Genomic DNA, 72,089 nt, shown 5'->3' with positions numbered 1-72,089 from the left:
ACTCATTGGTTCTCTCATTTACTTGACTATCACTATGCCTGACCTCTGTTTTGCAGTAAATAGTCTTGCTCGGTTTATGCATAACCCCAAATCATCTCATTGGACTGTAGCCAAAAGAGTGCTCAGATATTTGAAAGGCACTGAGCATTGGGGTATCTTATATGCAGGTGACATACTAAGTCTGCATGGATTTAGTGATTCTGACTATGGAGCCTATCTGGATGGATAGAAGAAGCCTTAGTGGCAATGCATTCTTTCTTGGTGCAGGAGCCATTTCATGGTGTTCTAAGAAGAAGAATACAGTCAGTATGTCATCCACAAAGGTTGAATAAAAAGCCTTAACTACCTCATCCTGTGAAGCTATATGGCTGAAAAGATGATTGCAAGAACTTGGTCTTTATGGAGTTGATGGTCCTACTCCTATTCTTTGTGATAACATATCACAACTGAAGCCTTAGCCAAGAATCCTCTCATGCATCAAAGGAACAAGCATATTGAAGTCAGAGAACATTTGATTATAGGCACGCAGGTGATATAGTGTTGCAACATTGCAATACCAAAGAGAATGTTGTAGACATCTTCACTATAGCCCTAGGCAAAGAGCTATTTTTCAAGCATAGAGCAGGCCTTGGCATGATGGAGATTCCCTTAAGGGAAGGTGTTTAAAGAGAAAGGGAAGGCTCTACAGTTGCTCCATGCTTGGAGCAAGGGAAGGCTCAATAGTCTTCCACAGAATAACATGTTTTAGATTTTTTAGATTTTTTATTTTGTAGGTCTGAGTCAGCTATTGTCAAAATTAGCTGATTGAATCAACTGCTTTTGATAACAGCTCAAGTCAGCTGACTTGAGCCATCTAATTCAGTCAGCTTCCAACTTCTGGAGTCTATTAGAGTCAGCTATCTAAATTGGCTAACGGAATCAATTGACTGAATTTGTTTGTCGGAGTCAACTTCCTAAATTAGCTAACTGAATTAGTTCACTGCATTAGTCTGAGTCAGCTTTCGTTTTTGGAGTTAACTATCTAAACAAAGGTTCAGAGATGTTGCTGATCTTGAGGAAAGGTGTTAAAATATGCAAATTCATGCCATCTCTAAGGCATGCAAAGACTTGGAAAAATGCGCACATGACATGTGCTTTTTTGATGAAAAGTATTCCTACATCAAAGGAGGAGTTGTAAGTAGTAGTCTTCTCAAGAGGCAGTTCTACATAGCTCATCCAACCATCATAATTTGGCTAACTGAAAATTACAGATTTTTGGTTGCACTTACTTGTTTACATTTGGCTAACTGAAAATTGCAGATTTTTTGGTTGCACTTACTTGTTTACATTGGCACGGCAAGATTGCGGAGATGAAGCTTATCTAGCTACCATCGGCAACAAACTATTCACTTACCTGGATCATTATTTAACCTTATCTTGTATGTAGCTGCTTGCTGTGACAGTGAACAAGAAACCACTTGTACACCACTAGCTGAGTGTGTAGCCTAAGCCTAACACTCAACGGCACTGTATGGATTGTCATATCTAAAGATGATTGATATCCTTAGCATTATGATAGGGTTTTGGGGATTAGCCCATCCACATTAGACTCAAAATTTATCATTCTTGTACTTCATCTGATTCAGTAATATAAAACAATGCTATTTCATTTTTGAACTTGTTCATTTAGTCTGATTTGTTGGTTGTTCTGTTGCATTTCCTCTTCCTTGCAATTTTAACATGTTCATTGGTTCCTCCCTTGAGCATAAGGGGTACAAATGTTATAACCCTATCACACATGAGATGAGGGGGGTGAGCAGGGATGTTGCCTTTGATGAGATACATAGTTGGTATGCTGATGTAAAAGACTCAATTGGGATTAATGCATAGGAGCACGTGGTTGCCAAGAATATAGATCAGTAATCATAGTCATTGAGAGAGAGTCCTAGTGGGTCTATTTTGATAGACCATGGAGTGGCAAGCTACATCAAAAAATCAATCTTGCAAGTTCAACGTGCATCACATAAAGGTAAAGCGAAGGTTGATGAGTCTCTTGGTATGCCCGACATTTTAGTAGGGTATTTATATGTTGATGGAGAGTATAGTGGCTTGAGCAAAGCCTTGATGAGGAGTTTGGGATTCCAGCTACTAGGACACTTGGAAGGCTAAAATGTAAGGACACCAAGGATAGATCCAGGATCATGCATGTTAGGTAAGGCCAAAAACCTTGTTTAGAGATTGATGTATAATGGGGGTTATATAGCTCACCATTGTACATGGAAAAGGTTGTGCGAAGTTGAACCCACACATGTTTTGAGGATACTATTGTGGGCATGTACATTGGGAGAAATCTATAGATGAAAAAATGGCTACATTATTGGATGCATATAAGACATGGAATTGGTGCCTTTACTTGAGGTTAAAAAGGCTATTGGATATAAGTGGGTCTACAAAGTGAATCGTAACTCAGATGCAGGTACAAGGCGAGATTGGTTTGCCAAAGGTTATGCTCAAACCTATGGCATTAATTATGAGGAGAAATTCAGCCCCATTGCCAAGATAGCAACTGTGAGAGTTGTTATTTTGCAGTGCTATATCAAAAGGTTGGGTTTTGCATTAGATGGATGTAAAGAATACATTCTTGCATAGTGAGTTGCAAGAAGAAGTATATTTGGAATAGCTCGTTATTATGAGGATGGTCGTAACTCACTTAACCTGCATATGAGGGAGAACTTTACTAATGTTAATAAACCATTCTTCTTGTAATCTAGTTATGAGGATTTGAGTCACCTAGATTATGTGGGTAGGCTATGTAAGACCTTGTATAGGCTTGACGAAGGCACCGAGATAAGGGGACTGTGGTCATCATCACCATCTACGTGGATGACTTGATTGTTTAGGGTGACAATGAAGAGGAAGTTGAGAATGTAAAGGGTCTCCTCAAAAAGAAGTTTGACATGAAGGATTTAGGTGAGTTGAGATACTTTCTTGGCATTAAGGTCATCAAGATGCTTGAGGGCATATGGCTATCACATAGACAATATGCATTTGACATGTCTAAATATGGTATAGTTGCCTCACCTTGATTTTTTCAGTTTCTATAATCGTTGCACAAGATTCTAGGTTAGGGAGAACTTTACTAATGTTAATCAACCATGAACCTCTCCATTCTGCATCTCTATTCTTTTTCCGAATTATCTCTATGACTGCATAGAAAATACAAGTCCCAAGTATAAGTGGACATCTCTTCACTTCTTCATAAAGTTGATGAAACCTCCAATTTAGGAGCTGTGAGAGCCCTAAGGTAATGCCTTTGAGAATTTTGTGTAAATTCATTCTTTCATAATCAATTATACAAAGACAAGATTTTAGATAATCATTTATGTACTTTTAGCGTTTTTTTCTTAGGCATCGCGGGGTCCAAAAAAAGGACTTGCTGTAGAACATCTTTTTATGGAAGTTACAGCTCATCAAAGTGAAGGCCAAATTGCTATTTTAGGATGTATTGTTATAAAGAAAATTCCATTTTTTTTTGAAATGAAAATTGTGAACTTTCATAGATAGTAATTGGGTGCTTGATGTAAATGGGAAACATATGCTGAGCAATGCTGAGATACCCATTAATTAAAATACTGGATGCAATCCTCAACTTTTCTACTGAGTTGCTTTGGGGTAGCAATATTGTTGTCCAGCCTTGAGATGAAGTTTTTATGGAATTTCATAAAATGGGGTTTCTAACTACATGTGGGCATGCATGCAGTAGGGAAAGGCCAGGGGAGGCCGTTTTCCTGGTAAAAGGCTACCGGGAGCCTTTTCTGAGAAAACGGCCGACTGGTGGACGTTCTCGGCTGTCACGGTCGTACAGCTCATATTCCGAGCAGATGGAGACGTAGTGGTGTATCTATCATAAAGCGCCCAATGAGATTTTGGGCAGAATAACGTTCACGTGCTGGGAAGATTGGAGATGTGTTGACGCATGAGAATACCCGGCAGAATGGGGTTCACCTGCAGACACGGTGGCCCCACTTTCTCCCAGTCACCCAGCTGTGACGAAGAGCGATCAATGGAGCCTGCAGGACCCAGGTTATAGTGTTGACGTTATTTATTGTTGCTCCCTCCTTGCCATGTTTCGTCCAAGCCAAGAACAGCCTTTCTTCCGTGATGAGAATACAACGCCAGCTTTGACTTCAAAGGTATGCAGGCGCCTCGTCTACGCCGGAATAGGCGGGGATTCATGCGCATCACGGCACTTTTGTGCGCAGCCGGCCTGGCCTCCCTAATTCTCTCTCTCACACACACACACACACACAATAGATAAAGCGAATTAAAGTTTTACATGATGCAATGGTACATGCAAGCCTCTTTGCAATTGATGGGCAAGGTTGCCTCATAATAGCTCTTGGCCACATTTGGAGATCTTTAGTTATTGTTATAGATGGGGTTTGCATTGATTGGTAGGAAAGAATTAATTGCTTGGTAATGGCTCGTCGGCTTCAAGTGTACACACATGCTACAAGGGCTAGGCTGCTTTACAACTATTATAGGGGTTGTTCTCGCGCAAGTCACCAGTGGGGGCGGTGTGGGTGGTGGCCAGAATTAGTACATGATGAATGTGTGTGACCTAAACCCAGCCACCACCGGTGGCGTTGATGGCTTGCACACGAACAACCCCATAGAATGCTCATCATGAGTGACCTTACATGCCATAAAGGGCTAGGTTGCTTTACAACTTGATCATAGAGAAGGACCCACTAGTGCATCTCTTTCAGAGTTTCCCCCACAACTCATATACAAATTAGGGATCAACTATAGAAGGCCACTTCCACCGCAAGGTTTTGTAAGAATATATTGTTGGGGAACTTACAAGCATGAGAAAGCACGTAGTGTAATCTACGGCATGTGCACTAATGATCATGGACTGAGTAAGACAGTGTGCACATGAGGTACACATGCTATAAAACATGTGGGCTAGTGCATGAGTCTTCTATGATTATGATCTTGTAACTCAGAGAGTAAATGTTGTGTATTGATAGGATATTCCACTAAGGATGTAAGGTATGCATTTAGAAAATTAAGTGGGTCAAACGAACAATTGAAGTTGCCATTGTGAAGATAGTTGTTTAGATGATGGATTAGCTTGAAGGGGAAGCAAAAGCTTTCATCATATTGCCTTTGCATTATAAGCATGAGCAAACCTCTTATTCATTTCATGTGCAAGGCCCCTAATGTGTTGGGGTCTCATGACATACTTTCCCTATCAAAAGAGACTTGATGGTGAGAATTACTTATGGATGGGTATAGATCCACCAAATGTGACCCTTATGACCACAAAAATCCCTGAACAAGAGTAGAAAATGGTGAAGCATGAGTAGAAAATCCCTAAACAAGAGTAGAAAATGGTGAAGCATGAGTAGAAAATGCATCGAAAGGTAAAGCATGAGTAGAAAATGCATCACAAGAAAGCATGCTGTGGGCAATATGCCCTATCCAAGGGATAGTAGAGGTACTTGCCAAATTGTGTACGGCTCTTGGCACATATACCTTTTTTTTTTTTGCACACATACCTTATGTTAGTGGTTGGTGAGGGCTTTACTTGGATAGGCAAGATTTTTTTTTTAAAATTTTACCAACAAGTGCAAGAATTAATGAGAGACAGAATTTACACAGTCTGGTTGGGAAACAGCCCAACACAAATAACAATTACAAAACTCATTATCTCATATGGACAAATAACAATTACAAAACTCATTATCTCATATGGACAAATAACAATTACAAAACTCATTATCTCATATGGACAGGCAAGATTACCACCAGTGCATCATCAGCCACATTATATGTAAAAGACCCCAAGTGGTTAAACAAGTGAGTGAGTGAGAAGATGCTGGCCAATAGGGACTAGCCAAAGTAGCAAGGGGCTTGAACGTGAAGCGACAAAGTGCCCAAATTGCCGGGAGGGGTGGAGAATGGGTGACTAGATACCCTCGCTCAATCTCGCCAAGTGGCAAAATCACAAGCCATCAAACCAAAAGAAGGCAACTTAGCCAGTATATTTCCTCCTTCAACACCCCATCCAAACATAATTATCAAAGTCCCCTTTGTTCTATCATGCCATACCTCTGAGTTATGTGCCAAGCCTTGCCTTAGCAGCGCTACCGAACGATTTCTATTAATCCATATTAACTGGTACCTTTGATGTTTAAGGCATCTCATGAGAGATTTTCTTGCCCATTTTGCTCATCTAATAATTGATTTGTTGAGCTAATCTTGCATTGGCATTGCTATTTTTCCACCTTTTGCATTGTCCTAAGCAAAGCTGATGGCGCCAGGAGTGAGACGTCGCGCTGGGAGAGGAGGAAAGCGTGCTAATTACGCAACCAATAGAGGCAGCAGTAGTAGCAGTGCTAGTGCTAATGCGGATCAGCTTACTAAAGCTTGTGAGACAACCACAGGGCTATACAGCGTAACACCCTCCACAGATCAGCAATACAGCAGCATGCAAAGCTCAGAGGGGGATCATATCATCACAAACAATGGTGTGTTGAAGATAGGTACAAACAGTGTACTAGAAGAGAGCAGTCTGATAGACGATAATATGGGGTTTGGAAATGAAGCTTCATTGAAGCCTTCTAGGATAGGGAGGCCGAGGAAGAGGTTTGTGGGCGTTAGGCAGAGGCCATCAGGGAGGTGGGTTGCCGAGATAAAAGACACTACACAGAAAATTCGGCTATGGCTAGGTACCTTTGATACTGCGGAAGAAGCTGCCAGAGCTTATGATGAAGCTGCCTGCTTGCTACGAGGATCCAACACCAGAACCAACTTCTTGCCTACCACGCCCCCTCCTCATGGCTCTGCCTTGCCTTCCAAAGCCGCCCGGCTCCTCCTCCTCCGAAAAAATGCTAATGCTCGCAATGCTGAAAACCCCTCCCCACCAGACCAAGCCTCTCAACAACACCATACCCTCACCTTCCTCGATGAAGAATGTGAGCATTTAGAACATCCCCATCGCCCTACTACTCACCAGCCTCACCAGCCCGCTCCATGCTCATCATCTTCTTCTAGTTTTCATAACATGCTTTTGCATGACTACCACCACCCTAAAGCTGCTTCTAATCACATGCACATTGACGACTACCAGTTCAAACCCTATCTTAATCATATGCAGTTGGATGATTACCACCTTAAACCTGGCCCCGATCACATGGAAATTATGGACGATTATTGCTTCAAACCTGCCCCTAATAACATGCAAATGAATGAGTACCCCCATCTCAAACCTACCCCTAACCACATGCATATGGATGATTATTGTGACCTTGAACCTGCCCCTAATTGCATGCCTGGATCTTATGGCCCCACTCAAATGCAAGCCCAAGAAGAGGTTGATTACAAGGGGATCGGCATGAGAACCCATGAACAGTCTGGCAACAACAACATGGTCCAAGAAGCACAGATTTGTCTACAAGAGTATGAGAAATTCAGCAAAGAGAGAGCAATGCTTCAGCAGCTAGCTTTAGAGGAGAATGTCAATGCAAGCTACATCCATGCAGGAGATCTGATCTTCACAGATGCTGTGTCTGATATCATCAACGATGCACTCTCAAGCATAGATGGTCCAATGGGTATTACAAATAACTGCAATAGTTTGAATATGGGTGGAGAACTCTATCAGTCATTGTTTGAATTGGCACAAGAGATTGCCTCTATGCCAGTGGCTACCACTAGCCATTTATCAGATAATCACACCATTGACTATGAAGACATCAATGAGGGTGGATCAGTTGTTCAAAACCAAGAGCCCCACCTGGTTAATCGGCAATCAAACTACAATTGTGATGCTAATGAAGAGGTTGATAACAAGAGGTGGCAGCTGCGTAATGATCAGCCGAATGCACTAGCCTCTGAGGAGAGCATGATTCTGCATGAGACCTTGAGAAGGATGAACTATGAGAGGCAAATCTCAGCTTCATTGTATGCAATGAATGGGGTAGCAGAGTGTTTGTTGCTATCTTGTTCTTCAGGGAGGCCTTTCTCAATGTCTTCACCATCTCTTTCTTTACCCTCTTCTTTCCATGCGCAAAGATCAAATTCTCAATTCCTGTGCAACAGCAATATGAAGGCCACTACTAGTAATCCATGGAGCTCATCTTGGGAATCAAATCAAAGAGAAGAAGAGGAGGAGGAAGAAGAAGAAGAAGAAAAGCAAGGACAAAAGCAACGGGAAACCTCAATATCTTCAATATCTGCAACTAATCTCTCCTCTTCAAACTCTTCTAATTGCTCTTCTTTGACAGCCTCTCCTAATCATCAACACCAGCTCGGGTTTGTCCATCCATGCAACAACTCGACTATGATCCAAGACAATCTATTGAAGGACCAACAGATCAGGCTAGTGTCCCAGCAAGCTTCAACAAATGCAGCCGATGAGGCTCTTTGGAACTCTTGGAATCTGTCCCCACTTTATATCCCCACTTAATCAAATGATGGGGAACACATTATGCTACTCTACAGCTTGAATCTTTACCTAAACAAGTTATAATAATCTGCTCAAACCACAAGGCCCCTAGAGGGACAAGTTCCTATACAAACGATTTACAGCTTCAAGCGAGTATATAGCCACCTTAGCATTCGGGTATCCATGGAGTTCCATTGTGTGGCCCACAAGTTTACATAGGAAAGTACCCCATGTCAAGTTTACATAGGAATTACAACGTGTATTGTTATAATAGTATATGCCATTGAAAACACACATTTAAAAAAAAAATAGATTTCTTAAGTTTTATCATTCAATAACGACTGTCTACTTTTAGGATGCGGAACATCCGACAAACCCTGTTTTCTATGCTACTCATAATTGTACCACTCCACATATCAATACTAAGACATACATACGTGCGTAAATTTTGGAAAGGCTTTCAAATAGTTACGGAGATAAATTCATGGTGAAACAAACATAAAACCCACTAGGGGAGGACAAGGGGAAATCAAACTTAAATCAAGGCTTGATGTACTACCAACTATGCACCCCGAAACCCATTAAGCCTAGGATAACACCAAGCCAATACTTGGAAGTTGGCATAGGCCCCAACGTACCACTATAGCACCCACCCAATTCATGTGTTAAGCTAAGATTTAACATAACGAGCTCAAGCTGCTTGACCATGGGTCCCTTGAGCTATTACTATAAAAAGTTGACTATAGGGTCCTTGGAGTTATCGTTAGTATTGTAACTTTGTTATCAGGTCTTGACTTATAGTTGTAACCCTAAACCATAGCTTAGGTCTTGTCTTATAGTTGTAACCCTAAACCCTAGCTTTAGGGGTTTCACTATATGAAACCATGTTGTCACAATAATTTTATTAAAGAGAATGGTCTCTCTCTCCAGGGCCAAATTATTAAAGAGAACGGTGTCTCTCCAAGGCTGATTTTTTTGGGCATAAGTTTAGAGGTATTTGGCATGTTGGCTCGCGTTTTTCTTTTTTAAGCATGGTTTTATTTTTGGTTTTTGAAATCACTATATCTAGAAACCCAAAAATAACAATGTTCATTTTACTTATACTTTGGAGAGGTATTGAAAAGAGGCCCGTTGCATATAGGCATAATGATTGTAGAGACCCTAGAAAAGGGTTTCTTTTCAAAAGCACACTTGAGCAAGTCACTTTACGATGCATTACAATCCAAAACCCTAGGGCCACCTACAAGTGCAGTTGGATCCAAAAGAAAACCTAGACATATATAATTTACATTCATGTACCATTATCATCATCCATTATTTTGATCATGTGCCTAAGTCCCTAAATCCAAAGATGTCTATCTCAAAGTCTATCAATATTTAGTTGCATTGCCCTATTGATTTATTTTAGGTCATTAACATCATCATCTTAAGTAGTCTTATGATGATCAAAAGAAGGTGTATTATGATCCATTTCCAGTGCTCGAACTTCATATATATATATATATATATATATATATATATATATATATATATATATATATATATATATATATCGTTTCTCTAATGAAAGGCCTCCACACCAATGTTATTATCCATCACGAAGGCTCCAAGGAAAATCGACTAATCCAGTGAGTCAAAAGTATCCAATAGAGTATGGAAATGAGATACACTATGGATTAGGTATGGTGTCACTTCCTTTTGATTACATTGTGGCCCACATAAGAGCTCACAAAACATGCACCTACACAGAACACTCTACTAGGCCCAAATAATCACCCTTGGCACAAAGATTGATTGTGTGGGAGGGAATTTACTGAAGACTATTTAAGTGCATTGCATTTTATTTGAGGTTATAATAATCCATATCTTGCAACATTATACGAGAGTGTCTAGGCATATTAAAATTTAGGATGTGGGTTTATCCATATGGGACCTTTCAAGGAAGAGGAAATGGATGTGGGGAACATTTCCCTCCTCGAAAATGGGGAGTTGTGTAGCAACAACCCATTTTCTTTGAGGGGAATGCACTCGGAATGTATAACCCATGTACATTCCCTCACATTAGGTATAGGGAGCAAAAACCATTGTTACTGGTTTGACACCTCACTTTTATTGGTTAATGTGATGGGCGGGGGGGGGGGGGGGGAGAAATGATTGTTGGTTGACAACTTAGTTTTTCCAAGAGAATAGGATTGGTTGATGTCATGAGAGATGATTGCTGGGTGGCTAACAACTCAAATTTTCAGGAGAGTAGATCTCTTTCAAAAGAACATTGAATTTAGTAGGTCAAATACCTTTCTCAAAACATTGAAAAGAGGAGAATGAATCTTGTTGAAAAGAACATTGAATTTAGTAGGTCAAATTGCTTTCTCAAAATGTTAGAGCTCAATGGATATTAAGATTAATCCTCCTTGACGAATTTATAAATATGATTCCATAATATCCAACAAATATTGTGATGCAATAAAATTAATATGGGAGTCTTGTCCCCAACCCTCCAACCCAAACTTCCCCAACCCCCCAAGGCCCTCCAACCCTCCAACCCTCCAACCCAAACTTCCCCAACCCCCCAAGGCCCTCTTTCTCCTTCGTACATCTTATGTGATTATTTTTATCTCATGAAATTTAATTGCTTGAATGAATATTTAAAGACAAGTGTGAGTTGACACAATGATGCCAATTGGCACACTTGCATGCACGTGCCAATTACTCATATCACATACATTTTCTATATATTTAATTATCGAGTACATGATTGATGCAATCACCTACTACATACAATCTCTCCCATCTCTCTATATCCATGACTTTGTTCTTTAAATTGTTAGCCTTATAGTTATATGGTTTATTTTAAAATTAACATGGCATTATGCCTACCTCCTAGACCTATGGGAGGCCACAACTTTTGTTGTTGACCGTGCATGTGTTCTATATATTTTTCACTAGCTTCATCTAGGCTTGTAGCCACTATAAAGTAGGGGTGAAAAGAGCAATCTGAAAGGAAAAAATTGAATTTTGTGTTGGTGCCCTTTTTGAAGGATAACATTGTTCACTTATTTTGCACCTAGGAACATAATCTCATTTGTATAGATAGTAGTCCATTATATGGTTGTGACCAAGTTTTGGTGATGATAGATAGGGTATATGAACAGTGGGTGAACATTCTAGATGTCAAGACCTTAGACATTCCATTGTATGGTTATGACTATGGTTTGGTGATGATGGATAGGGGATATGAAGAGTGGGTTGAACAGTCTAGAGTTCAAGACCTTTGGCATTCTAGAGTTCAAGACCTTTGGCATTCTAGAGATTAAGATCTTTGACATTCCACTTGAGGGCTACTTGAGCAAACCCAAGCCTATGCTTTTGTACACACACACACACACACACACACACACACACACACACACACACACACACACACACACACACACACACACACACACATGTATGCATGCATGCTCACGCATATGCATACATGTTGAGATATCAAGCTTAACTAGTGTTGTGTGCATTGATGACCCACCTAGGTGATAGCTCTAATGAAATTTAATGTACCCTAATCTCAATGACTATAGAAGCTTACTAATCCTAATTACATTGATTAAATTAATCTAATACTATGGAGGATGAATCCTAATTACAAACATAATGATGAGATAATTGAACTAATCAAGCTTGACTCAAGTTTAGTTAGGCTACAAAATGGAGACTTGTACTCATAGAAAGACTCTAGAGCAGCTTGCTTGAAAATGGCCCCTTTCATATGAGGGAGGTACACCTCTTACAAATGTGCTAAAGTAGGATAATGTCCAAGTGTGAGATGTGGCTGCATGCTCTTGATCTTGGTCCTCTACTCATGCCTTGCCCTTACCCTGTGCTCAATGGCACCACAAGTCTCAACACCCCCCCATTGGTGTAGAGTGCTGGTTCCCTTGTGGTTCCTTGTGTCTCATTATTTAACTGCTTGTCAACCTATTCCTAGGATTCACAAGAACTACCACCATTATCTTACATCGAGGAGTCAAGGTAGATACACCAAAGGGTCATACATTCAAGATATAAAGCAATGATGTCTAAATCTACAATTTGGATGGGCCCCCGTAATGGCGTGATGAAGTATTTATGGTAATTCTCGCTTTAAGAGCATGTGGTAGGATGTAGGATGAAGTCCCAAGTGATTTACTTCATGGATATATTATGAGAGTAGTCATTGTAATAGCATTAGACCTCTTATGAGCCTAAAGTGCTCGGTCGGCCACAATTTAAGTGAGTGTGAACACTTATGGCCATGTATATAAGTGAATTTCTCTCATAATATAATAGACTCTCCCATTGTGAAATTGAGTCTTTCTTTTTCTAATCCTCTTGCTAATATCTCTCCCTAATGCATGCTAGTGAGTGTGTGTGAGTGAAGTGAGAGGAGGGTCGAGTACCCGTAGTGCAACGCGGCGGTGTGACAATGCTCGCGGCGGGAGGCACAATGGAATTGCTTCTCAAGGAGTTGTAGAGCTTGGAGACCTCAAGGTTTACGAGCTCAGACATTGGAAATATCCTCACAACAATTGCGGTTCACTAGGTAATCTCTTATTGGATGTGTTTCAAGGGAGATTAGGGTGAACCATAACATTTTTGGCACCGCTATTAGAAGCCATCCCTTGGCTTTTTCCATTTTTTTTCCTCTTATCTATGCATTACTCATTGCCCATTATCTTGATTAATGGTTTTCCATGAAAAAGATGTGGATTTGATGGAGATTTGTGTGAGAAATAGCTCTCTTTTTTGTGATTGTGTGAGAAATAGCTCTCTTTTTTGGTTTATAAAGAATGCCTTTTTTCTTAATTTGTTGTTTTTGTTGTTGATAATGTTGTTTTTAATTTTCTTAGGGATTGCACATAGAGTGTATTAGGATTATTTTGCATTCATTGCATCAAACAATGCATTAGAATGTAATTTTTAGTGAATGTTAGGTTTCTTTAGTGTTAAACATAGAACTAAAATCATTAGTTTTAGGTTAATTTGTGTGTTTTTGGTAGAAATTGTTTGCATTAGAATGTTAGAAAGCCTTAGGAGTACCTTAATACTTTAAAAAATTTCTCAAAACCATCAAAAAATCCTTGAATTCGACTAATTTCTCTTAATGGATTGGTTTTTATCATTAAGGGTGATTAATCTTATTCAAGAGGTAAAAAATTTAGAAAATGTGTTAATTGGGGTCCAAATTGATCATGTAAGTAGTTGGAGAGTATTTTTGAGTGTTTTGAGAGCATCTACATGCTTCAAAACACCTACTTACATCAATTTCTTCATCAATTGGAGGAATTTGACTCTCTTTTGCTTAATTTTGCCTTAAAAGAAGAGACCAAAATTAAGAGTATAATTAATCTCCTAGTTTATATTAATTTACACATTTGTTGATGCACATAGCTAAGCATTCCTTAGCTCTATCCAATGATGTGCTCAATTGTGTGAATTAATTAGGGATTAGTGATTAATTAGACTCTTTGATTAGTGTAAAAGAGAGAAAGATTAGTGAAAGAATTAACCTAATTTTTAATCACTTTTTTTGTGCCGACAGACCCTCTTTCACATCGTGAACTAGTAGGGTGCAGTTCACGACGTGAAGCGGAGGACTTCACGGATTTTATCGATTTTGATTTTTTTAAAGGAACTGTTTCACAACGTGAGATACTTAGTGTTTCACGTCGTGAACCGGACTTCACGAAAATATATATATATATATATATATTTTTTGTGCAGGGAGTGTTTCACGACATGAAACAATTAAGGGTTCACATCATGAAGCACTTAAGATGTGAACTGATTTTTGATTTTTTTTTTTGGCATGAACCCTTAAGGCGTGACAGTGCAGAAAATGATTCACACATTCAAAACATTATTCGATTGATTTTTTTAATGCGGGGATTGTTTCACACTGTGAAACACTTAAGGGTTTGTTGTGAACCACTTAAGACGTGAACCCATTTTTGATTTTTTTTTGTTTTTGGCATGAACCCTTAAGGCGTAGTGAGAGTGCAGAAAATGGAACCATTTTTTCGATTTCTTTGTTTTGGAGTCTAGTGGGAAATTCGAATTTCCTTGTTTGGGGGAGGGGGGATATTTTAAATTAAGGAGATATGGGCATTGTCCCAAAAAGATAAGTGGGAATCAAAAAACTCAACCTTTTTATAACACCCCCTTACACTCTTCATAAATAACCCCCAAAATGGACAATTTGACAACTCATGGGCATCTACCATTCTCATCCAATCACATCATTTTCTATCTCCTCACATCTTTCCTCATTTATCCTCATCAGATCTCATCCACTCGCATCTACCGATATCCACATCTCATCACACCTCACATTCATTCACATCTCATCCATTCATATCTACCCGGATCCACATCACATCACATCACATCACATCCATTTCACCTCACATCTCATTCATTCACATCTATCTCCCGATTCACATCCCATCACATCTCATCCATTCACTTCACATCTCATTCATTCACATCTATCCCGTTTCACATCACATCACATCACATTCATTCACATCACATATCATCCATTCACATCCATTCACATCACATTTATTCATATCTATCACATTCATTCACATCTATCTCGATTCACATCCCATCACATCTCATCTATTCACATCACATCTCATTCATTCACATCTATCCTGTTTCACACCACATTACATCACATCTCATTCACATCACATATCATCCATTCACATCTATCCCAATTTACATCACATCCATTCCACATCACATCTAATTCATTCACATTCATCACATCTAATTCATTCACATCCATCACATCACATTCATTCATATCCATCACATTCATTCTCATCACCATCCCATCATATACATTATATCCACATTACATCACATCCACATCATGTCTCATTCATACACATCTCATCTCATTCATCCACATCCATCCAATCGTTCACATGTACGACTACCCACATCTATCCATACATTCACATTTATCACTTCACATCCACATATATTCATGTCACATCACATCTTTTTACATCACATCCACATCCATTCTTCACATACACATTCACATCCATTCTTCACATACACATCCACATCCATTCTTTCACATACACATCCACATCCATTCTTCACATACACATCCACATCCATTCTTCACATACACATTCACATCCATTTTCATTACATCCACATCCACATCCATTTACTTCCCATCTCACCCTTTCACATATCCTCTCTTCTCATTCTCATCTCATCATTCACATCCACATCCATTTACTTCACATCTCATCCACATTCATTTTCATTACACCACATCCTATCACATCCTATTTACATCTTTTCACCTCTCATTTACATCTTATCACCTCTCATTTACATCTTATCATATCCATTCACATCCTATCGCATCCCGTTTACATCTTATCATATCCATTCCACATCCTATTCCCATTTAGTAGCTTTTTCAACTTTGATACCGATAATGGGACTTTTTCTAATATTCTGGCTTAGATAAAGATTCTTTTTCTCAACAATTATTATCATATTCCTTCTCAATTCCTCAATTGAATTATATTGAATATTCCTCTTTTGAATAAAAGAATTCATGGGATTTACGGAAATCAATTCTACCCATATTTTCACTTTGAAAAAATAATCATAAATTGAATTATACTAAAAATTCTCTTCTTTCAATTTAATTTCTTGGATCTCAATTACCATGGGAATTCCTCTTTTTGCATTTTATTATTTGCATTCCAATGTCATGGGAATTCCTCTTTTATCATCAAATATTTCTCATAAAATAATTTCATCTAAACTAAAATACCCATTAATTCAATATGATAGGAATTTCTCTTTTCCAATCTAAATGATGGAATTCCAAATGTCATCGGAATTCCTCTTTTACCATTTAATTATTTCTCATAGATAAAATAAATTTCTCTAAAATTTATCTTTGAGTTTAAATAAAATATCCAATGATTCCAATATGCTAGGAATTTCTTTTTTCCCATCTAAATGATAGAATTCCAAATGTCATAGGAATTCCTCTTTTACCATTTAATTATTTCTCATAGATAAAATAAACTTATCTAAAATTCATCTTTGAATTTAAATAAAATATCCAATAATTCCAACATGCTAGGAATTTCTCTTTTTCCATCTAAATGATGGAATTCCAAATGTCATAGGAATTCTTCTTTTACCATTTAATTATTTCTCATAGGTAAAATAAATTTATCTAAAACTTATCTTTAAATTTAAATAAAATATCCAATAATTCCAATATGCTAGGAATTTCTCTTTTTTCATCTAAATGATGGAATTTTAAATTTCATAGGAATTCCTCTTTTACCATTTAATTATTTCTCATAGGATAAAATAAACTTATCTAAAATTCATCTTTGAATTTAAATAAAATATCCAATAATTTCAATATGATAGGAATTTCTCTTTTCCCATCTAAATGATGGAATTCCAAATGTCAAAAAAAATTTTCTTTTACCATTTAGTTATTTTTTATAGATAAAATAAATTTATCTAAAATTCATCTTTGAATTTAAATAAAATATCCAATAATTCCAATATGCTAGGAATTTCTCTTTTCCCATCTAAATGATGGAATTCCAAATGTCATAGGAATTCCTCTTTTACCATTTAATTATTTCTCATAGATAAAATAAACTTATCTAAAATTCATCTTTCAATTTAAATAAAATATCCAATAATTCCAATATGCTAGGAATTTCTCTTTTTCCATCTAAATGATGGAATTCCAAATGTCATAGGAACTCCTCTTTTACCATTTAAATATTTCTCATAGATAAAATAAATTTATTTAAAATTTATCTTTGAATTTAAATAAAATATCCAATAATTCCAACATGCTAGGAATTTCTCTTTTTCCATCTAAATTATGGAATTCCAAATGTCATAGGAATTCTTCTTTTACCATTAAATTATTTCTCATAGATAAAATAAATTTATCTAAAACTTATCTTTAAATTTAAATAAAATATTCAATAATTCCAATATGCTAGGAATTTCTCTTTTTCCATCTAAATGATGGAATTCCAAATTTCATAGGAATTCCTCTTTTACCATTTAATTATTTCTCATAGGATAAAATAAACTTATCTAAAATTCATCTTTGAATTTAAATAAAATATCCAATAATTTTAATATGATAGAAATTTCTCTTTTCCCATCTAAATAATGGAATTCCAAATGTCATAGGAATTCTCCTTTTACCATTTAATTATTTTTCATAGATAAATTAAATTTATCTAAAATTTATCTTTAAATTTAAATAAAATATCCAATAATTTCAATATGCTAGGAATTTCTCTTTTCCCATCTAAATGATGGAATTCCAAATGTCATAGGAATTCCTCTTTTACCATTTAATTATTTCTCATAGATAAAATAAACTTATCTAAAATTCATCTTTCAATTTAAATAAAATATCCAATAATTCCAATATGCTAGGAATTTCTCTTTTCCCATCTAAATAATGGAGTTCCAAATGTTATAGGAATTCCTCTTTTACCATTTAAATATTTCTCATAGATAAAATAAATTTATTTAAAATTTATCTTTGAATTTAAATAAAATATCCAATAATTTTCATATTTACTAGGATTTTCTCTTTTCCCATCTAAATGATGGGATTCCAAATGTCATAGGAATTCCTCTTTTACCATTTAATTATTTCTCATAGAATAAATTTATCTAAAATTCATCTTTGAATTTAAATAAAATATCCAATAATTTCAATATGCTAGGAATTTCTCTTTTCTCATCTAAATGTTGGAATTCCAAATGTCATAGGAATTTCTTTTTTTACCATTTAAATATTTCTCATAGATAAAATAAATTTATTTAAAATTTATATTTAAATTTAAATAAATATCCAATAATTCCAATATGCTAGGAATTTCTCTTTTCCCATCTAAATGATGGGATTCCAAATGTCATAGGAATTCCTCTTTTACCATTTAATTATTTCTCATAGATAAAATAAATTTATCTAAAATTCATCTTTTAATTTAAATAGAATATCCAATAATTCCAATATGCTATGAATTTCTCTTTTTCCATCTAAATGATGAATTCCAAATATGGTGGGAATTCCTCTTTCATCATAAAAATGAATTACTAGAAATTCCTCTCTTTGCTAATAAAATATTTATGCATAAACATTAAAATCAATTTTTGCATGGTTATGATGAGAATTTTTCAATTAACCTAGGATGATTAATCCTAGAATATGGTAGGAAATCCTCTTTTCATATTATGGATGAAAGTGATTTATGTGTTAATTTTTCAGAATTTTTGCCATAGCTCCGCTGCTATTTTACTGATAAATTTTAATAATTTTGAAAGCATAAAGTTTAGTGATACCATATGATAGAATGACTATCCTTAGAATCAATATCCAATATGGACTTGATTCCTAAGTTTTTCATAAATTAAATAACATAAAAGTATTAAAAAGCCACTTCTTTGGCCTCAAATTTGACAAGTATAGAAATCACTTTTAGATTTGAGATTTGCTTCATGATGAGAAGCATCATTTGAATATAGAATAGGTCATAGGAATGACCATTCTTTGGGGGAGAGAGAGATATGCTTAAAAAACATTCTAATTTAAGCATAAATGTAAAATTTATAAGATTTATCACTAGAATTCATTAGAGAGTTCCAATTGCATTAAAGAGCCATTCAATTGAATGCTTCTCAAGCTTGAGAGGGGTTGAGAAGTGAGAAACATTTTGAGATTTAAGAAAAAAGACCATAAACCACACTTTATCTCTTAATTTGCTTGATTCTTTAGTCAATGGAGAGGCCCCCAACCAATCAATTGGTTTGGTATGTTGATGAAGACTCCAAGGAAGGTTGAAGAGAGAGAGAAGCTCCAATCTCTTCAATTTGTAGAGGATAATAGAAAATATCATTATTTCAGTATAATAGTGGCATAGTATAGTTCTCATATATTTTTTTTACAAAGGGCTAAGGGTCTATTTATAGGTGAGGGAGGCCTCTAATCAAGTCCAGCTAGTTTTTAGAAATATCCAGGTTCAGTTTGGTCGAATTTGGACAAGATTTGGACCAGTTTGGATCCCTTTTTTATTTGGTTTGATCTAGGAGAGAGGAGAGATAAAAATATCTTATTATTTTTGAGTTTAAAACTCCTCCATACATGTGAAATAGGTGCCTCCTTGAAGAGCCCCCTTCTCCTTACCAAGGTGTAAAAAATGTATCATTATACCCAAAATATCTCATTTTTTTAGTATATACATTCATAGTTTTTTACTAATAAACCTTGTACTGAGTCAACTCTTCATCTTATGTGGGCATTTACTTATTTTTTGGTATTTGTCTTTCATAAATTGGATTTATATCCTCCCCATGCTAATGGCCCATAGGAACCTTAATTGGACCATAATCCAAAAATTTTAGAAAATCTAGATCCTTAGGCTAAGGTCCCTTATTCCTATTTTCAATTAATTCCAATTGCACATTGGAAAGTTCTTTTTGAATTTGTGTTTCAGGGGAAACCATTTTAGACACTAGGAGGATTTTTATATCAAAAAATATCTCAATTTTGGATTACCTCCCTCTAGACATTTTCTCTCTCCAGGCCAAAACAGGGTAAAACAAGATCTTTCTTTTATTTCAAAGAGGGGATCAATTATAAAATCAAAAGAGGAGGTTCTTACACCTATACACCTCAAAATTTGTAGGGAGGAATCTTACAGCCAAAGCAAAGGAAGAAGATAATTTACAAGCGGCACATCAATGATTTAGTAACCCAAACAACTCAGTATGCCCAAAACCAGTCCCAAGATAGGACTGCACAAATATTGCCTGCTGACAGTCTCCATCTAGATAATAACATTTCATCTACGTCGGGGAACTTAGCTAGGCTTGCAAATCTTGGATCAACATCTTCTCACAAATGATTGGGAGTATGACGCATCAATAGAGACTCTTGTAGATTTTGCCACAGGCCAAGCTTATAGTGTTAGTTAGGAAGGGATTGTCCAATCAATATATGGGGACATAATTGAGGAGAAATGATTACAAGGTATCTATGATTGCATATATAGGATCATTGAACATGAAATGATCCAAAGACCTATTGTACAAGTTGGGACATCCAAAGAATGATCAACGATGAGCAAAATGGTAACACCTCCCGTGAGCCTAGTGGATCTTGCTTTTGTAGTATCGCCTGGCTACACGATGGACCAAGCCCAGAGTGCTGCTATTGTTCCTCTAGGTTACATAGGACTCCAAAAATTATAAGCACATACTTCACATTTTGAGACTGTAGTAGAGAGCTACCAACCCAAGATGCTGTTTTAGCACAATTCCAAATACTATGGTAATGGGTTCTACACCACTCATAATGACACCACCTATACCAACCATGCAAGATTGCCCATTAGTTTCATGCCCTTGGTTAAAACTATGGGGCAACCACCATGGTTACATCAGTCCCTATAACAATGGCTCCAGGACTAGTTAACACATCTATCTCATTGGTTAGGGCCACAAAAGGAGGAAGCTTCACCCAAGATCCTCGACTCCTTGATCTTCCCCTACTTTGCCAATGCACCCTAGAGCAAGGGGGGACATCCTCGTCTAAAATGAATAGAACAGTAGTGCCCTTGGCTCATATGCCATCAGTACCTATGGGAACTCCTGTATGACCCCTCATATATCGGACTAATGTTACTCCTTTGGAATTCATGCCATTCTGCTAACAATTATAAAATGGGATTGATCATGTTCATAGAACAAGATTAAGCATAGAAGATTAAGGTGGGTTATACCACCACACTAAAAACTCCATAAGAGAGAGAGAGAGATTGCACACTCAGCACAAGTTCTATTGCATTCATTCATGATGAATCATACAATGATATAGGCTTTCTGGCCTTATCCCACTTTACACATCATCATCCGCGTGGCACTCCCTTTTCCATTTTTTTGGTCAACACTCACACACCATACAATATTACATGTGGCATTCTTATTTTGCCACAATATCTTGCACCTTTAGGGTGCTTTCCCACATACACACAACACCACGATTACATCTCTCAACACCCCATCTTAATCGAGGTGTTCCACAACTCACCCATCATCCATCACCCATATCAATGTAGCATTGCACAACCGCAAATCGCTACCTTTCAACACTCCCCCTCAATGATACATTGGAGTGTCCATCAAACAAACATGTGTGCGTGTGTCTACCATTTTAGACACCAAGTCCATTTTGAGCCGACTCGCTCATAGCGGAACCACTGAGTCCAATTTGAACGTAGAAGTTCGGGTGGGAACCAACCATACGCATGCACCTCACACGTGCATTGCTCATGCACACATCACGCGACAACCATTTCGAGCTTCTAGGTGAGCTCGGGCAAGGCGATCCTCATACCATGGGTGATTATATATATATATATTTTTGTTTTGAGCACGCAGGCTCGTGGTGGACGATTGCCCATCACATACATGGGCAATCGAGCTTCTAGGTGAGCTCGGGCAAGGCGACCCTCATACCATGGGTGATTATATATATATTTTTTATTTTGAGCACGCAGGCTCGTGGCCCATCACATACATGGGTGGAAAGATCACAAAGTAGTCGAGAAGCGAACCTCGTGTGAAGATTTCTTTGTGTTACTTACAATTGAAATATGCAAAACAACATTTCCATCACCAAATACAAAGTATGCCGTCAAAGGCATGTGAACAAGGCTTATATATGATATTGTGTGTGAATGAAATCTTAACTATAAGGTTTTAAAAACCTTATCAAGAGCTGTGCCTTCCCGTTGAATGCGCTATTATGTGCTGAGCTGTTTCCATAGCGCGGTCAGACTCCAGTTCCAGCTCAATCCTCAGATTCTCTGACATCATTGGGTCATCTTCCTCCTCACAGTCTCTTTCTCTATATACGCCATAGTTATTGTCATGCTCCTTTTGCATTTCAAGCTCACCATATCCACGACCTCAATCGTTCACAGGAAATCTTTTGTGCTCTGCAATCAAGCTCGCCTACTCAATCTGCAGGCCACAAGCTATTGCTACCTCAACCATGAACTACGCCATCTGTGCTGCCACCGATTGGTCTCTGCTTTCTCTCTGTGTGCTTTGCGCACAAGTCTCCACATCGTCATTAGCTTGCAGTTCTCTTATTCACGCGGCTGTTTCTTTGGCCCAGCAACTCTACCAATGCCGACTTCCCATGACTTTGCTGCAACCACCTGCTTCGCCGACCACTTTATCTGTGTATCTCTTGATGATCTGTGGGGCCTCCATCATAGCGCCGCTGGCTCTCCTCCTATGAGCCTTCACTCCACTCCAAGGCTCACAAAGATTTGGAATTCAGTTCACTGGAGCTTCTTTTGCTGAGCTTCCCTTAAGCTTTTCTCCACCGTGACCTCCATCATGGTGACGGTGATCGGTTTTCGGTTTGCTATCCTGGCCACCCAGAACCCCTTGTAGTTTTGGGGCCCGCATTCTACTCTGGCAGACCATAGCTTTACGAGCTTCTCCCTCTACTTGCCTCATCTATTCAACCTCCCTCTTGAGGTTTAACACACAGCCATCACAATGACCACCAACTAGCTCCCCATTGAGCTCCAAGACTTGCTTACCTTAGTAAAGCCTCCCTCATGAGGTTTTCATACCATTCAATGGCTGTTGTAGCTCACCAATGAGCTTATCAAAGTCTACATGCTCCCCTTCTTTGCATGCAAAACATTAAGGGTGCTTTCTTTAGGTGGTTTCTCTTGAAACCATAGGTGCAAAAAACTTTATGAAGACTCCACTATTGTCTCCACCACAAATGAGTGCATCCCACTCTTGGTGTGCACACACATGGACTCCATCTTGAGTCTCAAACCTTGCTTGCTTCAGCCAAGCAAAACATGCACCTTAAAACATGCTCTTTGCCCAAATGCAAGATCCATGGGATCCACATATCCCAACAACCAGCAACCCCTCAACATTGAGCATTTTTCCATGCTCAAAACCAAAACTTTGAGGCAAAACTTCACAAAACCAACCTTCTTGAGACACCTTTGTCTCCTTGGCAGCTTCCTTGTGTTGACACCGAACACTCCATAGCCTTCATACTTGCTGAAATCTCCATTTTTAGCTTCCATGATGATGAACAGGTTTCCCATGTTGCAAAAAATCCCATTTGCAACTGTTGGGCAGCTTCTATGCAACCTCCATGTTGCAAATCTCCTCTCAAACTTGAGAATGGCAGCTCCAAATCTCTCTCAAATCCTCACAAATGCAAATACAAATGATAATATGAGTGTGCATAATTTTTTTCCATATAACTAAAAATAATGCTTAATCAAAGAACTCATAACCAAGAAAAACTATACATAAATAATCATCAGACCAAGAGCCCACCCAAGCTCTGATACCATGTTAACAATCCAAAAATGGGATTGATCATGTTGATAGACACAAGATTAAGCATAGATTAAGGTGGGTTATACCACACTAAAAACTCCATAAGAGAGAGAGAGAGAGAGAGAGAGAGAGAGAGAGATTGCACACTCAACACAAGCTTTATTGCATTCATTCACAATGAATCATACAATGATATAGGCTTTCTAGCCTTATCCCACTTTACACATCATCATCCATGTGTGGCACTCCCTTTTCCATTCTTTTGGTCACAACACTCACACACCATACAATATTACATGTGGCATTCTTATTTTTCCACAATATCTTGCACCTTTAGGGTGCTTTCCCACATACACACAACACCACGACTACATCTCTCAACACATTCCACCTGTAGAGGCTCCCTTCATACCACATGTTACCTGTGCCATAGCAATACCTCCAATAGGAACCCTTCCAACCGATCCAGTAAACTTTGCATAGGCTAAAAGTATAGGACCCATTATGAGAGATAACAGACATAGTAGCTATGGAAAGGCTACATAAATCATGAAGCTTACGCACAAGTTCAATGGAGTGGGTGATCCTAGAAGACACCTCATAGTCTTTGAATGTCACGACTAATGCCATCCAACTTGAGGATAACTTGATGATAAAGGGAGTAAGAGCATCGGGTTCTAAGCAGCACCACCACTATAAAACATGTAGCTAAATGTAATACTTTAGCGGAAATGACTTGGACTGACTTATTTAAAAGCCCTCCAAGAGGAAATGAAGGTTACCAAAGCTTCGGACAATGCGCACATATACCCAAGGAGAGAGCTACATTGCTGTTCCATTTTCCCTTAAGGACATACCACTAGACAATGTCCAATTTTAAGAGCTCATTACAATGATAACTATAGTTTTTGTGGGCGCTATGGTCATGAAACCCAAGATTGCCGAACATGCCTCTATAGGCTATTGCCAATACAAGGAGACCATAGCTAGCATTGCTGGTACCACAACAAATGCTACCTCTTAGTCCTATAATAAATCCAGCAATGGTTGAACATCCCACGCAACAATGCCTATCAAAGGGTATGCATCGTGCACCCACCAATGTGCCATTACCTCCACCAGTCTTGGGACCGCAAACTACCTCAACCAAGGCTACCACCTCTTAATCAAGTAAGATTTGAGGAGCCTATTAATTACCAATGATATGAGGTAGATGTGAAACCCATTCCCCACCTCTTTTAGGACTCCACATAGCTTCATCTTGACTATTATATGTAGTGGATGGGAGAGGGGGAGTCAAGCTAGTTTACCAACTTGCTGCGCGATGGGAAAGGGGCTGGGACATTAATGCCATAGCTAGAAGAATGCCTCTTCAATGTTACCAATATTAAGGTCTCCATTGAGTTTTGGAATTCCCTCCAAAGTTTAACTCAACAATCAAGTGGTACCCTTGAACATGGCACCAGCTACATGTAACTGTACTGGCATAGACCATTGGATTAATGACTGCCGCAACAAGATTGTGGTGATAAGTCCAAAGACGGGACCCATCATCATACCCCTAGACATAATTGGGTTAAGTAATCAAACATAAAGATAGATCCTATTAAAACTAGATCACACACCTTTTAATTCTATCACCCAACTACAAGCCTAAAACCAACATGTTCTTTAGCATTGATTTGTGGCCTCGGTAGTGGAATCTAAGAAGAAGAAGAAAAAAAAAGAAAAAAAGTTAACTAAGAATGGGAAATTGAAGGAAACCAAAAAGACAAACCTTGGAATGCCTCAAGAGCTAGTCTTCATCATTAGGGACCTAGATGAGGACTCAAACTCCTTGGACACAAGAGCCGATTTTGAATAGGGTAGAAAATACCCTCAAAACCAAGAACACAGGGAAGGAGACTCCATAGGAACCTATAATTCCTAAAACTAGATCACACACATGCCAAAACTTGGCTCTTATCAACAATGACCCTTAGAAAAGGAGATTGAGTAACTCCAAGAATTCAGTGATTTAGCTACAAAAACACAAGATGAGCTTAAAACAAAACCCAAACAAGTGAGAGTCTTAGATACTATATACCCTAGTATCTTAACGTCTACTATACTGAGATTTGCAAACCTTTAGATGTGCCAAGTGTCATCATGGAAGAGATCGAGGCCTCCACCTCTCATATTTTGATCCCTAATTGTTCAAGGGATAATTACCATATGGAAACCCTGAGCCCATCTCGGAGATGGATTTTCCAATAGTGTCACTGAAGGAAAGAAGGTCATGACACCTATTTATGGAAGAAGGTCATGAATGCACCATTATCCCCAAATTGTAAGACTTTATGGCCTCACACACCAGTACAACTATAACCGCCCGATTGAGTGGAGATCCTAAATTGTTTGAAGCAATAAGAGCTCTCCTTAATGAAGGACTCAATGTCAGGTTACCACCATTTGATGACATGCATAAGGCATATCCCTAATATACAATGGAGACACCTTAAGTTGTACCGAAAGCAATAGTCTTAGTGGAAGAAGAAACTACCAAATCTAAGAAGAAACTAACAAACTAAGGAAATACTTTGAAGGTGATGAGTCTAACGCACTACTACCAGTAATTGCCAAGGGTATCACAAAAATGGGAGTCCTAGATGGTGGTGCAGGAGTGAGCATCACCAAGAAATGTTAGGAGAAGATGGCCAAGCCGCATCTAAAAGTATCAGACATATTGTCAAGATAGCTGACAGAACTATCGCAAAACCTATTGAAATGTTATGAGATTTAAAGATCAAGGTTCTCAAACATTGGGTTAAATATACCTTCATTGTTATGGACTTTTCCAAATAAACCAAATCATATAAAATGAGCTTAGGATGCCCGTTCATGAGAGAGGCAAAGATGGTACATGATTGGTCTAAGAATCATGTCTACCTCTCCAATTTGATGATTCCATCATCAAGGTTGATCTTGTGATTGGCTACGTACACCTTATGGGTAGTGGAGAGATTTTTGAAAACCATTTTTTAAGACACCACTACTTATTCAACCCCATTGCAATATTGCTATACTTGTATAAGAGATGGATGTAGGGAAGGATCCAAACAAAAAGGATGCTAAAAAACAAGCTATTGAGCTTGAGGATGATCTGAATTGGATACATATGATGGCCACAATAGATAGTTGGGAAACTAGAGGATCTACATGGGTTACACCTGATGGTGGTGAGGAGCTCCCTAAGGTTGTGCCCCTACGAATGATTCGTGCGATTGGTTATAGTGAACTTGAGTCCACATGGTATGACTCAAGCACAAGCACGAATAGTGATGATGAGGAGTCTAAAACAAAGAAATTCATGAAAGAGAAACCAACTACTCAATTACCACAAGCAATAGAGAGCTAATAATACCAAAAGGAATTGCAAGGATTAGCTTCGAATCTGATACGGATTCCCAATCTGAAGATAGGGATGAAGTTTTTATAAGAACCAAGGAGCATCTCCATAGATGGCAGACGTAAACGCTATGCATCCAATCATCATAGAAGACTATAAGAGAGGAAATCTATCACCCAATGGCTATAATACATTGGTGCATTCGATGCACATCGCAAGTTTATTAAGAAACTAGGGAGAGGAATTACAAAAAGTTATGTATTACAAACCTCATTCCACTGAGAGAGTTGATAGCCAAAATCAATCACTGATGAACCAATATGTAATTGTTGCATGAGGCAGAAGAAGAAAACGAGTTGGCCTTGAAAGAGACAGAGGTGGAAGCTGCAACTCTAAGGCAGCTGAAGAAAATCAAGAGCCAACACCTAACTTGTACCCCTGCACCCAAGCATTACAAGTCAAACACCATAGGGTAACACAAGTTAGTGTTTGATAATGCCAAACATAACCCCACAGGTGAGAGTGGATGATCCTATGATGAACGGCCCTACAAAGGTCAAAGAAGTAGACTTGGCTAAACTAGGAGAAGATCCTAAGCCTATCTTCACAGCCAAGGACTTAAATAAGGCCGAGGAGGCTGAACTTGTATCTCTCCTCAAGGAGTATAGGGATTTCTTTGTGTGGACATACCATGATATGAAGGGAGGTCCCACAGAGGTGGTACAACACACCATCCCCATGGTATTGGAAGCTAAACCAATCCAAAAGTGACCTTGCCTAATGAATCCCAGATATGCAAGTTAGCCAAGGGAACACAAATTGGACTATCATATTGCAAATCAGGCAACTAGATGAGGCAGGACTAGCAATGGTTTATGCTGTAAAGAAATTTCTACATTATCTTCTCGCTAACAAATTTGGTTTCTATGTTGATCATGAAGCCTTGTTGTATCTGGTAAACAAACCATGCTCCACAAGAAGGATCACAAGGTGGTTGTTGATTCTTCTTGAGTTTGATGTTACAATATTTGTGAGGCTTGGAAAAAAACATGTCATGGCAGATCATCTATCCTGCATACCTAATGGTGAAGCACCAATTAGAGTTGATGGCGAGTTACCAGATGATACACTATTCAAGGTTGAGGATATTCTAGAATGGAGTGAGAGAATTGTTAACTTACTAGCTAATTGTTTTATGGAGGTAAAGCGTTTAAGGAAAGATTTAGCCCAAAAGTTTCTTAAGGAAGCAAAACCTTACCAATTGATTGTTGTTGGAACTCTTTATAGACATGGTAAGGATGACATATTAAGATATTGTACCCCAAGGAGGATGGAATACTTATACATCATCGAGCAAGCACACCAAGGGGTAGCTGATGTGAACACTTTGCATGCAATGTTATGGAAAGAAAAATACTCCAATCCGGGTACTGGTGGCCCACTCTCTTTAAATATTGTGCACTATTTGTCAAAGTATATGACGAGCACCAACGTTGTGTAAAGCTATAGAAGAAGGACATGATATCACTACATTTTGTGAGAGTCAACCAACCTTTTGAAAAATGGGGCTTAGATTTCAATGTCCCTATTAGTCCATTTTAGTATAATTCAATATATGATTATTTATCAAAAGTGAAAATATGGGTAGAATTAATTTCTGTAAATCCCATGAATTCTTTTATTCAAAAGAGGAATGTTGAATATAGTTCAATTGAGAAATTGAGAATGAATATGGAAATAGTCATCGAGAAAAAGAACCTTTAATTAGGCCAAGGAATTGGCAGAATTTTAGAAAAAGTCCCATTATCGGGATCAACCTAGAAAAAGCTATTAAATGGGAATAGCATGTGAATGGATGAGATAAGGTGAAAATAGGATGCGATAAGATGTGTATGGGATGTGATAGTATGTGATAAGATGTAAATGGGATGCGATAGGATGAGAATGGATGTGATAAGATGTGTATGGGATGTGATAGGATGTGATGTAATGAGAATGAATGTGGATGTGTATGTGGAAGAATGGATGTGGATGTGTATGTGGAAGAATGGATGTGGATGTGTATGTGAAAGGATGTGATGTCGATGTGAGTGAATGAATGAGATGTGATGTGATGTGAGTCAGACAAGTATGAATGGATGTGGATGTGTATGTGGAAGAATGAATGTGGATGTGTATGTGGAAGAATGGATGTGGATGTGTATGTGGAAGAATGGATGGATGTGTATGTGAAAGGATGTGATGTCGATGTGAGTGAATGGATGAGATGTGATGTCATGTGAATGAGGATGTGATTGAATGATATGAGATGTGAAATGAATGAGATGAGATGTGATGTAAGTTGAGATAGATGTGAAATGAATGAGGTGATGGGAGTGTGAATATGGGTTGATGCGAGTGGATGAGATGTGATGAGAATAAATGAGGAAAGATGTGATGAGATGGAAAATGATGTAATTGGATGAGAATGGGTATACATATGAATTGGATATGGATTAAGTAATGTGGATATGGATTAAGTAATGTGGATGGATGTGGAACAATGTGAAAGACAGAGTTCATTATAGGAACTGTACTTATGACCTATTTTTAAAGGATTGTTTTATGTCAAAAATGCTAGGAAAGCATTTTTGACCGTCTTGTGGATGAGGTCGTGTGGTGACCTAACTCATAAAGTTGCAACAGCTGACGAAGAGTCAACGGAGGACGGCTTGCGTAAGCAAGGTTGGCTGAGGTCTTGACCAGCCTCGGTTCAATTTAAATGGTGAGCTTCCAGTACGGTGGATGAGGGACCAAGGAAGCGGCCTATGAGTGAAGTGATAGGTCACCTGCGAAGGATCCTAGAGGGTGCTGACCATACGGTGCTCGGGCTCTGGGTCACCGAAGATACCCACACGTGCATCGTGGAAGATATTGGAACAAGGAGTAAGTTGTTTTCTGAAACCGGGCATGGATCTGGTTGATTGACCTTGCTGGTCCTCCTTAATGGATGAGTCCATGGCTCTTTTATATGGATCTGTTGGTTGATCTTGCTGATCTTCAACGGAGATTCCATCTTGATTTTTATAAGTGAATATATTGTCGGGTACTATGAGCTAGGAACTATCGAAAAGGCCCCTGAGGGACAGGTGGTGAGCGTTCTGGTCGCCAATGATGCCATAGATACACCGATGAAGGAATGATTGGAAATAAGGATTCAACCGGAGATTTTGAGGATCATGATCAGTGACACTATGGTTTCATTAATAAAGATAGTTGAATCTGTGAAAAAGGCAATTTTATATTGGGTATGTAAGTGGTGTGATTGGCGTTAAATTTGCATGAATATCCGGCTAGGGGTCCTCGGAACTCTTTTCCTAGGTACCCGGGACAAAACCTAACCAAATTCCTAAATGGATCCCATCACTACAGTGGGGTTGGGCGGTTAGCTTGGCTAACCCATGGGACTGGTTGGACTCATGGATCCATAAAATAAGACTTAAATCTGTTATAGTATGATAGATGAAGTAAATCCCGGATAGTAATTGTTCTATGGAAAAAGAATCAACGGCTGTGCCTCTTGATGGAAAAAAAAGCGTTAGTTTCTATGATTCAAGTGCAAGTTTCTTCCTTGATCTGACCAAGTGACTCACAAGTTCGGTCAGATCAATTTGGTCACAGTAATAATGACCCTGACTACGTTAGAGTACGAATATCCTGGAGGAATCGCCCATGCTTTCTGGGCGAGGGAAGTTTTTTTAGGTTCGGGTTTTGAAGAACCAAGGGATTAGTCTCTTGTATGGATATCTGTGGGCGAGGCCCCGAGTGAAGAATCCTGCCTCGCGCGCAAGAAGTGCTACTTCCACGCTACTCTAGCACCCCCCGAATCTGTTGCACGGAGGGGGCAAGGATCTTTTAGATCGTCCTGGAATGACCTTAAAACCTATTTGAGGAAGAGATTTTGTCCCCCCGGGTTTTTAGAAACCAAATGAACAAATTTTTAGAACTAAAATAGGGGAGCAAAACCATCGAAGAATATCACCAGGCATCTACTCAAATATTCACCACCCCTAGATGAAGAGCAACTCATGGCCAGGTTCATTCGGGGAATGAATGAACCCTTAGATACACTGGTCAAGAATGTCAAGCCAATATCCATGGCAGAAGCTGTCAGAATGGCGAAGGACTTGGCCAAAGCCTTCATCGTGAAAGTCCTGCCAAAGCCAGCTCCCTCATCCTTCAAAAGATTTTTGACACACCGAGAAGTTCTACCAACCTTCCGCCTCCAAAGAGACACCAAGGTCCTAACCAAAATGTGGAGACGGGAAGCTTCAAAAATGAAGGAAGACCTTTCCCTTGAAGTACTTTCTCAAGAACTCCGACTCTCTCAAGAATCCAAAGGGAAGAGCTTCGAAGCGAGAACAGATGCTTTGGATGTCAGGGATTTGGGCACCAACTCAAGGATTTCCCATATCCTTCTGTGGGCCAAGGAAGCTAGGGTCCCAGAATTCAAAGACAGACTCCTTCTTCGTATCAGTCCAATCAGGGTTCCCCGCGTAGAATCAAGGCAACCCCAGAAGAGTGCCAGCTCAGCCTCCTGCAGCCTCCATGAAAAGCAGTCTCCAAACTCCCTCCTAGAATTGGAACAATCAAAGAGATAGAGTTCCACCTCAGACTGCAGCAGCTAGAGCTCTCACTATAACTCAGGAAGTGGAGGAAGAGAAAGGACAGATCTATGCAGCACCAATAGAGCATTAGGGGATTTCCTTAAATTTGAATTATGCATAAATAGATGCGTATAGAATCTTTATATCAAAAATTACATTTCCTTAAATTCTATGAATAGATGTGATGAGATAAGGTGTGAATTAGATAGATGCGAATGAATGAATGGATGTGATGTGAATAGAGGTGATGAGAATGAGAGGTGAATAGATGTGATGAGATGTGATGTGAATCAGATAGATGGGAATGAATGGATGGATGGATGTGATGTGAATAGAAGTGATGAGAATATGAGGTGAATAGATGTGATGAGATAAGATGTGAATCAGATAGATGATGATTGGATGGATGTGATGTGAATAGAAGTGATGAGAATATGAGGTGAATAGATGTGATGAGATAAGATGTGAATCAGATAGATGATGATTGGATGGATGGATGTGATGTGAATTAGATAGATGCAAATGGATGTATGGATGTGATGTGAATAGAGGTGATGAGATGTGAGATGTGATGTAAATCAGATAGATGGGAATGAATGAATGGATGGATGTGATGTGAATAGAGATGATGAGAATGTGAGGTGAATAGATGTGATGAGATAAGATGTGAATTAGATAGATGATGATTGGATGGATAGATGTGATGAGAATTAGATAGATGCGAATGGATAGATGGATGTGATGTGAATAGAGGTGAATAGATGTGATGAGATAAGATGTGAATCAGATAGATGATGAATGAATAGATGAGATGTGATGTCATGTGAATCAGAATGTAAATGAATGATATGGGATGTGAGTGAATGTATGTGATGATAATGAATGTGAATGTGTATGTGAGGAATGGATGTGAATGAGTATGTGAAAGAATGGATAAGGATGTGTATGAGAAGAATGGATGTGAATGTGTATGTAAAGAATGGATATAGATGTGTATGTGAAAGAATGTGATGTGATGTAAAGAGATGAGATGTGACATGAATATATGTGGATGTGAAGTGATAGATATGAATGTATGGATAGATGAGAGTAGTCGTACATGAGAACGATTGGATGGATGTGGATGAATGAGATGAGATGTGTATGAATGAGATATGATGTGGATAGAAGTGATGTGATATAATGGTGATAAGAATTAATGTGATGGATATGAATGAAAGTGAATGTGATGGATATAAATGAAAGTGAATTTGATGGATATAAATGAATGTGATGGATGTAAATGAACGTGATGTGATGGGATGTGAATCGGGATAGATGGGAATGAATGAGATGTGAGGTAAAATGAATGAGATATGATGTGGTCTGAGTGGATGAGATGTGATGAGATGTGAATATGGGTAGATGTGAGTGGATGAGATCTGATGAGATTAAATTGAGGAAAGATGAGATTGGATGAGAATAGGAATACTTATGAATTGATTGTGGAATTAAATAAAGTGGTTTGATGTGGAACAATGTGGAAAGACGGGAGTTCATTATAGAAACTATATTTTTGAACTGTTTTCAAATGACTGTTTTATGTCAAGAATGCTGGAAAAGTATTTTGACGGTCTTGTGAATGAGTCGTGGGGAGACCTAATCTAATAAAGTTGCAACAGCTGACGGAGAGTCAATGGAAGACGTCTCGCATAGCAAGGTCGGCCGAGGTCTTGACGATTACAATGGCGAGCTTCCAGTACGGTGGATGAGGGACCAAGGAAGCGGCCTATGAGTGAAGCGCTAGGTCACCTACTACGAAGGATCCTAGAGGGTGCTGACCATACGGTGCTCGGGCTCTGGGTCGCCGCGACGATATCCACACATGCGTTGTGGAAGATATTGGAACAAGGAGTAAGAGTTGTTTTCTGAATTCGGGCATGGATCTGGTTGATTGACCTTGCTGGTCCTCAACGGATGAGTCCATGGCTCTTTTATATGGATCCGTTGGTTGATCTTGCTGATCTTTGACAGAGATTCCATTTTGTTATGTGAATATATTGCCGGTTACTCTGAGCTAGGAACTATCGAAAAGGCCCCTAAGTGGACAGGTGGTGAGTGTTCTGGTTGCCAATGATGCCATAGGTACACCGATGAAGGAATGATTGGAAATAAGGATTCAACTGGAGATGTTGAGGATTATGATGAGTGACATAATGGTTTCATTAAAAGATTATTTTTTAAAGATAGTTGATTCTGTGAAAAAGGCGATTTCATATTGGGTGTGTAAGTGTTGTGACTAGATTTAAGTTTGCATGAATATCCGGCTAGGGAGCCTGGGAACTCTTTTCCCTGGTACCCAGGAGACAAAACCTAAGCAAATTCTTAATTGGATCCCATCACTACAGTGGTTGGGCTGTTGGCTAACCCCCCCCACGGGATGTTAGGTTGGACTGATGGATCCCTAAATTGAGACTCAATTCTGTTATGGTATGATAGATGAAGTAATTGTAGGCTGGACTGATGGATCCCTAAATTGAGACTCAATTCTGTTATGGTACGATAGATAAAGTAAATCCCGGATAAAAACTGTTCTATGGAAAAAAGAATCAACCGCTGTGCCTCTCAATGAGGAAAATAGTGTTGGTCTCTAAGATCCAAGTGCAATCTTTTCCTTGATCTGACTATGGGATTTACGGGTTCCGTCAGATCAGTTCAGTTAGTTAAGGCTTTTGACTACGTTAGAGAAAAGTTATCTCGGAGGAATCGCTCGTGCTTTCTGGGCAAGGAAAGTTTTTTTCCCGGGTCTGTTTTTGAAGAACCGATGAATTAGTCTCTTGTCCAGATATCTGTGGGAGAGGGCCCGAGTGTGGGACCCTGGCCCGCGCAAGAAGTGCTACTTCCGCTGCTAGCACTCTTGAATTCGTTGCACGGTGGGGACAGGGATCTTACAGCTGGTATCAGAGCGAATTGGAATGAGGATCAATCGAGAAGCCAAAAATGTCAAAAATTTATGAAGAAGCAGTAAAAGGTTGTAATTGTGTGATAAAATTCATACAAATTGTTATTAAGAGTGAAATTCATAAATTAGTAATTGGGTCTTCAGATAGAAGTACCGCAATTGCATGGAATCCCTGACTTGCTTGAGGCCTAGACATGATGGTATTTACCTTATAATTCCAAGGATCGTGACTACCCGTATATACCGAGGGTAACTGCAGCTCATTATTACTGGCAGTATATACGCATAAATCTAAGACTTGAAATTATAAGCATAAATACTATTGAGATGATGAATTCGAATGTGGTTGATTTGATTTTTAAGATTTGGATTCTGATTGAAAAATGATGATTCCTGAATTTTGGTTGAAATGTAATAAGCTGAGCAAAACCACAATGAGGATGAATGGGACGAGTCCCTATGTGATGATGTTCATAACTGGAATGACATTAATGACTTCAGCAAATCACTATGAGATTAGTGGATTGTGCTGACAGATTGATGCTGTTAACACTTGACCCAGTAGATCAAGTTAAGGGATGTCAAATTAAAAATCTGTATAATTGAAAATTCCCATGGAAGACTGTTCAGATAGAAAGTTTGGTCTAATGGACCATTATTGTGATAAGGATTTGAATGTTATAATGTGAGTGAATTGTTATCTAATGATGAGTTCTATATAAGGGATCTTTATCCCAGGATTCTGTTGGGTTCACCAGACTATAAGGAACCCCAGAATCAGTTGGATCTTAAGGAAAAGAGTTATCCTCTAATTTTGCGAGATGAGGATATCTCGCGTTTTTTAAGTGGGGTAGGATGTAAGATTCCTCCCTCCATCTTTTGAGGTGTATAGGTGTAAGAACCTCCCCTTTTGATCTTATAATTATTCCCCTCTCTGAAATAAAAGAAAGATCTTGTTTTATCCTGTTTTGGCCTAGAGAGAGAAAATATCTAGAGGGAGGTAATTCAAAATTGAGATATTTTTGGATATAAAAATCCTCCTACTGTTTAAAATGATTGCCCCTAAAACAGAAATTCAAAAAGAACTTTCGAATGTGCAATTGGAATTAATTAAAAATAGGTAAAAAGGACCTTATCCTGAGGGTCCAGATTTTTTAAAAATTTTGCATTAAGGTTCCTATGGACCAATAAGATTAATCCAAATATAGGGAGGAGATAAATTGAAGAATAAAATAAAATCTCCCAAAAATGAGTAAATACTCACATAAGATGAAGAGTTGACTAAGGACAAGGTCATTAGTTAAAAAAAGAAGAGATATTTAGAGGAAATGATGTATTTTTGACACCTCAGTGTGGGGAATTCCCCTCATGAAGGAGGCACCTATTTCACATGTGTCCATGAGTTTTAAACTCACAGCAGATAATGAGATATTTTTATCTCTCCTCTCTCCTGTTTCAACTAGATCCAAAAAGTAAGCTAAACTGACCTAAAAAGTAAGCTAAACTGACCTAAAAATGGTAAAAAAGTTACCAAACTGATATGGAAAATTCTAGAATCAGTTTGCTTGGTTAGAGGCTCACTTTTTCCTATAAATAGAAGCCTCCCCCTTTGTAAAAGCTTAATAGTGTTTATGCACTATTACTCTACTCCTCCCTAGAGCCAAAAACATTGAATTCACTTGATAATTCAATTATTTTTGACTAAATCCTCTCCAAGTGAAATTGGTGGTTGGCCACTCTTGCTGCAAACAAGAGTAGAACCCTCAATCCCTCAAGCCAAAGGAAAGCTTACAAGCTCCATGTAAGCTAAATTGTTACTTATTATGAATCTTTAAATCTATGGTTTTTTCAAATTATATGCTTTGTAAATGTTGAATTAAAATCTGATGCCTTGATGGAAAGGCCACCCCCGTCTTCTTTACAATTCAGCCCTTCTCAATCCTAGAAAGTTTAATTAAAAGATTGATTAAACTCTTTTCATTGTTTACTCTCTTGATTTTTGGAAAATGGAGTAGATTAGAGATATTAGAATTCAAATTGGATTAATTCAAGTCATAAATTGAATGATAAAATTGAGAAATGGTCAGCTATACAAAGGAGGTTATGGCAAAATTTTCTTAAATTTTGTGGAACTAAAGTTTATCATTTAGTTATTCCAAAAGAGTTATTCCCTCCGTTTGTGCATTCTAAAAGATTTATTTTTATATCAAAATGTCTATTCTCATTAAAATTGAATTTATGGATAGGAAGATGCATGAAAAATTTATTTTTATTTCAAAAGTGTCATTCTCATTAAAATTGAATTTATGCATAGTCCAAGATGCATAAAAGATTTATTTTTATTTCAAAAGTGTCATTCTAATTAAAATTGAATTCATGCATAGGAAGATGCATAAAAGATTTTTTTTATTTCAAAAGTGTCATTCTCATTAAAATTGAATTCATGAATAGGAAGATGCATAAAAGATTTGATTTAATTTCAGAAGTGTCATTCTCATTAAAATTGAATTTAGGCATAAGAAGATGCATAAAGGATTTAATATTATTTCAAAAGTGTTATTTTCCTTAGATTTGAATTATGCATAAATAGAAGCGTAGAGAATCTTTATATCAAAAATTATATTTCTCTTAAATTCTATGTTTAAATTCTATGAATAGATGTGATGAGATAAGGTGTGAATTAGATAGATGTGAATGGATAATTGGATGTGATGTGAATAGAGGTGATGAGAATGAGAGGTGAAAAGATGTGATAAGATGTGATGTGAATCAGATGGATGGGAATGAATGGATGGATGGATGTGATGTGAATAGAAGTGATGAGAATATGAGGTGAATAGATGTGATGAGATAAGATGTGAATCAGATACATGATTGGATAGATGTGATGTGAATAGAAGTGATGAGAATATGAGGTGAAGAGATGTGATGAGATAAGATGTGAATCAGATAGATGATTGGATAGATGTGATGTGAATAGAAGTGATGAGAATATGAGGTGAATAGATGTGATGAGATAAGATGTGAATCAGATAGATGATGATTGGATGAATGGATGTGATGTGAATTAGATAGATGCGAATGGGTGGATGGATGTGATGTGTTGTGAATTAGATAGATGCAAATGAATGGATGGATGTGATGTGAATAGAGGTGATGATATGTGAGATGTGATGTGAATAGAGGTAATGAGATGTGAGATGTGATGTGAATCAGATAGATGGGAGTGAATGAATCGATGGATGTAATGTGAATAGAGATGATGAGAATGTGAGGTGAATAGATGTGATGAGATAAGATGTGAATTAGATAGATGATGATTGGATGGATAGATGTGATATGAATTAGATAGATGCGAATGGATGGATGGATGTGATGTGAATAGAGATGAATAGATGTGATGAGATAAGATGTGAATTAGATAGATGATGAATGAATAGATGAGATGTGATGTCATGTGAATCAGAATGTAAATGAATGATATGGGATGTGAGTGAATGTATGTGATGATAATGAATGTGAATGTGTATGTGAGGAATGGAATGTGAATGTGTATGTGAGGAATGGATGTGAATGAGTATGTGAAATAATGGATAAGGATGTGTATGAGAAGAATGGATGTGAATGTGTATGTGAGGAATGGATGTGAATATGTGAAAGAATGGATAAGGATGTGTATGAGAAGAATGGATGTGAATGTGTATGTAAAGAATGGATATAGATGTGTATGTGAAAGAATGTGATGTGATGTAAAGAGATGAGATGTGACATGAATATATGTGGATGTGAAGTGATAGATATGAATGTATGGATAGATGCGAGTAGTCGTACATGAGAACGATTGGATGGATGTGGATGAATGAGATGAGATGTGTATGAATGAGATATGATGTGGATAGAAGTGATGTGATATAATGGTGATAAGAATGAATGTGATGGATGTGAATGAATGTGATGGATGTGAATGAAAGTGATGTGATGGGATGTGAATCGGGATAGATGTGAATGTATGAGATGTGATGGGATTGTAATCGGGATAGATGTGAATGTATGAGATGTGAATGTATGAAAGTGAATTTGATGGATATGAATGAATGTGATATGATGTGATGTGAATTGAGATAGATGTGAATGATGAGATGTGAGGTAAAATGAATGAGATGTGATGTGAGTGAATGTGATGTGGTCTGAATGGATGAGATGTGAATGAATGTGATGTGATGAGATGTGAATATGGGTAGATGTGAGTGGATGAGATCTGATGAGGTTAAACTGAGGAAAGATGAGATGAGATGAAAATGATGAGATTGGATGAGAATAGGAATACTTATGAATTGATTGTGGAATTAAATAAAGTGGTTTGATGTGGAACAATGTGGAAAGACGGGAGTTCGCTATAGAAACTATATTTTTGAACTGTTTTCAAATGACTGTTTTATGTCAAGAATGATGGAGAAGTATTTTGACCGTCCTGTGAATGAGTCGTGGGGAGACCTAATCTGATAAAGTTGCAATACCTGACGGAGAGTCAATGGAGGACGTCTTGCGTAGCAAGGTCGGCCGAGGTCTTGACCCGCTTCGATTCGATTCGATTAAAATGGTGAGCTTCCTGTACGGTGGATGAGGGACCAAGGAAGCAGCCTATGAGTGAAGTGCTAGGTCACCTGCTATAAGGATCCTAGAGGGTGCTGACCATACGGTGCTCCGGCTCTGGGTCGCCGATGATACCCACACGTGCGTCATGGAAGATATTGGAATAAGGAGTAAGAGTTGTTTTCTGAATTCGGGCATGGATCTGGTTGATTGACCTTGCTGGTCAACGGATGAGTCCATGGCTCTTTTATATGGATCCGATGGTTGATCTTGCTGATATTCGATGGAGATTCCATTTTGTTATGTGAATATATTGCCGGTTACTATGAGCTAGGAACTATTGAAAAGGCCCCTGAGTGGACAGGTGGTGAGCGTTCTGGTTGCCAATGATGCCATAGGTATACCAATGAAGGAATGATTGGAAATAAGGATTCAACCGGAGATTTTAAGGATTATGATCAGTAACACAATGGTTTCATTAAAAGATTATTTTTTATAGATAGCTGATTTTGTGAAAAAGGCAATTTCATATTGGGTGTGTAAGTGGTGTGACTAGTTTTAAGTTTGCATGAATATCCAGCTAGGGGACCTAGGAACTCTTTTCCCTGGTACCCGGGATAAAACCTAACCAAATTCTTAATTGGATCCCATCACTACAGTGGTTGGGCGGTTGGCTAACCCATGATATTGGATGGGGTTAGGCTGGACTGATGGATCCCTAAATTGAGACTCAATTTTGTTATGGTACGATAGATAAAGTAAATCCTTGACAAAAATTGTTCTATGGAAAAGAATCAACGGCTGTGCCTAAATAGATGCGAATGGATGGATGGATGTAAATAGAGGTGAATAGATGTGATGTGAATTAGATAGATTCGAATGGATGGATGGATGTGAATAGAGGTGAATAGATGTGATGTGAATAGATGTGATGTGAATTAGATAGATGCGAATAGAGGTGAATAGATGTGATGTGAATGCGAATGGATGGATGTGAATTAGATAGATGCGAATAGAGGTGAATAGATGTGATGTGAATGCGAATGGATGGATGGATGGATGTGATGTGAATGGATGGATGGATAGATGTGATGTGAATGCGAATGGATGGATGGATGGATGTGATGTGAATAGAGGTGAATAGATGTGATGAGATAAGATGTGAATCAGATAGATGATGAATGAATAGATGAGATGTGATGTCATGTGAATCAGAATGTAAATGAATCTGTCTAATGGACCATTATTGTGATAAGGATTTGAATCTTATAATCTGAGTGAATTGTTATCTAATGATGAGTTCTTTATAAGGGATCTTTATCCCAGGATTCTGTTGGGTTCACCAGACTATAAGGAACCCCAGAATCAGTTGGATCTTAAGGAAAAGAGTTATCCTCTAATTTTGCGAGATGAGGATATCTCGTGTTTTTTAAGTGGGGTAGGATGATGTAAGATTCCTCCCTCCAGCTTTTGAGGTATACAGGTGTAAGAACCTCCCCTTTTGATCTTATAATTATTCCCCTCTGAAATAAAAGAAAGATCATGTTTTAACCTCTTTTGGCCTAGAGAGAGAAAATGTCTAGAGGGAGGTAATTCAAAATTGAGATTTTTTTGGATATAAAAATCCTCCTACTGTTTAAAATGATTTTCCCTGAAAGAGAAGTTCAAAAAGAACTTTCCAATGTGCAATTGGAATTAATTGAAAATAGGTAAAAAGGACCTTATCTTGAGGGTCCTCCAGATTTTTTGAAAATTTTGGATTAAGGTTATCCAAATGTAGGGAGGAGATAAATTGAAGAATAAAATAAATTTTCCCAAAAATAAGTAAATACTCACATAAGATGAAGAGTTGACTAAGGACAAGGTTATTAGTTAAAAAAGAAGAGATATTTAGAGGAAATGATGCATTTTTGACACCTCACTGTGGGGAATTCCCCTCATGAAGGATGCACATATTTCACATGTGTGGATGAGTTTTGAACTCACACAACATGAGATATTTTCATCTCTCCTCTCTCATGTTTCAACTAGATCCAAAAAGTAAGCTAAACTGACCTAAAAATGGCCAAAAAGTGACCAAACTGATCTGGAAAATTCTAAAATCAGTTTGCTTCGTTAGAGGCTCACTTTCTCCTATAAATAGAAGCCTCCCTCTTTGTAAAAGCTTAATAGTGTTTATGCACTGTTACTCTACTCCTCCCAGAGCCAAAAACACTGAATTCATTGATAATTCAATTGTTTTTTACTAAATCCTCTCCAAGTGAAATTGGTGGCCACTCTTGCTGCAAACAAGAGTAGAACCCTCAATCCCTCAAGCCAAAGGAAAGCTTACAAGCTCTATGTAAGCTTAATTCTTACTTATTGTGAATTTTTAAATCTATGGTTTTCTCAAATTTTATGCTTTGTAAATGTTGAATTAAAATCTGATGCTATGCCTTGATGGAAAGGCCACCCCCTTCTCTTCTTTACAATTCAGCCCTTCTCAATCCTAGAAAGTTAAATTTAAAAGATTGATTAAACTCTTTTCATTATTTAATCTCGTGATTTTTAGAAAATAGAGTAGATTAGAGATATTAGAATTCAAATTGGATTAATTTAAGTCATAAATTGAATGATAAAATTGAGAAATGGTCAGCTATACAAAGGAGGTTATGGCAAAATTTTCTTAAATTTTATGGAACTAAAGTTTATCATTAGGTTATTCTAAAAGAGTAATTCTCTCCGTTTGTGCATTCTAAAAGATTTATTTTTATATTAAAAGTTCTATTCTCATTAAAATTGAATTTATGCATAGGAAGATGCATAAAAGATTTATTTTTATTTCAAAAGTGTCATTCTCATTAAAAGATTTATTTTTATTTCAAAAGTGTCATTCTCATTAAAATTGAATTTATGCATAAGAAGGATGCATAAAAGATTTATGTGTCATTCTAATTGAATTTATGCATAGGAAGGATGCATAAAAGATTTATTTTTATTACAAAAGTGTCATTCTCATTAAAATTAAATTTATGCATAGGAAGGATGCATAAAAGATTTATTTTTATTTTAAAAGTGTCATTCTCATTTAAATTAATTTTATGCATAGGAAGATGCATAAAAGATTTATTTTTATTTCAAAGTATCATTCTCATTAAAATTGAATTTATGCATAGAAAGATGCATAAAAGATTTATTTTTATTTCAAAAGTGTCATTCTCATTAAAATTAAATTTATGCATAGAAAGATGCATAAGGGATTTAATTTTAATTCAAAAGTGTTATTTTCCTTAAATTTGAATTATGCATAAATAGATGCGTAGAGAATCTTTATATCAAAAATTACATTTCTCTTAAATTCTATGTTTAAATTCTATGAATAGATGTGATGAGATAAGGTGTGAATTAGATAGATGCGAATGGATGAATGGATGTGATGTGAATAGAGGTGATGAGAATGAGAGGTGAAAAGATGTGATGAGATGTGATTTGAATCTGATGGATGGGAATGAATGGATGGATGGATGGATGTGATGTGAATAGAAGTGATGAGAATATGAGGTGAATGATGAGATAAGATGTGAATCAGATAGATGATTGGATAGATGTGATGTGAATAGAAGTGATGAGAATATGAGGTGAATAGATGTGATGAGATAAGATGTGAATCAGATAGATGATTGGATAGATGTGATGTGAATAGAAGTCATGAGAATATGAGGTGAATAGATGTGATGAGATAAGATGTGAATCAGATAGATGATGATTGGATGGATGGATGTGATGTGAATAAGATAGACGCGAATGGATGTATGTGATGTGATGTGAATAGAGGTGATGAGATGTGAGATGTGATGTGAATCAGATAGATGGGAATGAATGAATGGATGGATGTGATGTAAATAGAGATGATGAGAATGTGAGGTGGATAGATGTGATGTGAATTGGATAGATGCGAATGGATGGATGGATGTGATGTGAATATAGAGGTGAATAGATGTGATGAGATAAGATGTGAATCAGATAGATGATGAATGAATCTAGATGAGATGTGATGTCATGTGAATCAGAATGTAAATTAATGGGATGTGATTGAATGTATGTGATGATAATGAATGTGAATGTGTATGTGAGGAATGGATGTGAATGAGTATGTGAAAGAATGGATAAGGACGTGTATGTGAAAGAATGGATAAGGACGTGTATGAGAAGAATGGATAAGGACGTGTATGAGAAGAATGGATGTGAATGTGTATGTGAGGAATGGATGTGAATGAGTATGTGAAAGAATGGATAAGGATGTGCATGAGAAGAATGGATGTGAATGTGTATGTAAAGAATGGATATAGATGTGTATGTGAAAGAATGTGATGTGATGTAAAGAGATGAGATGTGACATGAATATATGTGGATGTGAAGTGATAGATATGAATGTATGGATAGATGCGAGTAGTCGTACATGAGAACGATTGGAAGGATGTGGATGAATGAGATGAGATGTGTATGAATGAGATATGATGTGGATAGAAGTGATGTGTATGAATGAGATATGATGTGGATAGAAGTGATGTGATATAATGGTGATAAGAATGAATGTGATGGATATGAATGAAAGTGAATGTGATGGATATGAATGAATTTGATGTGATGGGATGTGAAGAGATGAGATGTGACATGAATATATGTGGATGTGAAGTGATAGATATGAATGTATGGATAGATGCGAGTAGTCGTACATGAGAACAATTGGATGGATGTGGATGAATGAGATGAGATGTGTATGAATGAGATATGATGTGGATAGAAGTGATGTGATATAATGGTGATAAGAATGAATGTGATGAATATGAATGAAAGTGAATGTGATGGATATGAATTAATGTGATGTGATGGGATGTGAATATGGATAGATAATAAATGAGATGTGAGGTAAAAAGAATGAGATGTGATGTGAGTGAATGTGATGTGGTCTGAATGGATGAGATGTGAATGAATGTGATGTGATGAGATGTGAATATGGGTAGATGTGAGTGGATGTGATGTAATGAGATGTGAATATGGGTAGATGTGAGTGGATGAGATCTGATGAGGTTAAATTGAGGAAAGATGAGATGAGATGAAAATGATGAGATTGGATGAGAATAGGAATACTTATGAATTGATTGTGGAATTAAATAAAGTGGAACAATATGAAAAGACGGGAGTTTGATGTGGAACAATGTGGAAAGACGGGAGTTCGTTATAGAAACTGTATTTTTGAATTGTTTTCAAATGACTGTTTTATGTCAAGAATGCTAGAGAAGTATTTTGACTGTCTTGTAAATGAGTCGTGTGGATACTTAATCTGGTAAAGTTGCAATAGCTGACGGAGAGTCAATGGAGGATGTCTCGCATAGCAAGGTCGATCGAGGTCTTGACCAGCCTCGGTTTGATTAAAATGGTGAGCTTCCGGTAGTACGGTGGATGAGGGACCAAGGAAGCAGCCTATGAGTGAAGCGTTAGGTCACCTGCGAAGGATCCTAGAGGGTGCTGACCATACAGTGCTCGGGCTCTGGGTCGCCGGACAATACCCACACGTGCGTCGTGGAAGATATTGGAACAAGGAGTAAGAGTTGTTTTCTCAATTCGGGCATGGATCTCGTTGATTGACCCTGCTGGTCCTTAACAGATAAGTTCATGGCTCTTTTATATGGATCCGCTGGTTGATCTTACTGATCTTCGATGGAGATTCCATTTTGTTATGTGAATATATTGCCAGTTACTATCGAAAGGCCCCTGAGTGGACAGGTGTGGTGAGCGTTCTAGTTGCCAATGATGCCATAGGTACACCGATGAAGGAATGATTGGAAATAAGGATTCAACCAGAGATTTTGAGGATTATGATTAGTGACACAATGGTTTCATTAAAAGATTGTTTTTTAAAGATAACTGATTCTGTGAAAAAAGCAATTTCATATTGGGTGTGTAAGTGGTGTGACTAGTTTTAAGTTTGCATGAATATCCGGCTAGGGGGCTTGGGAACTCTTTTCCCTGGTACCCGGGATAAAACCTAACCAAATTCGTAATTGGATCCCATCACTACAGTGGTTGGGCGGTTGGCTAACCTACGGGATTAGATGGGGTTAGGTTGGACTGATGGATCCCTAAATTGAGACTCAATTCTGTTATGGTACGATAGATGAAGTAAATCCCGGACAAAAATTGTTCTATGGAAAAGAATCAACGGCTGTGCCTCTCAATGAGGAAAAAAGCGTTGGTATCAATGATCCAAGTGCAATCTTTTCCCTGATCTGACTATGGGACTTATGGGTTCGGTCAGATCAGTTGAGTCAGTTAAGGCTTTAGAGAAAAGTTATCCTAGAGGAATCGCCCGTGCTTTTCAGGCAAGGGAAGTTTTTTTTCCGGGTGAGTTTTGGAAGAACCGATGGATTAGTCTCTTGTCCGGATATCCGTGGGGCGAGGCCCCGAGTGTGGGACCTTGGTCCGTGTAAGAAGTGCTACTTCCGCTGCTAGCACCCCTGAATTCGTTGCGCGGTGGGGACAAGGATCTTACAGGCTTCACGTGCGAGAACTTTCACCCTAAATCACATTGTACCGACTTGCGTTATACAAGGTCTGTATAGCACGAATTCGGAACCTATGGGGAATCGCTAGCCCATACTCTCATTTTTAATAAAATTAGGCTATATTCGCAAGCTTGCGAATATAGCCTAATTTTAGTGTTTTCTACATATTTGTGCACCTTGTATATTGTAATTCAGTTCAACATGATATAAGGATTCACTCGCCAACATCCACCCTATATCACATTGTACTGACTTGTAATATATGTGGTCAGTATAGCATGAATATGGAACCCTACATCCGATCACCATCCCATATGGAAAACGTGATTGTTGCATATTTGTGCAACATGAAACCATATAGTCGAACCCTACGTTTTAATGAGGAATTGTAATATAGCGAGATTTAGAGGTCTGTTTGTTGCATATTAGTGCAATATAGACCTTGTGAATTGCAAGTCAGTACAACACAATTTAATACTTTCCTTGCTAACGTCCAACCTATTCGCATTGTATTTACTTGCAATATGCAAGGTCTTTTTAGCTTGAATATGGAACCCTATTCCTAATCTCTATCTCATAGCCGTGTTTGCTTAAATTTTTATAATGTAAATCAATATAGCTTGAATATGGAACCTTACGCGGGGGTGGGTTGGTCCATACTTATGTTATAACAAAAAGTTGTATTATCGTTAGCTTCTGATGCATATTTGTGCAACATGGATGTGTATATTTCAATCCAACACAACGCGATATCAAGCTTCACTTGCCAACATCCACTGTAAATTGTGTTGTATTGATGTTTGCACTATAACTACAAATCTCCATTATTCTTTCATTGCTATGTAGTTAGCAATCATTTGACCTCTTTTTTCTACTTATAGATGCATCCTTTTGAGGTCTAGGTCAAACCCGATACTAGGTTTGAAGAAACACCTAAGAAGAAATTGTTTGATTTTCTTCATAAAGTTGGCTAGCACCATCATCTTGAGAGTATGATCTTGTTTGGATGCTCATATCTCCAAGAGAAAGAGTAGCAATGATAGGAGACAACTTCAAATGATGGAGTCATCCTGCTCTAATCTCCAAGAGAAAGAGTAGCAATGATAGGAGACAACTTCAAATGATGGAGTCATCCTGCTCTAATCACCTTCTCCCTTGCTCTAATCATCCAAGTGATGATGTGAATGATTGTTGTTGCTGATCTTTCTCTTGAGTTTGAAGCGGTGCCAACCACATGAGGTATCCACATGAGGTGATGTGATGTGAATGAATAATATGGGATGTGAATGGATGAGAGGTGATGTGATGTGAATCGGGACAATAGTTGGAGAGAAAATTTGGGGAGGCAAGGTACTTCAAATGAGATCAAGAAACTAATAGAAAATACACATGCACTCAAATTAACCCAATATAACTTAAATTAATATAAATTAGTCTATTTAATCAAAATTAATAAAAAATATAATGAAATGATACAAAAAGATCTTTCTATACTTAGAGTGATCCAAATTTTTTTCCATAGATGCACCATTACAATTACACTAGTCCCTATAGGTTTTATATGATTTATATTAAAATGTATTTTTACTTATTAGATTATTAATATTTGCAAGCCTTTCTAATAGCCTGGAAGAATTTTAAAAAAGAGATCATTAAAAATCCAACCATTGGATTTGCAATTTTGACTAACCACCACATTCTACTAATGTCTCACTATCTACCACTCTTTTGATCTACAAGATTGAGCATTTTAAGTGGTAGTTATTGTGGGTACCAAAAGTGACATATATTATAACACTTTAAAGACTATGAAATATTTAAGTAAAATAGATAAATAGCTTAATATTTTCTCAAAAACTCAAGTTAAGCTCTATATTATGTGAAGATCTAAGATCTAATGTGGGAATGTCATATGAGTTTATATGTTAAAGATATTAGCATTTTATAGAATCAGTCTAAATTTGGGACATGGTATATACATTGACTTTGTACCCAAGGAAATTAGTACTTTCGACTATCTAATGCTTAATCAGATTATGCAACTTTATTCTCAACTTTACATGTGATGTTCCAACAAAAGAACTTGGAAGGAAATTCTTTACATGTAATGTTCCAACAAAAGAACTTGGAAGGAAAATCTTTCGCTATCTAGGAGAGACTAGCCACTAAAGGTAAACAAATACCTATTTTTTTATTGTGTAAAAGGTTCCTGAGTGGACAAAACTAGGCACCCTGATCCTGCAACCACCCCATTTCATTATATGAGAATTTGCATTTTATACAACTGGCCCTTATTCACACTTGGGCATCCAAAACTTACTAACTAAGGCCTTGGGTGGCCAGTATTTCAAAATGTACAACTTTTATAGTGCCTTTATATGACACTTATTAATGTTCTCAATTAGAGGAGAATCTTTGTTAATTCAAAATGGACTACCAAGCTCAGAATAGAAGATGGGCCTCCAACTACTTACCTTGAGCCATGCCCTTTGGTCTCTAACGTGAGACCTATTGAAGAGGCTTAGGTATATTGTAAGATTCCTCCCCCAGCCCCTCATGATGTCCAGTATCTTCCCCTGTAATCAATTCCCTCTTCAGAAATATAAAAGATCTTGTTTCTAGAGAGAGAAAATCTTCTAGAGAGTGATTATTTAGATTTTAAATATTTTTGGATAGAAAAATACCTCATCTTATTAAAATAAGTTCCCCTGAAACAGAAGTTCAAAAAGATTTTCAGAAGGTGCATTAGAAATTAAGTATAATCTGTTCAAGAGGCATTATCCTGGGGGTGAAGATTTTTTTGAAATTTTAAATTAAGGTTCCTATGGACCAATAAGATTCATCCAAATGTAGGGAGGAGATAAATAGAAGAATAAAAGAAAAATCCCCAAAAAATGAGTAAATACTCACATAAGATGAAGAGTTGACTAAGGACAAGGTTAATAGTTAAAAAAGAGAGATATTTAGGTGAAATGATGCATTTTTGACACCTCTACATGGGGGAATTCCCCTCATGAAGAGGGCGCCTATTTCACATGCTTGAATGAGTTTTAAACTCCCAAATAATGAGATATTTTTATCTCTCCTCTCTCCTGTTTCAACTAGATCCAAAAAGTGAGCAAAACTGACTTAAAAATGGTCAAAAATTGAACAAATTGATTTGGAAAATTCTAGAATCACTTTGCTTGGTTAGAGGCTCACTTTTTCCTATAAATAGAAGCCCTCCCCTTTGTTGAAACTTAATAGTGTTTTATGCACTGTTACTCTGCTCCTCCCAAGCCAAGAACTGTGAATTTATTAATAATTCACTAGTTTTTAACATTTCCCTCTTCCAAAGATTGGTGGCCACTCTTGTTACAAACAAGAGTTGAACCCTCAAACCATCAAGCCAAAGGAAAGCTCCAAGAAATTATGTAAGTAGAGATTCTTGTAATTTTCTTTATTGATTCTATGTTTTTCTAATGTTTATGATTGTTTGAAGTGATAAATGGATGTTATGCCTTGATCGAAAGGCTTTTCCCCTCTCTCTTCTTAGAATCAACCCTTCTTTATCCTAGTTAAGTGAAAATTGTTGGAATTAAACTTTTTATAATGTTTTCTCTTTTATAAGTGAAATTTGATTAGTATAGATTACTTTAAATCAATTAGAGTTAATTTTTAAGACAAAATTAAGTAGAAAAAATTGAAAAATGGTCAGCCATACAAAGGAGGTTATGGCAAAATTTTTGGAAATAAGAATTATCTTTTATTATGCTAAAAGAGTAATTCCTATCAATTCTATACTCTAAAAGTGTCATTTTCCTGCATAGAAGATGCATATTGATTATTGTTATTTTTATGCATAAAGGAATAATTTTCTTTTATTATGAAAGTGTTACTTTCATCAAAATAGATTTTCATGCATAAAGGAATAATTTTCTTTTATTATGAAAGTGTTACTTTCATCAAAATAGATTTTCATGCATAAAGGAATAATTTTCTTTTATTATGAAAGTGTTACTTTCATCAAAATAGATTTTTAGGCATAAAAAATTATTTCTATCATATTTGATTTTTATGCATAAAAGTATGCATAAAAGATTATTTGTTACTTTTATCATATTTGATTTTCATGCATAGAAGTATGCATAAAAGATTATTTTTCAATTATAAAAATGTTACTTTTATCATATTTGATTTTCATGCATAGAAGTATGCATAAAAGATTTTTTTTATTATAAAAGTGTTACTTTTATCATATTTGATATTTATGCATAGAAGTAATTTCTGAAACCGGGCATGGATCTGGTTGATTGACCTTGCTGGTCCTCAACGGATGAGTCCATGGCTCTTTTATATGGATCTGTTGGTTGATCTTGCTGATCTTCAACGGAGATTCCATCTTGATTTTTATAAGTGATTATATTACCGGGTACTATGGTCTAGGAACTATTGAAAAGGCTCCTGAGTGGACAGGTGGTGAGCGTTCTGGTTGCCAATGATGCCATAGATACTCCAATGAAGAAATGATTGGAAATAAGGACTCAACCAGAGATTTTGAGGATTGTGATCAGTGACACAATGGAAATAAGGACTCAACCAGAGATTTTGAGGATAGTGATCAGTGAGACAGAATGGTTTCATTAAAGGATTGTTTTAAAGAGAGTTGATGCTGAGAAAAAGGCAATTTTATATTGGGTGTGTAAGTGGTGTGACTAGCTTATGTTTGCATGAACATCCGGCTAGGGGGCCTGGGAACTCTTTTCACTGGTACCCGGGACAAAACCTAACCAAAAATCTAAATTGGATCCCATCACTACAGTGGTTGGGCGGTTGGCTAACCCATGGGACTGGATGGGGTTAGGCTGGATTGATGGATCCGTAAATCGAGACTCAATTTCTGTTTAGTTCGATAGATGAAGTAAATCCCGGACAAAAATTGTTCTATGGAAAAAGGATCAACGGTTGTGCCTCTCGATGAGGAAAAAAGCGTTGGTCTCTATGATCAAAGTGCAATCTGTCCCTTGGTCTGACTATGGAACTTACGAGTTCGGTCAGATCAGTTCAGTTAAGTAAGGCTTTTGACTACGTTAGGGAAAAGTTAATCTAGTGTAATCGCCCGTGCTTTCCGGGCAAGAGAAGTTTTCCGAGTTCGGTTTGGAAGAATCGAGGAATTAGTTACCTGTCCGGATATCCGTGGGGCGAGGCCCCGAGTGTGGGACCCCTGCCCCGCACAAGATGTGCTACTTCCGCTGCACCCCGAATCCGTTGCGCGGTGGGGACATGGATCCTACAGTTGGTATCAAAGCAATTTGGTTAATGAGGATCAACCGAGAAGCCAAATATGTCAAAATTTTATCAAGAAGCACTAAAGGGTTGTAATTATGTGATAAAATTCATACAATTTGATATTCAAACTTAAATTCGTAAATTGGTAATTGGGTCTGCAGATGGAAGTACCACAATTGTATGGAATCCCTGACTTGCTTGAGGCCTAGACATGATGGTATTTACCTTATAGTTCCAAGAACCGTGAGTGACTACCGTATATACCGAGGGTATAACTGCAGCTCTTTACTGGCAGTATATACGAGTAAATCTAAGACTTGAAATTATAAGCATTAATGCTATCCAGATGATGAATTCGAATGTGGTTGATATGATTTTTAAATTCTGGTTGAGAACTGATGAGTTGATTTGGATTCTGATTGAAAAATGATGATCCTTGAAATTTGGGTGAAATGTAATAAGATGAGCGAAACCGTAATGAGGATAAATGGGACGAGTCCCTGTGATGATGTTCTTAACTGGAATGATGTTAATGATGTTCTTAACTGGAATGAGGATGAATGGGACGAGTCCCTATGATGATGTTCTTAACTGGAATGATGTTAATGACTTCAGCCAATCACTATGAGATTAGTGGATTGTGCTGGCAGATTATTACTGTTAACTTATGTCCAGTGGATCAAGTTAAGGGTTGATAAATTAAAAATCAAAAAAGTGAAACCCCCATGGAGGACTGTTCAGATGAAAAAAAAATCAGTCCAATGGACTATTATTGTGTTAAAGATATGAATGAGATATTTTGAATGAATTGTTAACTGATAATGCGTTCTATATGAATATCTTTATCCCTTGATTTTGTGGAGAGATGACCTATTTAAAGAATCCCAGAATCACTTGAATCAAAAATCGAATTGAATCATAAATAAAGAAACTTAACAAGAATTTTCGTATTGATAGGAACATGGATCAAGGTCGTCGTGGTAGAAATGATAACCCCCAACATGGATCAAGGTCGTCGTGGTAGAAATGATAACCCCCAACTCGATGAAGAAGAGCTCGACCTGGATGTTTGTAAAACTCTTCATAGTTCACAGCCTGGACCCTTCAAAGGTGAAGGGGAACAGTTAGGTGAAATTGTAGAAAAGTGGATTGAGGCCATGGAGGAATATTTTGATGTAACTGGCTACAATGAGAGAAGCAAGATGGCTCTCGCCAGGTTAAAGATTGTGGAAACGGCCAGGGTTGCGTGGAGGAATCACTGCGAGACAAACCGTCTCGACCGAAATACCCAAACCTGGACGGATCTTAAGGCTTACCTCAGAAAGAGGTTTTGTTCCCCAGGCTTTCTTGAAACTAAGATGAATGAGTTCCTAGAACTAAAGCAGGAAAACCGGACAATTGAAGAGTACAATCAGGCTTTTGCCCTTCTCCTTAAATATTCCCGTCAATTGGATAAAGAGCAGCTGATGGCCAGGTTCATTCGGGGAATGAACAAGCCATTGGATACTTTAGTGAAGAATGCCAAACCTATCTCAATGGCCGAAGCAGTAAGAATGGCAAAGGATTTCGCCAAAGCCTTTGATGTCAAAGTCCTGTCAAAGCCAGCACCATCATGATCCTTTCAAAAGGTTTTTATTCCCAGAAAGTGATTCCAACCTTCCTCTGTCTAAGAGATATCAGGGTCAAACCGAGGATATGGGAAGTTCCAGAATGGAAGAAATGTCCTTTTCTGGAGACTCAATTCCCTGGATTTCAACGTCAGAAGTTCCATCCTTGAACAAGAGAGTGAAATGTTATAACTACCAAGGATTTGGACATCGCAGTATGGATTGCCCAACTCCTTTTGGATCAAGGTTTTCAGGGCAAGAAAATCAGGGGTCAAGATTCCTGACTCCAGCCCCTTCCTTCCAGAGTAATCAGGGTTGTATCCACCAAAATCAGGGAAATCCCAGAGGTAGACCCTCTATCCAACCTGCAGTTTCAATCCAAAGTAATGCAAGACCTCCACCTCAGAATAGGGGAAGTCAAAGAGAGTTGTTTCCAAATCGGCCGTCCACTTCCAAGGCAGCAACGCTGGAAGTGATTGAAGAAGAAGAAGAAGATGAAAGAGATCATACTCCACCTGCGAGATGAGGACATCTCGCATTTTTTAAGTGGGGTAGAATGTAAGATTCCTCCCCCAGTCCCTCATGATGTCCAGTATCTTCCCCTGTAATCAATTCCCTCTTCAAAAATATAAAAGATCTTGTTTCTATCAGTTTTGACCTAGAGAGAGAAAATCTTCTAGAGAGTGGTTATTCATATTTTAAATATTTTTAGATAGAAAAATACCTCATCTTATTAAAATAAGTTCCCCTGAAACAGAAGTTCAAAAAGATTTTCAGAAGGTGCATTAGAAATTAAGTATAATCTGTTCAAGAGGCATTATCCTGGGGATGAAGATTTTTTTGAAATTTTAAATTAAGGTTCCTATGGACCAATAAGTTTCATCCAAATGTAGGGAGGAGATAAATAGAAGAATAAAAGAAAAATCCCCCAAAAATCATTTATGACCAAGTATCACTAGTTTAGGTAATGTTCTAGCAGGCATAACCAGGAAGTCTCCCACCACGTACTTGCGCCATCATAGTATATCTCTATTTATAATAGACCAAGAACTGTGGTTTATTTCTACCTTAGACACCTTTCACATTTAAAGAGGTATCTACGAGTTGGGGTTTTCCCAATTAGTTCCATGCATTGGAGGAAATTATATTGTGACTAGCCCTTGTGTCAAGTAATTCATTATAAAGCACCATTAGGGCTAGGCAATTGAATGGATGTTCGTAGAGGTGCTATGTGCTCCTCTATGTCTCCTTCAACTTCTTCCATGAATGATTGTGCAGATCCCAGAATAGCTTCTCGTCGTTGGCTATTGTCGAATTTGTCTTTATTTAGCCCCTTCTTGAGCTTGATATTTCTTTAGTTCCACTTTTTTCTTGGCGGCCTTCTTATCATGTGTGACCTACAAGGATTCATCGGTAAGAGGACCATAATACTTTTGAATTTACTACCATTAAGGAAGCCACTATTTTGACCCCGTCAAGGGTTTCAACACACATAGTATCTTGAGGTGTTATTTTGTGGAATTGAAATGTTCCTTTACCGGTATATTTTAGTTTCTTCTTTTCATTCATGGACTTCATACATGAGTATAAGATCTCCTACCTCGATTTCCTTATCCTTGAGATTATTGTCACCATTTTTTTCATTGATCCTTTTTTGTTAACATGTTTTGCACAACAATTTGTCTTTCTTCCTCGAGTTGTTCAAGAATGGACAGCCGATCAACCAACATGTTACCCTCCAGTCTCTCAATCAACCACCCTTAAGCTGAGTATTATGAATTCCCATGCCATTACCACCTCAACCCCATATACCATCTTAAATGGTGTGCAACCATTTGCAACTTTGTAAGAGCTTCAATAAAAGTGGCTATGAGCTTAAATTTCCAATCATTACGCCAAGCTTCAACAATTTTGTTAATATGGAAATAAGGACTTGTAGTGTGAGATCATGAACGTTGTGGTGTGCTACTAGATTACAGTATTTATAAAGCATTAGGGGAAATTCAGGCTCCAAATGGGCCCTTTAAGGGCTTTCTCTATCTTCCTGGAATCTAGAAAAAGTGCAAAAATAATATTATTATGTTGGGTTTCTCTCTCTTCTTTTTGAATCTAGATTCACCTTTTTCCATATTTTCTAAAGAGATTCAATGCTTATTGTATTCTAATGTGCTTAAATTCTACGTAACTTTAACCCACTGTGAGTGAAAATTCATAAATGTGAAAATCTAGTACTCTATAAAGTAAGAAAACAAGTACGAGAATATTTCTATCATATGTAACTATGCAGCTATATTTCTGACATAAGTACAACATATGTTGATGGAAATAGTGGCATTTTTTAAAAGAACTCAATATCTTGAGGCAAACTTAGTATTTTGAAAAGTTTTTTTTAACGCAATTAAACACGCTTAAGTTCTATTCTAGTGCATTTTCATGAAGTTATGGTGGTTGTCATTGACCAAGTTTTCCTCATTCAATAGCCACTCTTCTCCATTTGAATTTCCCTATATTCAAATCTTCAATCTCTCAAGGAAGCCTCTAAGCTTTCACGTGAATCTCCTCTTTCCTCACATACTATGTATGCATGGACAATAATGAAGAGAGATTTGACTTTCTGGTGCCTTTAGGTGGAACTAGAAAGTCATATTTTCCTTCATTGATTTTAGTATACCCAATTCTTTTACTACTAGGAAGTGTAACTGCATCAAGAAGGGCATCAAGAAGTGTTGCTATAGTGCTCAATGGAGGTATGGATATGTTTAAAGGGCATTAATTTTTATGTTATTTGACATGCAAGTGTCTAAAATTAATGATAATATTTTACTACACCATATATTTTTCCAAAGAAAGGAGTTAATTAAAATTTCAGTATTTTTTTATGGTCTATAAAACATCATAAACAATTCTAAGAAGAGATTTAAACATGTGGACATTGATGATTAGTATGTTCCTCTCTATAAGAGAATAGAGGCTTCTAAGGTCAACCCTTATGTAATGTAATAGGCCAAGGAATTAGGAAGAAAGCATGTTGATATATGAGTGGAAGGATCAATTTACCCATTTGATCCCTCGGCCCAACAACCACCTTAAACTTTAGGCCTAACTTCTTTGATTAAATATGTTTATGAAGGAAATGTTGGCTACACAACAAGGCTTGCTAGTTAAGTGCAAAGTGTTTGGATATCATCATAAAGGATGATGATGATGAAGAACGCTCATACTAAGTAGTTAAATGCTCGACTATCTAACAAAGAGAATGAATACAATGAGTTGGTAGAAGTTGTTTATGCTTAGCATTTGTAGAACCATAAATTGGAACAAAAAACAAAGGATCTAGAGGCCAAGAACAACAAATTAGAAGTGGTATTAGAGAAGACAGTCAAACAACAAATTAGAAGTGGTATTAGAGAAGACTGTCAAACATGGGAGCACCTCTAATTTGGATGCACATCAACGAGTAAAAGAACAAAGACCACTTACTACATTGTCAAAAAATAGTGGAAATTACAAACACCGTATACATGCCGAGACTGATAAGTTAAATAACCTTATCACAAGTCTTGTCAAGATAGATGATGAAGTCTACACTTTCTCATTCAAAGTTCAAAACAATTAGTGATGATCTCGTGCATGCACGATTGCACGATTTGAAGAATGCATTTAATGCAATTAAAGCTCAAGATGTAAGATTCCTCCCTCCAGCTTTTGAGGTATGCAGGTATCAGAACCTCCCCTTCTGATCTTATAATTATTCCCCTTTTTGAAATAAAAGAAAGACCCTATTTTACCCTGTTTTAGCCTAGAGAGAGAAAATGTCTACAGGGAGGTAATTCAAAATTAAGATATTTTTGGATATAAAAATCCTCCTAGTGTCTAAAATGATTTCCCGTGAAACAAAAATTCAAAAAGAACTTTCCAATAAGCAATTGTAATTAATTGAAAATAGGTAAAAAGGACCTTAGCCTAAGGGTCCAGATTTTCAAAAAATTTTAGATTATGGTCCAATTAAGGTTCCTATGGACCAATAAGATTAATCCAAATGTAGGGAGGAAATAAATTGAAGAATAAAAGAAAAAACCCCCAAAAATGAGTAAATGCTTACATAAGATGAAGGGTTGACTGGGTACAAGGTTTATTAGTTAAAAATTAAGAGATATTTAGAGGAAATGATGCAATTTTGACACCTCAGTGTGGGGATCTCCCCTCATGAAGGAGGCACCTATTTCACATGTGTGGAGGAGTTTTAAACTAAAAAACAATGAGATATTTCATCTCTCCTCTCTCTCTTGTTTCAACTAGATCCAAAAAGTAAGCTGAACTGACCCAAAAATGGTCAAAAATTGACCAAACTGATCTGGAAAATTCTAGAATCAATTTGCTTGGTTAGAGGCTCACTTTTTCCTATAAATAGAAGCCTCCCCCTTTGTAAAAGCTTAATGGTGTTTATGCACTGTTACTCTGCTCGTGTCCTGCGCCATCTACATTGAAGTTTTTAATAATTCAATTGTTTTTGGCCTAATCCTCTCCAAAGTGAATTGGTGGCCACTCTTGCTTCAAACAAGAGTAGAACCCTCAATCCCTCAAACCAAAGGAGAGCTTACAAACTCTATGCAAGTTAATTTTCTTACTTGTTTAATTTTAAATCTATGGTTTTCTTGATTTTTATGTTTTGTAGTTATTTGAATTAAATTCAAATGCTATGCCTTGATGAAAAGGCCACCCCCTTCTCTTCTTTACACTCCAGCCTTTCTTAATCCTAGAAAGATTAACTAAAGGATTAATTAAACTCTTTTTATTTTTTACTCTCTTGAATTTAGAAAATTGTGTAGATTAGAGTTCTATAAATCTAATTTGGGTTAATTTAAGTTAAATAAAGAATGATAAATCTAATTTGGGTTAATTTAAGTTAAATAAAGAATGATAAAAATGAGAAATGGTCAGCCATACAAAGGAGGTCATGATAAAATTTTCCAAAATTTTATGGAAAAGAAAGTTTGTTTTTATGTTATACTTATGAATATGCATGGATATCACTGATATTAATTATCAAAATTGATTTTTATGCATAGAAAGATGCATAAAGGATTTATTTTTATTTCAAAAGTTTTATCCTCATTAAAATTGATTTTTATGCATAGAAAGATGCATAAAGGATTTCTTTTTATTTCAAAAGTGTTATTCTCATTAAAATTGATTTTTATGCATAAAGGATTTATTTTTATTTCAAAAGTGTTATTCTCATTAAAATTAATTTTTATGCATAGAAAGATGCATAAAGGATTTTTTATTTATTTCAAAAGTGTTATTCTCATTAAAGTTGATTTTTATGCATAAATAGATGGATAAAGAATTTTTATATCAAAATTAGAATTCTCTTAAATTCTATGCTTAAATTCTTTGATGTGATGAGATGTGAGGTGAATAAATGTGATGTGAATCAGATAGATGTGAATGAATGGATGGATGTGATGTGATGTGAATAGATGTGCTGAGATGTGATGTGAATCAGATAGATGTGAATGAATGGATGGATGGGATGTGATGTGAATAGAGGTGATGAGATGTGAGGTGAATAGATGTGATGAGATGTGATGTGAATCAGATAGATGTGAATGAATGGATGGATGGGATGTGATGTGAATAGATGTGCTGAGATGTGATGTGAATTAGATAGATGTGAATGAACGGATGGATGGGATGGGATGTGAATAGAGGTGATGAGATGTGAGGTGAATAGATATAATGAGATGTGATGTGAATAAGATAGATGTGAATGAAGGAATGAGATGTGATGTCATGTGAATCAGGATGTAAATGAATGATATGGGATGTGAGTGGATGATACGTGATGAAAATGGATGTGAAGAATGGATATGAAGGATGGATGTGAATGTGTATGTGAAGAATGGATATGGATGTGTATGTGAAGAATTGATGTGAATGTGTATGTGAAGAATGGATGTAGATGTGTATGTGAAGAATGGATGTGAATGTGTATGTGATGAATGGATATAGATGTGTATGTGAAGAATGGATGTGAATGTGTATGTGAAGAATGGATATGGATGTGTATGTGAAGAATGGATGTGGATGAGTATGCAAAAGAATGGATGTGGATGTATGTGAAAGAATGGATGTGGATGTGTATGTTAAAGAATGTGATGTGATGTAAAGAGATGTGATGTGACATGAATATATGTGGATGTAAAGTAATAGATATGAATGTATAGATAGATGTGAGTGGTCGTACATGTGAACGATTGGATGGATGTGGATGAATCAGATGAGATGTGTATGAATGAGATATAATGTGGATAGAAGTGATGTGATATAATGTGGATAGAATGTATGTGATGGGATGGTTATTACGAGAATGAATGTGATGGATGTAAATAGATGTGATGTGATGTGAATTGGGCTGTGAATGAATGAGATGTGATGTCATGTGAATCGTGATTTGAGTGAATGAGATGTGATGTCATGTGAATCGGGATGTGAGTGAATGAGATGTGATGTAAAATGGGATAGATGTGATATGTGATGTGAATGAATATGATGTGATGAGATGTGGATATGGGTAGATGCGAGTGATGAGAACTGATGCGAATAAATGAGAAAAGATGTGATGTGAATGGGAATACATATGAAATAAATGAGGATTGATGTGGAACAATGTGGAAAGACGAGAGTTCGTTATAGGAACTGTATTTATGACCTGTTTTTAAATGACTATTTTATGTCAAAAATGTTGGGGAAGCATTTTGACCATCTTTTGAATGAGGTCATGACCTATCTGATAAAGTTGCAAAGTTGACGGAGAGTTAATGGAGGACATCTCGCGTAGCAAGGTCGACCGAGGTCTTGACCAGCCTCGGTTCAATTTAAATGGTGAGCTTCCAGTACGGTGGATGAGGGACCAAGGAAGCGGCCTATGAGTGAAGCACTAGGTGACCTCTGAAGGATCCTAGAGGGTGCTGACCGTATGGTGCTTGGGCTCTGGGTCACCGAAGATACCCACATGTGCGTCGGGGAAGATATTGGAACAAGGAGTAAGAGTTGTTTTCTGAATTTGGGTATGGATCTGGTTGATTGACCTTGCTGGTCCTCAACGGATGAGTCCATGGCTCTTTTATATGGATCGGTTGGTTGATCTTGCTAATCTTCAACACGAAGATTCCATTTTGATTTTTATATGTAAATATATTATCGAGTACTATGAGCTAGGAACTATCAAAAAGGCCCCTGAATGGACAGGTGGTGAGCGTTCTGGTTGCCAATGATGCCATAGGTACATTGATTCAGAAGAAAAAATTAGAAATTAGGAACTATCGAAAAAGGCCCCTGAGTGGACAGGTGGTGAGCGTTCTGGTTGCCAATGATGCCATAGGTACATTGATGAAGGAAAAATTAGAAATCAGGATTCAACCGATTGAATCCGGTTGCCAATGATGCCATAGGTACACCGATGAAGGAAAAATTGGAAATTAGGATTCAACCGGATATTTTGGAGGTTTATGAGATCAGTGATACTATAGTTTCATTAAATGATTATTTTAAAGACAGCTGAATCTGTGAAAAAGGCAATTTCACCATCTGAATCTGTGAAAAAGGCAATTTCATATTGGGTGTGTATGTGGTGTGACTAGTTTTAAGTTTGCATGAATATCCGGCTAGGGGGCCTGGGAACTCTTTTCTCTGGTACCTGGGACAAAACCTAACCAAATTTTCCTTGGTACCTGGGATAAAACCTAACCAAATTCTTAAATGGATCCCATCACTACAGTGGTTGGGCGGTTGGCTAACCCACGAGACTATAGACTGGACTGATGGATCCCTAAAATGAAACTCAATCCTGTTATGGTACAATAGATGAAGTAAATCCTGAATAAAAATTATTCTATGGAAAAGAATCAATGGCTGTGCCCCTCTCAACGAGGAAAAAAGCGTTGGTCTCTATGATGCAAGTGCAATCTTTTCCTTGATCTGACTATGGGACTTACAGGCTCGGTCTCAGATCAATTCAGTTAGTTAAGGTTTTGACTACGTTAGAGTAAAACTATCCAGGAGAAATTGCCCATGTTTTCCGGACAAAGAAAGTTTTTCCGAGTTCGGTTCTGGAAGAACTGAGGGATTAGTCTCTTGTCCAAATATACGTGGGCGAGACCCCGTGTGAGGGACCCTTCCCCGTGCAAGAAGTGCTACTTCCGCTGCTAACACCCCCAAATAATGAGATATTTTTATCTTTCCTCTCTCTTGTTTCAACTAGATCTAAAAAGTGAGCAAAACTGACCTAAAAATGGTCAAAAATTGACCAAACTGATTTGGAAAATTCTAGAATCAGTTTGCTTGGTTAGAGGCTCACTTTTTCCTATAAATAGAAGCCCTCCCCTTTGTTGAAACTTAATACTGTTTTATACACTGTTACTCTACTCCTCCCAAGCCAAGAACTATGAATTTATTAATAATTCACTAGTTTTTGACATTTCCCTCTTCCAAAGATTGGTGGCCACTCTTGTTACAAACAAGAGTTGAACCCTCAAACCATCAAGCCAAAGGAAAGCTCCAAGAAATTATGTAAGTAGAGATTCTTGTAATTTTCTTTATTGATTCTATGTTTTTCTAATGTTTATGATTGTTTGAAGTGATAAATGGATGTTATGCCTTGATCGAAAGGCTTTTCCCCTCTCTCTTCTTAGAATCAACCCTTCTTTATCCTAGTTAAGTGAAAATTGTTGGAATTAAACTTTTTATAATGTTTTCTCTTTTATAAGTGAACTTTATTAGTATAGATTACTTTAAATCAATTAGAGTTAATTTTTAAGATAAAATTAAGTAGAAAAATTAAAAAATGGTCATCCATACAAAGGAGGTTATGGCAAAATTTTTGGAAATAAGAATGATCTTTTATTATGCTAAAAGAGTAATTCCTATCAATTCTATACTCTAAAAGTGTCATTTTCCTGCATAGAAGATGCATATTGATTATTATTATTTTTATGCATAAAGGAATAATTTTCTTTTATTATGAAAGTGTTACTTTCATCAAAATAGATTTTCATGCATAAAGGAATAATTTTCTTTTATTATGAAAGTGTTACTTTCATCAAAATAGATTTTCATGCATAAAGGAATAATTTTCTTTTATTATGAAAGTGTTACTTTCATCAAAATAGATTTTTAGGCATAAAAGATTATTTCTATCATATTTGATTTTTATGCATAAAAGTATGCATAAAAGATTATTTTTTTATTATAAAAGTGTTACTTTTATCATATTTGATTTTCATGCATAGAAGTATGCATAAAAGATTATTTTTCAATTATAAAAGTGTTACTTTTATCATATTTGATTTTCATGCATAGAAGTATGCATAAAAGATTATTTTTTTATTATAAAAGTGTTACTTTTATCATATTTGATATTTATGCATAGAAGTATGCATAAAAGATTACTTTTTTATTATAAAAGTGTTACTTTTATCATATTTGATTTTCATGCATAAAAGTATGCACAAAAGATTATTTTCTTATTATAAAAGTGTTACTTTTATCATATTTGATATTTATGCATAGAAGTATGCATAAAAGATTACTTTTTTATTATAAAAGTGTTACTTTTATCATTTTGATATTTATGCATAGAAGTATGCATAAAAGATTATTTTTCAATTATAAAAGTGTTACTTTTATCATATTTGATTTTCATGCATAGAAGTATGCATAAAAGATTATTTTTCAATTATAAAAGTGTTACTTTTATCATATTTGATTTTCATGCATAGAAGTATGCATAAAAGATTTTTTTTTAATTATAAAAGTGTTACTTTTATCATATTTGATTTTCATGCATAAAAGTATCCACAAAAGATTATTTTTTTATTATAAAAGTGTTAAGTTTATCGTAAATGATTTTATGCTTAAGCTAGATGCATAAAAGAAATTCTTTTATATTAAAAGAGTGATTTTCATCATAAATGATTGTATGCATAAACATATGCATAAAAGATATTTTTATATATTAAAAGTGTGATTTTCATCATAAATGATTTTATGCATAAGAAAAAAAAATTCTTTTATTCTAAAAGTATAGTTCCTACTCAATTGATTTTATGCATAGAAAGATGCATAAAGAAATCTATTTTTTTTAGTTCAAAAGAGTTATTTTCATCAATTTTGATTTTATGCATGAGAAGATATATAAAAGATTGAATTATAATTCAAAAGTGTCATTCTCATTTAAATGAATTTATGCATAGGAAGATGCATAAAAGATTGATTTTTATTTCGAAAGTGTTATCCTCCTTAAAATGAAATTATGCATAAATAGATGCGTAAAGAAATTTTATATCAAAAATAAGAATTCTCTTGTATTCTATAAATAGATACGAGGATGTGAAATGAATCAAATAGATGAAAATGAACAAGGAATAGATGGAGATGTATGTTTGAGAAAGAATGGACGTAGTTATATGAATGTGAAAGAAATGATGTAGATGTATGTATGTGAAGGATGTATGTGAAAGGAAAGATGTAGGTGGAAACGGATGTATGGATGTAGATATGGAATGTGGAAGTGGATGTGGATGTGTGGATGTGGACATGGATGTAGAGATGGAATGTGGATGTGGATGTATGAACGTGAATGAAGATGTGTAAATGTGGATATGGATGTATGTGAATGTGAATGTGGATGTGTGAATGTGGATATGAATGTAGATATGGAATGTGGATAGGAATGTATGAATGTGTAATGTGGATATGGATGGATGTGAATGTGAATGAATGTATGAATGTGGAATGTGGATATAGATGTATGAATGTGGAATGTGGATATGGATGTATGGATGTGAATGTGAATGTGGATGTATGAATGTAGATGTGGATGGGGATGTATGAATGTGGATGTGGATGTGGATGTATGAATGTGGATGTGAAAATGGATGTATGGATGTAGATGTGAATGTAGATGTACAAATGTGGATGTGTATGTGGAATAATGAATGCAAATATGAATGTGAATGGATATGAAGTCGATATGAGTGAATGGATGAGATGAGATGTCAAGTGAATCAGAATGTGAATGAATAATATAAGATCTGAGCGAATGAGATGTAATGAGAAATGGAAGTGATGAGACGTAATGTAAATTAAGAAAGATAAGAATGGATGTTATGCGAAGTGAATGAATCTGATCTGATGGGATGGAAAATGATCTATCTGGTCAAGAATGGATACACATATGATTTGGATTTGGATGAAGTAATATGGATTGATGTGGAACAATCTGGAAAGATGTGAGTTCATTATTGAAACTGTATTTGTGAACTGTTTGCAAATGATTGTTTTATGTCAAAGATGTTGGGGAAGCATTTTGACTGTCTTGAGTATGTGGTCGTGGAGATCTACCTGATAAAGTTGCAACAGCTTACGGAGAGTCAACGGAGGACGTCTCGCGTAGCAAGGTCGGCTGAGGTCTTGACCAGCCTCGGTTCGATTTAAATGGTGAGCTTCCGGTACGGTGGATGAGGGACCAAGGAAGCGGCCTATGAGTGAAGCGCTAGGTGACCTGCGACCATACGGTGCTCGGGCTCTGGGTCGCCGAAGATACCCACTCGTGCGTCGTGGAAGATATTGGAACAAGGAGTAAGAGTTGTTTTCTGAAACGGGGCATGGATCTGGTTGATTGACCTTGCTGGTCCTCAACGGATGAGTCCATGGCTCATTTATATGGATCTGTTGGTTGATCTTGCTGATCTTCAACGGAGATTCCATATTGATTTTTATAAGTGATTATATTACCGGGTACTATGGTCTAGGAACTATTGAAAAGGCCCCTGAGTGGACAGGTGGTGAGCGTTCTGGTTGCCAATGATGCCATAGATACTCCAATGAAGGAATGATTAGAAATAAGGACTCAACCAGAGATTTTGAGGATTGTGATCAGTGACACAATGGTTTCATTAAAGGATTGTTTTAAAGAGAGTTGATGCTGAGAAAAAGGCAATTTCATATTGGGTGTGTAAGTGGTGTGACTAGCTTATGTTTGCATGAACATCTGGCTAGGGGGCCTGGGAACTCTTTTCCCTGGTACCCGAGACAAAACCTAACCAAAAATCTAAATTGGATCCCATCACTACAGTAGTTGGGTGGTTGGCTAACCCATGGGACTGGATGGGGTTAGGCTGGATTGATGGATCCGTAAATCGAGACTCAATTTCTGTTTAGTTTGATAGATGAAGCAAATCCCGGACAAAAATTGTTCTATGGAAAAAGGATCAACGGCTGTGCCTCTCGATGAGGAAAAAAGCGTTGGTCTATATGATCCAAGTGCAATCTGTCCTTTAGTCTGACTATGGAACTTACGAGTTCGGTCAGATCAGTTCAGTTAAGTAAGACTTTTGACTACATTAGGGAAAAGTTATCCTGGTGGAATCGCCTGTGCTTTCCGAGCAAGAGAAGTTTTCCGAGTTCGGTTTGGAAGAATCGAGGAATTAGTCACCTGTTCGGATATCTGTGGGCGAGGCCCCGAGTGTGGGACCCCTGCCCCGCACAAGATGTGCTACTTTCGCTGCACCCCGAATCCGTTGTGCGGTGGGGACATGGATCCTACAGTTGGTATCAGAGCAATTTGGTTAATGAGGATCAACCGAGAAGCCAAATATGTCAAAACTTTATCAAGAAGCACTAAAGGGTTGTAATTGTATGATAAAATTCATACAATTTGATATTCAAACTGAAATTCGTAAATTGGTAATTGGGTCTTCAGATGGAAGTACCGCAATTGTATGGAATCCCTGACTTGCTTGAGGCCTAGACATGATGGTATTTACCTTATAGTTCCAAGAACTGTGACTACCCGTATATACCGAGGGTATAACTGCAGCTCTTTACTGGCAATATATACGAGTAAATCTAAGACTTAAAATTATAAGCATTAATGCTATCCAGATGATGAATTCGAATGTGGTTGATATGATTTTTAAATTCTGGTTGAGAACTGATGAGTTGATTTGGATTCTGATTGAAAAATGATGATCCCTGAAATTTGGGTGAAATGTAATAAGATGAGCGAAACCGTAACGAGGATGAATGGGACGAGTCCCTGTGATGATGTTCTTAACTGGAATGATGTTAATGATGTTCTTAACTAGAATGAGGATGAATGGGACGAGTCCCTGTGATGATGTTCTTAATTGGAATGAGGATGAATGGGACGAGTCCCTGTGATGATGTTCTTAATTGGAATGATGTTAATGATGTTCTTAACTGGAATGAGGATGAATGGGACGAGTCCCTATGATGATGTTCTTAACTGGAATGATGTTAATGACTTCAGCCAATCACTATGAGATTAGTGGATTGTGCTGGCAAATTATTACTGTTAACTTATGTCCAGTGGATCAAGTTAAGGGTTGATAAATTAAAAATAAAAAAAATTGAAACCCCCATGGAGGACTGTTCAGATGAAAAAAAAAATCAGTCCAGTGGACTATTATTGTGTTAAAGATATGAATGAGATATTTTGAATGAATTGTTAACTGATAATGCGTTCTATATGAATATCTTTATCCCTTGATTTTGTGGAGAGATGACCTATTTAAAGAACCCCAGAATCAGTTGAATCAAAAATCGGATTGAATCATAAATAAAGAAACTTAACAAGAATTTTCGTATTGATAGGAACATGGATCAAGGTCGTTGTGGTAGAAATGATAACCCCCAACTCGATGAAGAAGAGCTCGACCTGGATGTTTGTAAAACTCTTCATAGTTCACAGCCTGGACCCTTCAAGGGTGAAGAGGAATAGTAAGGTGAAATAGTAGAAAAGTGGATTTTTTTGATGTAACTGGCTACAATGAGAGAAGCAAGATGGCTCTCGCCAGGTTAAAGATTGTGAAAACGGCCAGGGTTGCGTGGAGGAATCACTGCGAGACAAACCGTCTCGACCGAAATACCCAAACCTGGACGGATCTCAAGGCTTACCTCAGAAAGAGGTTTTGTCTCCCAGGCTTTCTTGAAACTAAGATGAATGAGTTCCTGGAACTAAAGCAGGAAAACTGGACAATTGAAGATTACCATCAGGCTTTTGCCCTTCTCCTTAAATATTCCCTTCAATTGGATAAAGAGCAGCTGATGGCCAGGTTCATTCAGGGTGTGCGCTTTTGCCACACAGGTCGTAGCTGGGGACTTGCCAGACACCGTATGCGAGCCACGAATGGCTACAAGCATACAACCAGGGAAGGAAGCTCAAACAGAATGCCAAAGGGTGACTCAGAATATTTAAATTAATGACGTAAAACATAGTACGTCTCAATGTCCGTCATAGGTTAACATGCCCTCCTTCCTGATGTAGATTCCGTCCTCGGAAGCTATGGTATGGTAAGCTCAAGAGGGTTGTTGTTGACCGTCTGCAAAACAGGGAAGTAGAGTGAAAGTATGCTGGAATTCAAAAGATATAAAGTGTATAAATCAAGCATGTTAGACCACAATGGATGTTGCTATGAGAACTTAGTTTAAGGGTCACATGAATGAGCTAGTGTAGCAAATTAACAGGAGTTTAAAATTATTGAAAGTAAATCAAGAGTAAGCAAGGTGTCAAAGGTTAATCAAGGTTTATAACTGGCCTAAGTCAAGGAAAATAACCAAGCTTAATAAATAAACAGATGACCACACTGTGTCTACTCTAAGAACAAGTTAATACCACAAGCCGAGGGACACAAGAAACATCAGAGTTACAGGAGCTTTTTGTCTTTTTTTTTTTTTAATGCACGTGACAATTTTTACACACAATGGCGACCTTCCTAAGGCAAACTAACATCGATCCTGGTTCCATGTTTAACACAAGGCATTATCCAGGAATCTATTAGCTCACTTTAGGCAAGGCTACCCCCTACCAACCAAGGCATCGGTCTGGAGTAGAATACTCCTCGCCTACCAAGTATCAATAAGGCGATAGGCCAACATTAAAGCACATCATAGACTTGTATTGCCATTTATTGTAGGCTTTTTTTTAATAATCTATTTCTTTTGATCTTCGCTCCTGAACTATAATTTGTCTTGCATCCTTTCGACAAAGAGGTAATAGCTATGTCCTAGAGGTCAACACACACATGGCCAGGTGTCAAACATTAAGATGGTTTGACCCTAGACCTAAGACAATCGTATTCCAAGGTTAACTAAAGACGTCATGCTGCCTAGGAATATTTCCAATAAAGTTAAGCTCATTAATGATTTACACTAGCATGCAAGCAACTTCAAAAACTAAGTAGTACATTGACAATTTCCATGTGGTCATGCATTATAGTTTATGCAATTGATTGAACAGTAAAAACGAAAGAGAGTGGGTATGGAAGAATTACACCTGTAATTGGAGATCTCCTTGATTTGACGAGACAGCTTGCAATTTGATGTAGATATATTTTGATGAACGTTGCGGCAGTCTCAAGACTTGAAAGCGAACCCACCTCAAACTTTTCAACCTGTACAATCAACTAACAAGCACTATACCTCGAGAGGCACATCAGTGTGAAAATTTCAAGACTTGTTTAAGGAATCTAAACTAGAAAAAACTTGAAAACGCTAACCTACCTACCAGTCACCACACTACTACTGAGGATACGGTAAGAGGATGTTGTAGAGTCCTGGCTCTAGCCCTAAGGCTAAGCCTCTATCCGCATCATCCAAACAAATAAAGTCAACCTCAGTAGTGCCATGAGTTTCATCCGTCCATTCATCATTGTCAGATATTTCCTTTTCATTTTCCCATCCACATAAACTCATCAAAAATGTAACCATGCGAGGATAGTCATCTTGTGGAAAAGGAAAGCATTGGGCTATTGGGGATATGTCCTCTACGGAGTAGGGGTCAGTCATGGTCAATAAGCGAATTAGCCATTCTAATTCCTCAATATTTTCCTCTCTGGCTAGTACATCTATATGATCCCATTCAGTTTCAATTACAGGATAGCACATGTGGAATATCTGAGAAAGGTACAGATGATACCTCTCACCAAAGGTAGGAGTGGATGAAGTGTATGATGATTGGGCATCTACCATATCTGCAAACACAGATATAGCATCAGTAGGTTTATGACAGGACAATCTAGTTCTTGATTGTATACGGATATTTCTCTTGTTTTTGTGCTCTTGCTGTTTTTACTATTTTTTGTTTTCTTTTCTTTGTTTTTTTTTTAAAAAAAAATGTATGAAGCTATATATATACATCCCCTTGAATTTGGCAATTACATGGTCAGGGGAGAAGGTTATAAGGAGGAAGCATTAGAATGTCGAGCGTGAGTACATGCTCCCTCTTTCCTTGGGTAGATCATATTATTTGCAATGATGTTGCAGCCTCTTGGAACCAATTTGTCCAGCGGGTCATAGGTTGTGATGTGGGCAGATAGCTTTTTATGACCCTTGTGGCCACATCCAATTGCAGAGATGGTAGTGTACGCTCCCATTGACGAATGGAGGAAATGGTTTTCGATGATACTATTACAAGGGGAGACGTAGACTCATCGGTTTTTTGTTGGGTGTTGGCAAGAGTAGGTGTAGAGCATGTAGAAACTTCTATATCAGCGTGTGCCTGGCATGAGGAGCTAGAAGCTTCATGTGGCTCCCCCCTTCCTGAGCTAGGTGGTAATGATCGATATTGTTTGGGAATCCAAACTAACTCTGGAAGAAGTGGTGTGGAGCACTCTGTTACCTTTCCCTTACCACGATCTTGAATTATCGTTGGGGTGGCAACAATTGGTTTGCAAGGTTTTACAGGTGATGTAGAGGGATTCAGCTTATGTTTAGGGACCCAAATCTGGTCATTTCCCTCGTAGTACCCTTGGGCTACTAATAATTTTTTAGGGATCCATCGCGATGTTACATTGCCCTTTCTCGGGTGGGTAGCTGCTTTCCTTTTACGAGGCTTCTTGGTGGCTGAACGAGATTGAGCAGGGGAAGTAGCTGTTAACGAAGCTTTGGGGACCCATTTGGATGTACTCTTTGGCATAGTAAGCGAAGCTTTAGGGACCACCTTGCCTGTTTCCACTCTTGGCGTTGAAGCGTTAGAGGGGTGGCCTACAATCAAAGATGGTTTTGCCACTGGACTTTGTGATTTTTCATTATCTAATATTTGGGTGGATGACTTAGGTGCGGGATTTTGAGCGGTCAGACCTAGTGTTGGTTCTTGCGTTGTGACTTGTCTGGTTGCCCAATCGATATTGCACTTGGTGGCCATCATCGATTTGCGCCCTAAGATTACAGTCCCTTCCATGGTACCAGCAGGCATAACCAAAAAGCTTTGAATTATGGTTCCCTTGTCATAGGCAACCGGAGTGTGCAGAATTCCTGAGACAGGGGTTTTCTTCTTGTTGATTCCTTGAACTTGGATAGAACTCTTGGATAAAGGTGGTTTTCCCAGTTGACACCACACGCCATATGATAGCAAATTGTGTTGAGCTCCTGTATCCAATAATGCATTATACAGCACCTCCCCGTAAGGACTCTGTAACTCAATTGGGTATCTTAGAGGTGGGTCAGATTCCAGTGCATCCTCTTCTGCTTCCTCGAAAAATACTTGCGTAATTCCCAAGTTGGCTTCTCGTTGTCTCCTAGCACACTGTTGACGTTCTTTGGCTTTGACTCTCGCTTGTATCTTTTTAAGCTCAGCTTGTTCTTTAGCTGCCTTCTTTTGATGGATTGCTTGTAACTCCTCCTGGCTCAGGGGGTCATAGTATCGTTTGAATTTACTCCCATTAAGGAATCCAATGGTTTCAACTCCGTCGAGAGTCTCCACTCTGATGGTACCTTGCAAGGTAATTTCACATACTCTATATGGTCCCTTACCAGCATATTTGAGCTTCTTCTTTTCGTTTCGCACTCCATACATCAGGACTTTATCCCCAACCTTGATGTCCTTGTCCTTTAGATGGTGATCAAACCATTTTTTCCTTCTATCCTTCTCCACAAGGGCATTGTATATAGCCAATTGTCTTTCTTCGTTTAGCCGCTCAAGGATATATAGACGCTCTACTAAGGGATTACCATCCCAACCCTCTTGAGTAGCAACACGAAGACTAGGAATGACAAATTCCCACGGCATGACTGCTTCTTGGCTATATACCATTTTGAATGGTGTGCAAGCCACTTTGTACGCAGTACGATAGGCCCATAAAGCTGTCGTAAGCTTTAGATCCCAATCCGTGCGATGAGCTTCAACTGTCTTTGTCAAAATAGAGATTAAAGTCTTGTTGGTACTCTCGGCTTGGCCATTCGCTTGCGGATAGTAAGGAGTAGATTTATGATGGGATATCATGAAATTTGTTGTGAGCTCCTTAATCACTTCATTTATAAAATGCGTACCATTATCGCTCACAAGTTCAAAAGGACAACCGAATCGTGTGATTATATTTTCAAAGAGGAACTTGGCTGTTGTCCTCGCATCTGCCTTACGTGTCGCTTTCGCTTCAGCCCATTTGGTCATATAGTCAGTGGCCACAATAATATAGCGAGATTGTGTGTTTCGGGCCGCTGGACTAATTGGACCTACAAAGTCTAAACCCCACTTTTCAAATGGTTGGTTTACTTTGATCGGATGTAGGGGCATCTGATCTTTCCTCTGGGGTTTCTTATATCGTTGGCATTCATCGCAACCCTTCACAAAGAGTGATGCGTCTTGGAACATAGTGGGCCACCAATACCCTGATTGTAAGATCTTTCGCGCAGTTAAGTCTCTTGAGAAGTGACCACCGGCTACGCCCATATGTGCCTCTTGCAAAATGTATAGATACTCATTCTCTCGGGCACAACGCCTAAGAACGTCATCTTTTCCTCTTTTATAAAGAGTGCCGGCTATCAGGCAATAGGGTTCGCATTCTTTGATCAGCTTTCGAGCTAGATCTTTACGAAGCTCCTTGGGTGGAAAGCCATTAACCAAAAAGTTAACAATCTTCTCACTCCATTCAGGCATTGTCTCAACCATGAACAGGGAAGTGTCCGGTAAGTCATCATCAACCCCCGTAGGAGCCTCACCATTACGTATGCGAGACAAATGATCAGCCATAACATGTTCTTTGCCAAGTCTCACAATAACAGTGAAATCAAATTCAAGAAGAATCAATAGCCATCGTGTGATTCTTCCTGTGGAGCATGGTTTGTTTACCAGATACAACAATGCTTGATGATCTACATAGAAAACAAAC

This window comes from Cibotium barometz, chromosome 17, assembly GCF_041138505.1.
Source record: "Cibotium barometz isolate CiBa-2024 chromosome 17, ASM4113850v1, whole genome shotgun sequence".
In the NCBI taxonomy this organism is placed as follows: domain Eukaryota; kingdom Viridiplantae; phylum Streptophyta; class Polypodiopsida; order Cyatheales; family Cibotiaceae; genus Cibotium; species Cibotium barometz.
The sequence above is the reverse complement of the archived record's forward strand: the minus strand, read 5'-3'. Positions refer to the sequence as shown.